The sequence below is a fragment of the Nesoenas mayeri genome (assembly GCF_963082525.1).
Source record: "Nesoenas mayeri genome assembly, chromosome: 1".
Lineage (NCBI taxonomy): Eukaryota > Metazoa > Chordata > Aves > Columbiformes > Columbidae > Nesoenas > Nesoenas mayeri.
In genome coordinates this window covers 48,243,112-48,315,200 of record NC_137541.1, presented here as the reverse complement: position 1 = coordinate 48,315,200, position 72,089 = coordinate 48,243,112, and the positions used below count along the sequence as shown (strand labels likewise).

At 37.8% G+C, this 72,089-nt stretch overlaps 1 protein-coding gene across 1 annotated transcript; it reads right to left on the bottom strand.

The window, feature by feature from the left end:
• Positions 1-13,852: 13,852 nt before the first annotated feature.
• KITLG (KIT ligand) lies at positions 13,853-62,642 on the bottom strand (the record flags this gene model as incomplete). Its single annotated transcript, XM_080363898.1, has 10 exons — positions 13,853-14,271; positions 15,745-15,821; positions 16,291-16,400; positions 23,091-23,186; positions 24,078-24,240; positions 26,140-26,319; positions 30,192-30,254; positions 39,937-40,050; positions 42,884-42,967; positions 62,628-62,642. 10 exons carry the CDS (start codon positions 62,640-62,642, stop codon positions 14,232-14,234), a joined length of 942 nt encoding a protein of 313 aa, XP_080220024.1. The 3' UTR covers positions 13,853-14,231.
• Positions 62,643-72,089: the final 9,447 nt, after the last annotated feature.

The window sequence follows — 72,089 nt, the reverse complement described above, 5'->3', positions numbered from 1 at the left end:
CAACTAAGCAGGAGAAAAATGGAGTGTAAAGTCTGTGTCTAAACACATGTGTTTCACTATAGTTGTCTGCTGCTCAAGCATCAGTGCCTACTGATCTCATTTCAATGTGAGTCAGAGAGCTCTTTCTTTTTTTGTGTGTGTGTGTCTATTTTATATTTCATAAAAATATAAAACTTGGTAACTTAGAATGGCTGTAATGACTGGAACCCAAAAGTTGATAGCATTTTTACTTAAATGGACAGATATGTAGACATAATTGCTCTATTATTTACATAATGTGCATTTATTGAAGGTGATGGAATAATTGTACTAAAATTTTGGGAAAGTCCTGTAACAATAAAATAAGTAGTTCCCAGATAATGTATATTTTCCAGCTTTGTACAACTTATTTGTCTAATGGATTTTGATGATTTTCCACTGCTGGCATTTCTATTGCACCAGAAATGTGGTTGGTTTGGTGACTTGTTTATCAGCAAAATTAATTTCTAGCAAAACAAAGCTTAAATGAAAGCAAAACCCCTTTTCCTCTTTATTTCTGTTATGTAGTTAATTTGTACATGGTGTTGGACATCCTGACTGAAAATGAGACTGTGTATACCAAATGAACTTCATCGCTTTTCAAAATGAATTCACTTATTTGGAAGTAGACATTATTAACTCAGATTTAAAAGGCCCACTCCTGTATTTAATCAGAAGTAGCTTTTCTGGAACAACTCCCATGTAGACAAACTTCTCCTTCAGAGACAGAAATGGAATTTCCTTCTTTATGGAAATGTTGTGCTATCTGAAAAATGCTGACTTTTAAAGTCACATACAATCACCATTTTTAAAAAAGTCTAAGGAAAACACCCTGTAAACATTTCTTAACAGAAAACTTAAGAAACACATTGACTGTTCAATGTTAGGAGAAAGTGCAGTATGGCTGCTGATGCTCACAGTGACTTCCTAGCTGAAAACCAAATCAGAAAAGGCTGTGTCTAATTTCGTCATAACACACTCAAAAAAAGAGAGCCTCTCAATATGCAACATACTTTAGTTGATTAAAGCCACTATATGGCTGAATTCACTTTAGTTTTAGAATTTTTTCATTTGCGAAGATCTCAACTTGTTTTGTTCTGGACCACTTCTAATTGCAAGACAAAAATGTTTCAATATTTTGGATAACCGTACATTAAATAATAAAAAATAAACAGGAACAGCTACTGCTGTGTTCTTCAAAAGGGGATAGAGTTCACAGAAAGTACTCTGACCAAGAAGATACATAAACAACAGGAGCTAACTCATATCCATGTTGTATTGGAGAAAAGTAAAATCTTTAGGGGATTTGTTCGAGTGTTTTGGCATCTACTGATCAAGTCCAGAGAAGTAATAAATACTTTAATCCTATTTCAGATAGAAGGCACTTCAAGAATGTACTGCTAATTTATCGGCAACACATTTTGGATAGATTTGAATAATTTGGCAGTCCGGAGAACAGCAGCAAATGGACCTTGCTGGTAACATGGCCTGTGAAGGACTGTCATAAGTAGGATTGCTTAATCTGTAAAAGGCTGAAAAGACCCAAGTTAATAGACTTAAAATGTACAGAAGGCTTCTGAAGAGGGAAGGGGAATAGTCTGTTCTCCATTCTTTAGGAAAGTAAGTACCACAACACAGCATGGGAGCTGTAAGTGAGACACTATAGGACATTATTAAAGATTGATGTTCAGGTGAGTAGACCCAGGGAGACCATGGGCTTTTTATTACTGACAGGTAAAAATGACAAAGTTACTGGTGGTTCTCTACTGAATACAAGGATGGGCTACTCTTCTATCCTGTTTTCCTAAAATACAAAATAATAAACGGGTCAGTTTTAAAGCTTTGCAACATAGTAGGAATTTCTGATAAAACATTTCAGTTCACATGGGAGAGGAGAGCTTACAGATAGTTATGAGTACAGGAAAGAAAACAGGTGATCTCTCACAAGCTGAAATGCCTGTCTTTTATTATTATGAGACTTATTCATCTTTTGTATCTTTCTTATGCTACCTACTTAATGTAATGAGGTTTCTCTAGACCCACTTTAATGTGCTACACATGTGTTAGATCAACATGAGATTAAATATTAGGTCTTTCAAAAAATTCATTAAGTTTTTTTTTGTTTTTTTTTTTTTCTGAAAACACTAGTATTTTTTAAAGCTTCCATTTGTCAAAAAATTCTATTTTGTTATTCCTAGAGACAAGCAGAAAAGGTCAAATGAGTTGAAGAGAAAACCAATCAGAAGTGGTTTAAGTTTAAAAGAAAAGGATTGCAAAAGATAGCAAAGAAAAAAGGAAAAGTACAATAGTCCTTGGAATAAACAATTCAGATACTATGCTTGGCTGAACTCTAATTGGAAAATTTTTGTAGACACTAATCTATTCTGTACATGGTAAAGTAAATATTCCCAATAGATGGATAAAATGTAACTGATATTATTTTCTAGGGCAAAAACTCGAATCTTTGTTCTCAAGGTTACAGCTGGAAGTAAATTCTGCATATGAGTGACTCAAAAGCTTTTTTTTAAACCCAGAGAAGCAATGTTTTAGAAAAAGGGCTTTAAAAACTTTTTACTTTTCCATTGCTGTTTTCAGAAGCAACAGCCAGTGGATTTGGTTATTTTTGACCCATTGGTGCTCCTGGCTGTCATTGAGAAACACTGCCTGGAATGAAGAAAGTGTGCCTCATATAACTGGAAATGAGGCAAGAAAGGAGGCTTTGATCTTCACAATTATTGTAAATCTAGTTTCTAGGGAATAACTTAAAAATTGGAACTTGTGCTTTGAGATTTCTGAAGATCATATGGTATGAGCAAGTATCAGCTTTTGTGTTGCTATGCTCAGTCAACATGCCTGTTCTCTGGATGGATGATTTGCCAGCTCACTCTCTTGACATGTTTCTTTGTTTATTTTTAGTAGCAGACTGCAGTCAGATTGATTGCCGTTGGCTCTGATGGGATTTTTCACATTTTCAGGTGTCCATTAGCAGTCCTGTGCTGGACTTTGTCTTTGCTTCCAGAGATGGCAGAACATATGATGGGTGAAGTCCTCAACCCTTGCAGTGATGTATTGCCTACCTCGGCTTCATTTATTGAATAAGTGTCTTTTTTAAGTTGGTCTGGCTAATTTTTTATCAAAATGGGTGAGAAATGCTTACCAGGGCTGTTCTGCCAGCTTTGCTCTGAAAGCAGTAACCTCGGGCAGACAAGCTGTGATAAATGGTGGGAAAATGCAACACATTCAACCTCTAGAGACTTCTTTGCAGATAGTTTTTTACTACAACTGTAGCTTTGGTTGGTTTCCAGAAGTGCTAAGATCCAAAACATGTGTTGAGACTGAAAGAAACTTGTAATGAGACTGGAAGCAACTAATGAAGAATCAGTCATGAATGAAGTTTAGTTCAGAAATGTACTCAGTGGCTTTGAAAGCAAGTTACATACCTGACTGATAGAACAGAGAAGTATTTAAGGTCATAAAAATGGTTATGAACAGAAAGAATATCTTATACTCTTCAAAGAAAAAAATCTTGTGTTTTCTTGTTTTGCTGCTTCTTCTGTGAACAGAATTTTACATTTCCAAGAAGAGTAACATCTTAACAAGTAGACGGCATGTTCTGATATTTCAAATGCCTTATGTAATTGCCAAAATAATTTAGTGGCTGCCTTTGTCTCCTGCAGTTGAACTTTTCCCTTATTAGAGCACTTTTATCACTTTATAGAATCACATAGAAAAGTTTGAAGTGGAAATGAAATTAATATTTTATATAATGACACTTAATAGTTATTTGCATAGTAAATTTGCATTCATATGTCTCTCAGTTCAGATTAAATGGATATTTGCAATGTACAAGTTCCATTATAAACTGTCAGATTAAATTCAGGAATCTCTGTGTGAAATTGTGTATGCAAGAGTTTCATATAATTATCTGGTTAATGTGAATTAATAATTTGCTATGCTCTTCTCTTCTGTGCTTACTCTGGCCTTTTGAAGAAGTTATAGAATTCCAGGACCTGGAAATAACTTTTTCTGAAAAATAAATGACCTGCAAACCCTCGAAATCTGATCTCTTGAGTGCAAAGCTATTGTGCACCATGACATCTCTTTGATGTTACTTTCTTAATTACTTGGGTTGCTCGCTGTTACTATATACAAAGCTAGGCAGACTTAGTATAATTTGAAACAATATCATTTTTTGTGAAGACTATTTAGCTTTTTGTTGCTTTACAGTTTCTCAGAGTAATTTCATTTTTCTGCTCTTAAAAATGAAGACAATTCAAATTTTGCAGTTTATTTTTAAGCTATTTTAATGATATTTAGGCATGTTATTTACAAAACTGTGAGGAAATTTGACAACAATCTCAGGCTGCGCTGACTCATATCGACTTCCTGCATTGTTGCTTATCTTTGTATTTTCTTTAGATTTTTTTTTTTTTTCTAAAATATATAGGATCAGTCACCTATCTCACCATCACTGCACCCAAGGAGAATGACAGATATTCCTCCTGTTACCAAACAGCTTGATTGTTAATGCATTTGCCCAGGAAGGAGGGAGGGAAAATGAAATAAAGGTCTTCTAAACTACATGCTTGCCTGACTAGGAGCAAGGCCATGCTTCTCTTTCACTTTGAATCAGGGCTGCTGTGTAAAATACCACGCAGTGCTCCTGGGATCAAGGCAGAAGGAAGGTAAAGACAGGCATGGCATGGGTTCCCACAGTGTGTGGACCAGTGCTGCTGGTGCGAAATGAACACACAGTGGACAGTTTGTCCCTCAAGGCTTCCCTCTAGGTGTCTGACTGGCCAAAGCATACAAGTTGGGCTACTGAGTGGCCATAAGAAGGTGCAGGCAGTGCTGGCCTGGGTGCACTGCCTATCTTGGGTCAAGAAACACGCACTGCTCCTCAGCCTTGGTCAACATAGCAAGGTTCAGTAAGGGATATGAAGTTAGGGGTGGGAAGAGCATGGGGTTTGGGTTCACTTTTGGTTGGAGAGGCAAGGGTCACAGGAAGTAGTAGGGATGCAGCAAGACAAAACCCAGAAAAATGAGCTCAGGCTATAATCAGCCTGAGCAAGACCAACAGGAAGTTCACCAGAAGGAGAGGTTAGACTTCAGTCAGTCTGTTCAGGCAGCTCTATGGCCAGGAACCCTACAAGATCTCACGACAAAACCAACCACTTGATTAATTTGACCAGCTGTTGTTAACTTAAATTTGACACGTAGATACTTTTAGGGTAAAACAGGGTTAGCATATTTATGCAGAGTAATTTTTTTTTTTTCCTCTCTGAGGAAAACCTCTCAGGGAGTTTCTGTGCTGGCAGCCTGCATGTGTACAGCTCTGCAGTAGACATCACAGGGCTGAAGGAGGGACTAGATAGTGATAGGACACAAAGGTGTATGTATGCAAGAGGGGAAACCTGGGGCTTTGGGGAATTTCCAGTTGTGGTCCAGGTTGAAATGCAGAAGACTTGTTTGAGTCATGCAAGCCAGAGCCAGTTTTTGAGTCTCAGTGAAATAACCTTGGTGTCCTATGTGGAGATATAGATGGATTCATTACAGGTGCCCCCAGGGATCTGGTAGGTGTGTGTGGTTCTGGCACGTGCAGCCACGGAGCAAGAAGGGTGACAGTGCTGAGCTGCTGATGGCTGAGGAGCCCAACGCAGGGTGGGGTGCACAGCAAGCTTTTTGATCAGTGAATGGAACTTGGCAATCCTAAGGCTCACTCTCGCCAAGGGCTGGATTTGTGAAAAGATTCTTTAACATGCAGCCATTCCTTCAGGGTGTATGATTGAAGTTCATGGTAGTTACCTGCAAAGTTTTCAAAATCCTAACACCACCTTTCATTCTGCCTGCCCCAGCACCCCCCATTCTACACACATGCAGACACTGTATTACAGGTATATATCAGTATGCCTGCTTAAAACTTCACTGTGTACAGCTATTCAATTTGAAAAGTAGTGAGTACTCAATTAGAGAATGTAACAGCGTTGTTTATTCGCACAACTCTTTGTTTGATTCAAAGGTTAGAACATTTACAACAAAATCAAGAAACACTGTCCTTACTGACTGAGACAACTGGATTACTCTGGATCAGTATGAACAAAAACTTAACAACAAATGCTGAGCTGTACAACCATGTTGATGGGATACTTTCGCCTCAACCTCTGGCAAAAGAGTAATTACTCTGAAGAACTCACTGCATTATTCTTGGAGATGTGATTCAAAAGATTTAGATGCTATGTCTCTGCCTTCACTGATGCTATTAATTGGTTTTGAGACACATCCCCATTTTGTCATTTCTAAAGGCGAAGGCTGTTCTGTGTTTTGTTAATGATGACAGCATTGCCGTGAAAAAGGAAGGTCTAAAATATTTAACTTTAAGAACATGACAGATTAAATAACCTGTGGGGTCCTAATAATCATCAATCACAATGTAGGAGATGACAAGGTGAAATTTCTAAGATGACATTTTGTCACTTGGGGTAGTCACTTAAACTGACAAAAGCTATACATTCTGCTCTGCAGCTTCTTTACTCTAATTGGGCCAATTTTACTATCATGCTAATATCCTGCATAGCAGAACTGGTGACAAACAAAGAGGCTTTTGTGATCTCAGTCAAATACATTTCCATGAGCTCAAGAAAATATCTTCTTTGCCAAAAAGAATGAAAATTTTCCCCCTATTTTGTGACTGACCAGAAGCCCAAGGCTCACATTGTCTGGAAAAAGTCTAATCTGTATTTTTACTTCCTGTTTGCTTATCATAGGATCTTGCAGAAAGAGCTACAAGGCAGGGTAACTATAATCGCATTTGGGGTTTTTCCTGTTACGGGTTGAAATAACTTTCCTCAGGATATGGTGGAAGAAAATGAGTGCTAAACTTTCACTCCCTTACTCTTCACAACTTTGGCAGTCTGTTTCAATTTAGCCTTATTTTCTACTACTTACCAGCACAAAACAGTTCCCTTTAAGCATATAACAACATGAAACTTGACTGTGTTAGCACATGTTTCAGTGTAGCTATTGGGAAACTCAATCCCTTCTAGAAAAGTTTAAACTTTGGAAGATAATTTATCATCAATGGCTACATGAAGAGTAGTAAGGAAGTGGTTCTGTAAATTGTTAATGTAGTGTGAAATCCTGAAACAACCCATCTTATTTGAACTAAAAACATCTTATGTATTATATTTCAGAAAGTCTGAGCAAAAATATGTTTAGTAATGCCTATTCGTTATAATGGAATAAAGTTACAATGGAGTGTAACAGGGGGTGGGTATATATGCAGCTGATCTAAAATATTGTCATTTCATGGGAGTGTTAAGCTGCTCAAATGTATTGCTATCAAGAAACAATAGTTTATTACAGTAAGCATTGTTTTTCTACTTGACAGAAGTAGGAAAATGCCAACATTCATGCTCTTCATGCCTTGAACAAAGATTGCCTTTGTTTTCATATGCTGAACGAGATGTTTATATGCATTATTTTGGAGATGGTGAAACTGGAAAACTGAAGGTAAACATTTATCTCATTTCATTAGCACATTTAAGTCTCCAGGGTTCAGATTAAGTGGCGGCAGTGGTGGTGGTGGGGAGTAGTTAGTCAGCATTATGTAAGACACCAAAAATTTTAAGTCAGACTACCAAAACGTTACGATGGTCTCTCTTTGGCTGGAGGGTTACAACTGTTTTCCCAGATTTTCACTCTTACCCTTTACTCCATCTATGTATGTTACAATCACCAGCTCTCAAGTTCAGTGAGAGGCATTTTTTTAGCAGAGTTTTCACATTTCGTTTCCAGGTGCCCTGCTGTTAATTCTGCCTTCCTGAACCGCCAGGTCAAGTGTGCTTCCTTTTTGTTACCTTAATACTGCTTTCCACACAAATATGCTCAACTCCAACCTCTGCAGGTATGTGGTGCTCATCTAGCCCTAGCTGAATCAGGTGTCCATTGTATGTCCAACCTACCTGAGCCACCAGTGCTACTCCTCAGCACATTATTTCTGCTAAACCATCAGTGTAAGACCCTGCTGCTCCTGCTTCCAAGGCTACTTACTACTCTACAAGGTAGGCTGAAAGCCTCAGCAGGTTCACCTCTTCCTCTTAGGCTGGTGTCTTTTCATTTGCTCTCAGGAGTGGAGAGGTGCCAGAGCTCCCTGACCTACTCAGTATTTCCTCAAAGCCTCATCACCTCTCCTGGGCTTCTGACTAAAAATCCACAATGGACGGTTGGAACCTGAAAGGAAGGATGCCATCCTTACAGGATACGCTCTGTTTTCAGCTGAAAAACCCTGTAATTTTTAATAATTTTTCTGAGTCGGTAAATGCTGCTTACTGCAAAAGAAATGCATTAACAACATTCAGACATTGTAGTGCTACATTAAATTAAAATCCCAATATGTGGCTAATAGCAAGATGTGAAAAACTGCCTAAAGCAGGGCACAAACTTAAGCTCATTAAGGAGCTACAAGAAACTTTTAATTTTGAATTTGGAATAATTTTCATAATCATAGATATACTATAGATCAGAACTGAAAGCTTATAATGAGAACATGTACTTCGGTGGCACAAGAGTTCAAAATGAAACATGTCATGAAGAAGTATGCAGCTAAGTAGCATAAATTCTGGCAGAAAATACTTCCAGGAGATGACAGGACTTAAAAAAAGGTCTTAAACCAGACTGACACAAGGCAATACATTAATTATTTGGCAGTGCATAATATCTTTATTTAGAACAATAAAGTATATGTATATAATGTAAATTCCAAATTTGAACTGGTATAAAAAAGGATCAGGGAAAACATCTATCTGTAAGAGGACACATATATACATACACATCACATTTTATAAACTTTGTTGATTCCCTTCAGTCAGAATGTAACTATGCAAGACTGTGCTGACATTTACACAGAAATAAATGAATTTTCCCATGATACAACCAGCAAACGTCTGTGTCTCTATCACTAAAGAGTCTGAAGTTTTCGCGTTCCATCAATTTGATAACATAATAGCAACATGCCACCATTACTTTAGATCTGCATTTAATAGACAGTTGAATCAGATTCCTGAACTAAAGAATGTTGGATAATTGTTAAATGTAAATTTAACTCAAAATATCTGTATTTTATATATACGGTTAGCTTTTCAATTTAAAAGTTGTATTGTGTGTACTGGATAGTTTTAGCATATTACAAAGAGAGAGCAACAGAGAAAACAGCTGGTGAAGATCAGAATCCAAAAAAATGTGCTGGTTGTACACATACTCCATAGTATAGCACATTTTATAACCTTACTTATAAAATGACCTTGTGATAAAATAAGTACCATCAATTTATTCAAGTAAACACACATCTAAAGTAGCACATTGAGTTACTCAGTATATTACTACCTGCTTTTTATTCTCACAAGGCCACTATTAATTGCATGCAAAGTTCAACTACTCCAAAGGAAACATAAAAATCTTAGTTTCTCACAAAACCACAAATATTTGAAAACCAAATTCGGTTGACTTTCATACAAAACAATAAAACACTTGCTTTGGCCCTATTTCATTTTAAGAGAAAGACCATTCATCTTCTAGCTGTGTTAATGCATGGGTTGTTGTCTACCCAAAAAGAAGACTGAAAAAATGCTTAAACAGCTTACAACTGGATAAAGAAGTAATTAAGAGACTATTCTTTCCACCAATGCTTCTACTGAACAGTAACTTATTCTATTTCCATCTATTTCAAAGCTGTCTCACAAGCCAGTAGTCTTCCAAAATTTCACTACATCTGAAGTAAGTGCCTCCTCAGTGGGTAGACAAACCAGGCACAGAAATTTTCAAATAATTTCATGATCACATTTTCAAGTGTCATGTCATCCACTGTATCCATGAATGTCTAGAAGTGTCCTGCTGTTTTGCAAAATGACTAAGAATACCCAATGCTTCATTCAGATCTCCCAAAAGGGGGTACAGAGAACAGGAAAACCATGAGCTTCAACAACAGTTCTGCTACTCCATATGTCATACTACTTTGGTATATAATCAAAGAACAATGTTTGTGATGTGCAGTGGGAAGGTTCATGCACGAATTTTCTTTCTGTTGTTATATAGCCTTAAATTTGCCTTGCTTTATGGAAAGGATTAAAATATCTGACATTATTTGGAAGTGACTTAGCTACTATTTTAAGATGTTACTCTGGGAAGGTGAACATTTTGCAGCAGTCTATGTGGGTTCAATGTATGTTTCAGTTTACAACTGATATTTTCTTTAGTATTGAACAGTAGGCTAAGAAGCCTAAAGCATTGTGCATTTTAAATATCAAAGTATAATTTGGGGCGCACCAATGTGCAACATAATTGTGTATTTGATTTTCTGGAAACAATGCATTTAGGAAGACTATGAACAAAGAGCATAAATAAATACATGATTTTTTGTTTAACTGAATTTAAGAAAAATACTGTAAAACCTCAAATGCATGAACTTGCTTTGAGAACATATTGTATAGCAACATGAAGTATTTAAGGTTTTTGTAAAATGCATAAGGATAATTGCTTCCATTTACTGTGGATACTTTTCCTCTCTGCCAAAAGCAATATGCAGTTATTCTCTGCATTACCAATAAGGTGAAAGTTTCCCAACAATTAGGTCATGCTGACATTTCTTTCAGAGTAACTCTTAATCAGGTTTGAAACACAAAGTCTGAGGGCCTTGTATGTAAAGAACTACACAGTGTCAAATGAGACTACATTGCAGATGTAGAATTCTGTTGCTTGATTTTTGCAGAGCTAAAATTTGCAATGCACTTGCTTTTAGAAGTGACGAACAAACTTATTTCTCACTAAGTGTTGAATGCTTCAGCATCTTCTGAATAAAAATGAAAGCCTAATTCTCACATTAAGCTTCTTTTGATTTACTCTAAGAGAGGTTCCTCAGATGATGCAAACCCCAAAGCTCTGGTAACATTAATGGAACTATGCTAATTTATATCAGCTGACAAGGACTTGAGGATCATTTTCTGACATGCAGAAAGTACAAAAAAGCCTTAGTATAAATAAAAAATAGTTCCACATGATCAAATCCTTGTATGAGTGAATTAATGAGAAGTTTTGACATTGATTTCAGTAGGGTCAAAATTCCACATAGAGTGGCTACATGCACGCATAAGCTATGGCATGAAACATAGTAAGGTTCTGAGGTTTTTTTCTTTATGATAAGTATGAAAGATGGATCAGTTTTACCAAAAATACACACACACACGCGCACACATACACATGTATATATTATATATATGTCATGTTCTTTTTATGCATGGTTCTCAGAAAAGTCAGCAAATGATTAAAATATTAAAATTTGTACAAAAATTCTTAAAAATTAAGTAACAATATACTTTAAAGACAACTCAAACTTTATGCAAAACATTAAAAGGATAGTGTGTGTGGGGTTTTTTGTTTGTTTTTGTTGGCTTGGTTTTTGTTTTGTTTTGTTTTGTGGTTTTTTTTGTATTTTTTTTTTTTTTAAGTTTTCAAGTCACTTAAATGAAAACTCTTGCTGACCTGGTCAGTTTGATCACAGATGACAGTCTGTCATCTAAAGTGAACCACCTTTACTTTCTGAAGTACAAACCCCTAATACAGATAAATAATTCACACCCATTATCTGGAAAAATCCAGGAAGAAAAGATGCACAACTACACCTTTAACTTTTACCACAGTATTTTTAAGATTTACTTGAAAATACATGTCTGTAAACCAGTCCTGTACAGACTCCATGGATGCTGTAATAGCAATAGATGCAGAAGACAAGTGGGAAATAAAGCCTTTCTCTTTTGGTTCAAGAGAACTAACTGTAAGAGTGTAGAAGGCCAGGATATTAAAGCTTACTAATCATTAAAAACACAATGCAAACATTAATTACAGCTGATGTAAGTAAAAGCTAAATACACTCTCAAGATCTTTCAGGCTTTCTGTGCTATACATTTAAAGACAAGATATCAATGGCATGCCTCTTCAGCATTCAAAATGCATTTCATAGATTTGTCTTTATTCTGATGTTTGAACGCAATTCAGACTCTTTACTTTCCCTTGGCATGGCTGGAAATTTCACCAGTGTACACACACCCAGCAGTTACGCTTAATGCTTCTAAGCTCCATGAGGTACATCCACCTCCTGTTTCCTTTGTCTTCATCCAGTATTTGCTTCTCCTGAACAGAGACCACCAATGCTGATGAACTCTTGAGTCTTTCTGGGGTGGACCACCAGCCACCTAGCATCCAACAGAGATCACATGTTGCTGTACACATTACCCTCACCAGGTATAAATGCACCTCCTTGTAAGTAAAAGGCTAGAACATGGGTCCATGGCATGACTTTGCTTTGAAGTTTTATATACAATAATGAAAAGTATGTTATCTGTATCCATTTCTGTGTTTTCTGTCAGTTCAGAGAACTCCATGTGAAGACATCAAGGTAAGGCAGAGGACACAGAACTTAAATAAAGGATGCAAAGGTATTTATGACTTCCAATGATTACACATATTTGGAGGCATTTGAAAGATGCGTTTTGTTCAGGACAAGTGCTTTGTTTGCCAGAGTCAGCTGTGAGTATTAACGCAATTAAAAAGTCCCCAAATGCCATACAAGGTAGATATTCACATAAGATACAGTCCTGCTAAGTGCATACTCTTCTTGTCGTTGTTCAGTTCAGTGTTGGTTTCACAGTAACAAACACAAATTCTCCTCATTTCTATATCATGTCTATGGAGTCATGGGCAGCAACAACAGATGCAGACTCAGTCTGTCACTCCAGAAGGAATACGAATGTGCTTTAAGCTGCTTCATTTATGAAGCGAACACGGAACTGTTACCTGCCTGAAGAGAAAAATAGAAATAATAATTTTGCTGGTTAGTTTTGCTCTCTGTATTACTAAATAGTTAAGCTTTTCACAGAGATGCAACATAGACATTTTTGCTTATAATTTTGAAAACAGATAAACTCAATGACACTTGAATAAACATTACCTTATTCTGAAAGAAAAATGATTGACACAGTTGCCTGCAAAAGCTCCTTGATGCCATCTATGGTGTTGAAACAACTCTCATGATTTTACGGAACTGTTATGTTTGTGCATATTTGTAACTGCAAACTCAGGCAGAAAACTTCCCTTTGAAATCATATGGATGAGCCAATACCAAACTGAGTTTACATCTTTGGGAAAATCAAATGGCTTATCCAATGCAGTGATGATTTCCCTTCTCGGTGAGTAAAGTTTTAGAACAAAGCAGTTAAGGAGACTGGAAATCTCTCCAGTTGTAGCTAACTTGATCACAACAAACACTCTGGAATACACACCTGAGCAACCGATATAGGATGAACTGCAAAACCTGTATTGCCTGTTCTTTTCACTCCTGATATAAGCGAATAATTCATCACTGCCTGAATTTTCTGGACCCATGTGAGAAATGCTGCAGGTTAAGTGCAGCACAAGTGCACTAAGAAGCCTCTTGCCAAACACCTGCACTGTCCTGTGGAGGACAGCTGGGATCAAGAAAACTCACTCGCATTTGCTGCTCACTCTTACCTGCTAAAGCAGGAATCGTGGATCTGATAAGGCTACAGAGACTGCAAACTATGCTGAGTAAACAACAATTAATAGAAGCTCAGCTCTACTTGGCCTGTTCTCCTACATTCACCTGCTAGTTTAAGGATTGCGTTTTTTAGGTCATGCTGCTTTGAAACAGCTGTAGGACAACAGCTGAAGACTTCTCCATGTCAGCTCTCAGGTCAAAAAGCTGAAGCAGTAGTTGTCCTTGATTTTGGAATTCCACCATATTTAATTTTGTAACATTTGGGTTAAAAGTAAAATCTCTAAATTAATGATACAGGATTAATTACATTAGCAGCTAAAGACAGATCTTAGGTGCAAATGAAGCCTACAGAGAACAAGTGTTTGTGGTTTTTTTTTGTTGTTGTTGTGGGGTTTTTTTTGGTTGTGTTTTTTTGTTTGTTTGTTTTGTTTGGGTTTTGTAGTGTTTATTTTTGTGGGGTTTTTTTTGTTGTTGTTGTTTGTTTGTTTTTTTTTGATTTGGCTTTGTTTTGTTTTCTTTCCCCAAAATGGACTCCAAATCACTTTATCTTTCAGCAGACTAAAGTTATTAAGTCTATAGTAAGACTCTCAAGTGTAACAACTTACCAGTACACGAAACAGTAACAGTGTTGAGGGAGAAAAAGCAACAGCTACACTTGTAGGTGTTCTTTTTCTTTTTGCTGCAACACGCTGAAAAAAAAAAAACAACAAACAAACAAACATACTTGTTACTGCAATGCTAGTGTTTCAAGGAAATAGAATGGAAGGTTTTATAAATTTTTTACAATAAAAACATTTACACATAATAAAAAGGAAGCCCAAGTCTTAGAGCTTATGTTTCCTAATAGGTCTTCTTTGTTATAGATGAATATTCCAAATGTCTCAAGGAGAAGGGAGAAAAAAACACACCCCACATATTTAAGAAGACATCTGATGGAGAATGTAGCCTGCTTAAATTTCTTATTAAGGCCATCTCCTGCATTTAACTAATTGTTCTATTTCCTCTTTCCTCTTTTCCTCCCATAAAACAATGTTTTATATTTACAATGAAGATGTATGTTCCATTTCAGAAGTTTTAATATCTGGGAGGACGAAGTGCAGGATGAGTTCATTCTAGCAACTAACATACTTGATGAATACACAGTCTTCTATTCTATGTACAGTACATGAACGAAATTTGTTTTAAGAATGTATTATTCTAGAAAGTTTGAACACTGAAAATTTCGGCACCTGTGACCAAAACTGCTAGATCACAACCTTGCCTATTCCTGCCTTCAGCAGTGACAGCACCTGGCATACACACAGTATGAGATGTGTCCTTCTACCAGCTCCATCAGATCTTTCCCTTAATCCCTCATAGTTAAAATTTGAATAAACAGCCTGAAATATGCAGTTAAATAATACTCTCAAAATCCTTTAGTGTGAACTTAGATTATCCCTAAGTCATTTTCTGAATTTCACAGACTTCTTTGACCAAGTCTTGTTCAAGTAACTTTGAATGACGGTTGTTATTTTTAAGGTATACTTGATTGACTGAATTAGCCAGATATTTTTTCTGCTTAAAAATCAGGTAAAGCAGTGTTTAAGTATGAACAAACATGTGAATCACTTGAGGGTGACATTATGAAGTTGTTAGGATTTGAATGAGTTCTCATTAACTTTCTATGGACATTAAAAAAATGCAGAAAACACAGATGTTTATATACACATACCCTGGAGAATGTAAAAAGGTGAAAGAACACAAAAAAATGTTAATTTAAAAAATATTTGAAAGGATTTAGAAGCATTACCAAGAAGACACTGTTTCTCATTTATTTATATAATAAATAGCTTTACACCACAAAGCAAACAACAAAATTCACTTTTTTTGTTACTTCCCCTATAGGTCTCAGCAATCCTTTCTTGCAAGGACAGATAAACTAATGTCCTGTTAATAAAATTTTGTATATAGAAATCTCCTCCATATCAATTTTAGTATTTAAACTAGGAGCTCCTTTAAAGGACCCACCTTAAGTACACATTTTGCCTCTAAAGAAAGACCTTGTGTTTGGCTTTTTTTTTTTTTTTTTTTGTTTGTCCTAGAGCTAAAGAGAAGCCTTCAGGAAGTAGTTCTCAAAGATAAACTTACATTTGTATATATGTGTTTAAAGTAAAACAATGTACCTTATCTCATTTTCCTCTTGACAGTCATGACATTGTGTAGTTTCATCACTTTCTGGTCTGGATTTGGGATGTATTTTCTAGGAAGAAAATGCATTATATATTCTACAGCTTTCTTTAACCAGTTGTAAGTTTCAGTTTGCTTCAAATTTTCAAAGTCATCTTGCAAAATGTAGGCCAAATCTAGTCCTCTAACATACATCTGCTGTTGGTAGAACTTTACTAAAAAAAGTCTTTGTATTGTAGTCAGGGGAACAAGGGGCAAGAGCAGAAGAATCCTCTTCTCAAGATATAATAGAAGAACTGGGAAATCATGGGAATCCCATGTTTTTAATTGTCAATTAGCTACCACGCTGATAAGATTTGTGCTTTGGTGGTGGAATTCAAGAATTAGACAACATAAATTTACATTTTCATGTCACACAGCTCAGTGAAGATAAAAAGAAACATCTCTCGCTTTCAAATGCAGAATGATACTGTTCTTCCCGCCTCCCCATAGCTAAGAAATGTAGTATCACTATGTAAACAATTACATGTAATACTTCTTACCTTCCAGTATATGGCTCCCAAAATAAAGCCAATAAAAAGAGACAGCAATGATGTCAGTGCTATGCTGATCCCTTGCAGGCTGGAGCCGCTAATGAAGCCAACTGCCTCTTCTGCAATTACAGATGTTCTTGTTAGGGAAGACAGATTTATAGCAGAAAACTGTCTTCAGGGCAACAGTATTAGCAAGACCACTTTTATGCATGACCTACATAACAGCTTCTTAAATAGCAGAACAGATACTTCAAAGTGTTGAGTACATGAGGTTCAAATTCATACAAAATCTCACAGCAAATTTTTGACCACAAAGATACTCCTCCCATTTCTGAAATGGTTGTGTTGAATAGTTCCAACACTAGTACACTTTATCATTTGTAGAGCATTTTCTCTTTCCCATACTTTAAAGTTTTGGGTTTATCAATTTTTTAAGGTCTTATTTTGTAAGACAAACTACTTATTTGAAACAGGATATACCTGTCACTTTGTGCATTTGTTTAAGTTCCATAAGACACATCCCACTGACTGCAGTTAGACACTTTGCCTTGCCACCAATGAACAATCAACATGAGACCTCTTGAGGAAGGTTAATTTAACAAAATAAGCCTGACTTCACTCCTAATGTCTGCCTGGAAAGATCCCATTGCCTTCAGTAAGATCCAACCCTTGTACCTTGAAGTGTAGCTGTGTATTATTTTGTTGTAACCATTTCTTGACAGTTTTGTATATTTTATATGGGGGAACCCAAATCCTAATCTTTTATGTACACCAGCAATTCCATCCCTCTCACAGAGAGCTGTATGCATGCTGAGACTGAATGTGGCCCTTCAGTTACTTAATTAAGAGCAGGATGTGAAAAGTGCTACAGAGTCTCCCCAGGATCCGCCTTCTGAAATGCAAAGCCAGCCACAGGAGACTGCCAATTCAGACACCATCCACCCAGTCTTAGTTCATTTCAAGATTTGGTGTCTCCGGCTCAAATGGTGAGTGTCTTGTCAGATTACAGGAAAAGAACCAAACTGTAAGAACCGGAAGAGTATCAGTGATTAGATACAGAAATTAAAATGGACTGACAGCACTGGGAGTTTGTGTGACTCATGCAAACAGCAAATGTCTAAGCACGTATGGCATGATATACTGAGTCAAGCAATGTGCATTTAGTATATTATTGAACAGTCTCTAAGAAAGCACTTTAGTTTATAAAGGAGCATTCTCTTAATTAACTAGCAACTCATTTTCAACTCTCTGAGATTTTCTGGTTGTCATTTTGTAAGCTTTCACACAAATGTTCTTTTTATCTCTGAAATTCAGCTGTGTTTTCTGAAGGCATGGTAGACAGAACTAAAAAGTAAGAAAATAAAAAGTCTGTATCTTACATACTCATATACTACATGTATCTCTGTCTCTCATACACTGTTTACAAACTCTAGGTTCTGAATCTAGGGGCTTGAATTTTACTTACATCCAGCAGACCTGGCACACTAAAAGAAAACACTGGTCAAGCAGAACCAATGCTAGCTTACCATGAAAAAAATCTGTCTACAGAGGAGAAGGAAAAAATAGCAGACAAAGTTCTACAGAGGTGAAGATCAGCTGAAAAAGAGAGGCTACTGATTAGTCTGCCTCTGTCTGCTCGGACATTAAAACCAAGAACAGAAATTAACTGGAGTGGTGTATCTTTTCTCAAACTGTCTGTCCCAGATTAGGCATAGAGGAGGTTTGCTTGCAGAACTGACCTTCAAAAAATCTGGATAGACTCAAGTAGGGTAGAGCCAGCCTGAACATCTCAAAAAAAAAAAAAATCATCCTGTCATTAATTTATCTGAATTGTAGTTTCAGCATATTTGCAGAAGAAATTTCTATATTGCTCTTGTGCTCTAGTCAAGAAAAATGCAACACTGATTTGCCTAATACCATTAGCAATTCTTTTCAGTGAGACATCATTGAGTTATACAACTGAATTATGTGAATTCTATGGGGATGGTAATATTTTCTGGATTCTGCCCTGCAAACTTCAGAAAAAATAGAAAAGTGAAACAAAAATCAAAAGAAAAACTCTTCAAGTCATATAGAGCATAATTTATTTAATATGGTAGAGTGTATGACCTCAAAAATCCTCTGCCTACTCTGAAATGCTGAGCATGTCATGGCAAGCATGCTGATTTTTACATGAATTTCTAGAGAAATATTCTGTATATGGGGCAGACAGTGATAGTTTAGCACCTTCATTTTTACCATTATTTTTCACAAACTTTAGAGTGTCAGGTAACAGAAAAGCTCCCTTTGCAATGAGATATGTAAAAGTGGAAAAATATGATTTCTGAGAAAATATCCCCAATGCAGATGCTTTCTTCACGATCAATAGAATACCGAAAGGAATTCATAATTATCTGTCCCTGTGGGACCTGCTACCTAGGACAGAGCCTAAACACAGTTAAACTGTGACATCCTCCCCAGCCTACCTTTTAAAAATGGCAACAGATATTTTTCACAACTTGATATTGAACCAATTAACTTGAAGGTTAAGTAACCCATAACTACCTTAAAAAGCAAACAAATACAGATTATCTAATTCCACTTTCAAGTTCAGAAAAAAAAAAAAAGTATCTTGAAAGAACTGGAGAGAATGAAATGAGTCATGGCTATTTTCTTCATGTGCCTTTTATTTATAGTAACACCTAAAACAGAACAGGTTGGGGAATTTTCAGTCTGAAGAAACTCCCAAGGACCTGTGTCCTAATGAAGAAGAGGGAGATAGGGAAAGCAAGCTGGTTGCCAATAGGTTTTTATTGCTGCCATAGATATCTTCTCCTCTGTTAGAAACTTTAGAGCTCCACACAGAAAGACTCCCACTCCCAGCAGTTGTAAAGGCCGAGCAGGAGAAGGAGTAGGAGGAACCAGGTGTATCAGTAACTTTGTGAACTCCCTGGGCAATGCCAGAGGAACTGCCGGTTGTGCAGTTAGTGTGTTATTCACTTAAAATAGACTCTATTCAGCAAGGTGAGAAAGGGGTGTGGAAGCAGGCCAGCACCTCTCAGAGCTCTCGCCCTGCACCTTCTGGAAGAAACCCTTAGGAAGTGAGCTTATCTGATGTACATTTATGTACTGTCTTCATGAACGTTGGGATATTAAACTGTGAACAAAATATATTTACATTAAAAGTCACTCATTACACAATGAAGTTATTGAGCTGCTCTCCACCTTGAGCCATGTGTGTAGTTTTAGCAACCAGTTATGATTCAAAGCGCTGGCTCCATTTTTTTGCCATCTATATCTCAAAGGAATTTTCAGTTTACCTCTGTTCAGCTCCAACACAATTACCACAAGATCTTATCTATAAAAATGCAGAGCAGCTCTCACCTGTTCATTAGGGTTTTCCATTAACTATAAAGTTGGAACAAAGGCACAGAAGTTAACACCAATTGCATTAAGCCATGGGTTAACATTTTCAAATTGTTGTGCAATTACTGAATAAAATTGTGATATTCTTTTTTTAATCATAAAAGTAGACCTTCTGCCTGAAAACAGTTACAGAGATCTCTGTGTTTATATGTTCTTTGAGCTGTTAAGTACTGGAAAATCAAACTAAATTATTGTGAGGAGATTATAGGCAAAAATGGAAGAAAGCAACACTGATTTTTTCAATAAAATATAAATAATACCATCGTAGTAAATTGAGTGAGTTGTGGGAAAAAAAAAAAAAAGACGACTAGTTTTTATTGTTTGGTTTGGGCACTGAAAAGAACAACACTCAAGACTACTTATCCTGACACCTGTTCTTTTCATAGAAACCATCTAATCTGGATTCCCCAGACTATGCATGGTTTAATGATTCAAAGAAATGTCAATGAGACCGCGTCTTAAACAGTTAATTGGAATTTAAGTTGGACTACAGTCATGTAACACAAAGAGAAGAAAACAAATCAACCTAAATAAATTGAGGGGGTAGTGGTGTTTGAGAATTCTATGGGAGAAAAGATGGAGTGGGAACATGCCACAGATCTACATTCAGTATTGCAGGGATGAAAACAGTACTATTGCCATTTAGAAAAAATTAGATGGGGATAATTTTTTCATTTTACTCTTTGTTGGGGTGAGACTTGTGGTGTAGACTTAGTCAAGGTTCTACTCTAGTATAGTAGTTTAATTTTATTGTTGTGTCATAACAATGAAGTCATGAAATGGGACTCTTTCAACAGAAAGCAATAACACACAGAAAACATAATTCAGCTAATTTATATACAATTTCTATGATCATTATTTCACAAATGATTTTATTAGGTGATGCACTTAAGGTTTGTCTAAATTGAATTTAGAGTTAAGAGCAGTTCAAACAATCTGCCTACACAGACTTTATTAAAGGATTCAAAATTTATTATTAATCTGAGGTGTTCTTTTGCAGACAGTGAATGCTCTTAAATGGTCTAGAAACCATTTACTTTAAACAGGTCAATTTAAAACTGTTTAAAATTAAAGAGGGTCATTTAAATAAAATATTGCAGTAGTCATGTCTGGAGATGCTTTTTTCAGCATCTTTTTCCCCTCTTCTCCAAATGTTTTCCTTTTTGAAATTTGAATCTAATGGTGCTGTTCTGAGGACAATACTGAAGCCACTAGACAGAGTCTTCTGTGATTGGGAGTCTTCACAGAAGAAGTAATAAGGGTTATTCATTGTTATTCCTTTCAAGAAGCTAGATATTAACTAAAAAAAAAAAAAAAAGAAAATACATTCAGCAATAAACAGCCAAGACAAAACTAAAATTTGAACTGAAGACCATTTCCAGCAAATAAGACAGGGACAGCAACAAAGATACCACAGGTCCCTCCCAGCAAAAAAAAGTCCAAACAAATAACTCAACTGTAACCAGTCAGAATCCAAAGTCCAAGTTAATGTAATTTAATCTGATTAGGAGTTCAAACTGTCCCAAGCCCCAGACATGCACTCCTCATGTCATTTCTACATAAGACTGTTAGCTGATATCCAATTTTCCAATAAATTGCTTAAGAGAATGATAATCAGTTAAAACACACCTGTACAGCATATGGCCAGCCAAGCAATTTATTTGACTTACTGCATTATTTTAATTAGGGTTTTTTCCTACTGGATTATCAGTTCCAGTTATAAAATAAGATTAATAAACCTGCTTCTGTACTCCCCTCCACAGTACAAACATGAATGCTACACTCCGCTGAGCTGCCCAGCATCCCTCCTGTTACTGCTCTGGGTCAAACCCCTTTTATCTGAACTGTTCCTGCAATCTATTTGCCTGTCTTTTGGCTCCTTAATGCATTCCCATTGCTTCAGGCTGCAGCTGAATATTCTTCCTCTAGCAGCAACAGCAAAAATTATCACATGTTCAGACCTGAAAGAGAGAGGTATGTGCTTTTTAGCCCCCTCCTGGTTCCTCATAATTGGCCCTGGGCTCCTCAGGTTATTTGCAGCCAGGCTCTGTGACCTCTTGGTGAGGAATTTATGACAGTGACTCTTTTGTTTTCTAGAGAGGTAGGTTGGAGCTAAGAGTTGAAGGTGGTTTTTGTTCCAGCCTTCTACTCAGAGGGTTCTGGGGAATGATGACTTAAGACCTTCTCCTAATTAGAAAGCAATCAGTAAGAGCTTCAAAACTGACAGCAACTGTGAGCCAACTAAGATGCAGCACGCATAGTGAATAAAACCCCACAGAATAACTAGATTACATATTCCCAAGAGAAGTAGCATAAGAAGAAACCCAGTCTTAGTACTATCTGTCCCAACATCAGGAGCTGCCATTGTTCCCACCAGACTACATAAAGGCTGCCTCCTTGCCCATGTTTTCTTGAGTACAAGGAGTACCAGCCACATGCTTCATCATCACACATTTAGATAACATTGATACTTGTGAAGCGAAAGGGGAAAATTGTAAGAGAGATACACTTTGTCATCCTGATGCATCCGGGAAACAGGAACAAAGGAAAAAACAACGTGGTTAAGCTTTAACCAAGAACCTCTAAGCAAAATCCCCTTCTTTTTATTCACATGAAAATCTCCAGAGAATATTCACCTTGTTAGACATGATGTCACTATAAGCTCCTGAAACTTCATTCTTTCTTCTCACCTCTGATTCCTATATACCTTCTGACCTCATAATGGGTAATGCTGAAACTCTTACAGCAACAACTCCAGGCTCTCTTATCTGTCAGTGACCAGTCATGTAATACACTGAGCACGACAGATGGAGGAACATGGAGATGGCCAGAGAGAAGCTTACAGCCTGCCAAAAGTGTGGTGACTTTACCCTTGACCTCACCCCAAAGCACACTGACTGTGGAGTTGGCCCTACTGTGACTACAGCAAGCAATCACGGGGAGTGTCTTCAGGTTTGGTGTCAAACTTGGCATTGGCAGTACTCTCAAAATGTACAGGCAACCTCTTTCTTCATGTCAATACTCTGGGCCTGATTCAGGACAGTTATTCTGTTCATTTGGAGCAACTTCCTTTTCTCAGAATGACAATGAGGTGTCTGCAACAGCGAAGTTTGCTGAGGCCATATGACTAGTGAGACCTCATGACAGCCAAAACAAAGAGACCTGCCCTCTCTGAGATATAGAGAGCTGTCACATCATTGTAACTCGATAGCATCTCTAAATTTTGATTAGATAAGTTCATTGCATTTCAGTATGACAGCTGAGAAACACATGGTACACCATCAGGCATGAGTAACTTCCCATTAATTTGCACAATTAATGACACTCTTTTCCTCTGAGCTCTCACAACAACCAGCTACCAGAGCATAATGGAGACATATATTAATTCAATCACTTGTACTTACTGTTACTGCTAGTGTTACTGCCAATGCTGTCATTCCTAAGGGAGCTGGCAGCAACAGGAGGAAACAAAAATGTTTTTGTGACAGCGACTCTGGAATCTAAATGGAAAATGAGTGTGTCAGCATTATGTAACTTAAAATACAGTTCTCTCTATATAAGATGACGGACTATAGGGTTACTCTAATGTGGCTATAGGGCTGTTTTAAAAATCTGGCTACAGGGCTGTTTATAGAGTGGATTAAACCAAAAAAGACAGTCTTACTATGAGGCAGATGTGTCTACACACTGAGCTGCTGTTGAATAGCTATTTTGGAAAAACAATTGCTTTAAACAAGTTCTTAGGCTATGGCACTGATCTAATTCTAGTTACTACTGGTGTAACTGCGCAACTGGATATGTTGCCCTAATTAAAAATCTAATAGCTGTCACTAGAGAGACTAAAAGAGAATACAAAACCACCAATTACTGGAGGGATGAGAATGAACTGCAGGAGCCTGACTTGAGCTTGTTAAATTTTTTAAATGAAGTAAACATGATTCTCTTCAGGAGGGGTGGAATGAATACAGAGCTGACTTGAGTCTGCTGCAGTTTACAACTTTTCCTAGCTTCCTGTCCTTTCAGTAGTGCAATCTAAGGCTCCTTTACTGCCTTATAAAAATTAAATAGAGCATTAATAGAAGATAAGAAGAACAATGTAAAAAGATGATCCAGAATATATTTGGGATGAAAAGAAACAGGGCAGAGTATAGTGGGGTTATTTGGATTATATTAATAAATGATGTCACTAGGAACGATGGCACTAGTTTTACTGCCAGATAGAACTTGACTTAGAACAGAAATACAAGCTTTGGCATTAGTAGTAATTTTAACTGGCAGTAAAAACAAGACATGGAAGTAGAGCATCAGATCCTTAGCATCTTTGAAATCAAAGACATATCACCCATTTATATCTACTTAGATTCTATTCCCCAAAATCGGAGCCATCTTACCATTCTCTGGTGTTTCTACTGTTGAAGGCAGAATACAGTCATTCTTATCCAGCGTATCTGCAAACTCCTTGTAGACCTCAATGGTACTATTAAAGTGCCTAAAAAAATCCTCAGGAATGAAATGACCTTCTTCATAAAGGTGACCATTTTCTTTTACAAAATCCTAGGGTAGAATATAGAATTCAGCTTGAAAGAGGGCTAAGAGAGCTGCTCATTTCAGCACTTCAACAGATGACAAAAATACCCAAAGGTCACACAAAATAGTTTAAATTTTTAGGCTGCAGAAGACCAAACTTTCTGTATGCAATCTTCATAAAACATACAAGCCCTCTAATCTAAGGACTTCAAATTAGATTTGCAAATAGAAATAATTTATTAATCTAGTGTTTTAAAATTCTGAAGGAATGAAAGGCAGTCTCCCATCCTGCAATGAAAATGAGGAAACTCTTTTTTTTTTTATTTCCCTCCTTAAAAAAAATACCTTGATTTCACATTACTTTGCAATGTTCCACACGATCCTTTTAATCTGAACACAGGAACACAACACAATCAAAGCTATTGTCATAAGAGTACAGGGAACAGAATACAATAGCTGGGATATACTACTACACAGAAGCAGGCTGAGATTCCTGATAATGTACCTAAAAATATGAGCAGGACTATAAACAAGGAAGCCAAATCACTCTGAGGTCTAACAGACAAGCGTGTTATGCCAGACTAAACAACAAGATTGAGGTCCATGTTAAGATAATTGATGGTTATCTTCTTTTTTTCTTTTTACCTGACTCTGGCTTTCATAACAACTGTTTCTTATGCTAGCAGGTGGAATTTGGCCTGGGGTTACTCTGTACTCCCACAAAGGACAGTGGTAAGAACACAGGTTAAATATGTACTAAGGAAAACTTCCTAGTTTTGGCTCCAAAATTATTTTATGTTTAATGCTCAAAGTACTAGACCTAAGATCATTCTTCTCTGAGGAAATCAATAGCTAGTTGTTTCTCTGAATAACAGGACTTTTCATTCTACAGAATAAAATTCTTATTCCCAACCACATCCTAGCTGAGTGCTTTGAATCATCAGGACCAGAAAAACAAAGAAAAAATACACTGAAGAAAGTGAAATTGAAGGGTAGGGAACGTCTAAATACTCTAAGCAATATCATGCCAATATATGACAAGATTACAAGGTTATACCACTCTAAATAAGATTGAAGGGTTTAGTCCATTTGATTAATTTTGGATGTTAAAAAAGTGCAATTACAACATCTAAGGACTTACTTAACAAAAATGAATGTATATGGAAGATGAAATCCTTGCCTTAGAGAACATGGTGTTTTTTACTCATTTTGTTCAGTGGGACAAAACCTTCAACTACATGGCCTTTTTTTAAAAATTATTGATAGGTGATTAGAGCTGGGCAAGGGATTACAAAGTGTTTTGTTTTGTTTTTACCCATCATTTTCACACAGGAGAATCAGAAATCTCTTGAGTGAGACTCCTGGAATCCTTCCAGCTGCTCTTGGCATCCAGAAACACATGGAAATGGGCTGATATCCTCTAGTCTTTGCTCTCTCTTTGTATAAAAAAGTTCATTTTACCATGGTGAAGCTTTCAGAGCTTCACACACTGTGATACATACTTAGAGCATATTAATAGCTTCATCATGTTTAAATTTACATTAAGATCACTAGCAAAATGAATAATTTAAGCTGGATGCACAAAGAAGATTTCCGACAGTTTCAAACAGACCAGAATGAATAAACTGTTTCTAAAATGATGGTTACATTTTTGACTTCTTAAACAACTGTATACAGGTCATGGTATATACTGTAATTCCTTGTAAGTAATTTTCCTTTGAAACAGGAGAAAATGATTAGCCAACATTAGCACAATGTAGTTATTGCATTTCTAAACAGAGTAGGATTTCAGATGTACAGGAATAGAAGTGGGTACAAATTTAATGAAGCTTTGGACATTTTTAAACTATTACTGAGCATTGTGCAACAGAAAGTTCAAATAAAAATATACAGCATAAAAGTAGAAAATTTGTACTAGACGTTTACCTTATTTTTATCAAAAGCTAAACATGCCATAAGATCATTAATTATCCTTGTGAGATTATTGATGATTGAATAGTTGCTTAAAACATCAGTCATATCTGAAATATCTGAAAACTTCTGGAGAAGATTATGTAGACTCCTTGAAAATTCAGGAACCATCAAATGCAACCAACAGTGATTAGGCTATCAGAAGATAAAAAGAGAAAGAGAGAGGTAGATTAAATATGAGGCTTTTGCAAAAACTGGTTAAGCAATTCAATGAGCAAAAGTAGATTAGACTGTTCTTTCCAATTTAAATTATCTTGAAAGTTTAAATTAAAATTTGTCTTCTTTAGTGTGGCCAACTTTCTCTTCAGTCCTTTTGGTAAAATTTCTGTTCTCACTGATACTGACATATTTATGTTTGGCTGTTAAATACCATCCCTTCATTAAATTCTTAATGAATGCTAAACATCAGTCTGTTGAGAATTTGAGCCTTGGGACCTACTACTACAAACCCTCTTCCACGCTTTCATTAACTTTTTTATTTTTATTTATTTATTTATTTATTTTTAAATAATTACTGGTTAAACAATTAAGATCTTGGCCCAGAAACCCCTAAGTACTCTCAGTATCACTAAAACAGTTTATAGTTGTTTCTCAGTGGATGGGCAGCATCCACTAAATCCATTCCACAGTAAATGTTTAGTTTCTAGACTTAATCTCAGTTTGCTCAATTTCTGCAACAAACCTGCATACAGATTCCTTATTCTAATAAGTTTATCTATTACTATTAATATCATCACTTGGCAACAAATTACTTTCTCAGTGACACAGGTGTTGTTCTGCCTTGATGTGTAAATGTTTTTGACACACACTTCACACTTTGGAAGACTAACAAGACTATTAGGCTTCCAGGCTTAGAGAACCAAATGTAAATACATTGTTCAGTTCCACCTGACTTTTCGCTTTCGTGTATAACTCTCTCACACACTGATAACAAGCGGCAAGTGAGTATTATCACCTTCTGTAATTATCTCAGCAATGACTTAAAAAAGAATAAAACAAAATATGAAATGGATGGCATTTGGCTTGATCCTACTTCCCTTTTTTCCCTCAAGCACAACAATGGGAGGGGAGAAACGGAAGCAAATACATCAGAAAAAGCCTGTTGAAACATACTGTGTTCAAGCAGCATGAGTTGTGCCATGTCCCACAGCCCTCATGAGACAGACCACGCACTTTCCTCTGTTTTAATGTATGAAAGGGTACAGAATTTCTGTGCTTCCCTGAACTGCAAACCTGGAAACCCTTTTCCTCTGAGGTATGGTGGGTGTGCATTCTCCTCTGACAGGGACTAGCAAAAGCTTGCAGGTTCTCCTAGTGAGCATTTGGTAATTCCAGCAGGGAATCTATTTTGTTGCTCCTGTGATTTAGCATGTGCATGGGAGTCTCCTCTGACTGAACTGTTCTGACCTACAAAGCTGTATTTCATGAGAGCTTAAAGTTTTCTTTTCAGTAATATCAAGCTGTGCAATTGCTTGCTTTCTCAAAACCTACAAAACACAAGGATGAAACTGCTGAAATTGAGAAATGTGATGTTGTTTGCAAGGAGAAATTGGGCTTTAACTCTGCTTTTTTTTTTTTTTTGTAAAGTTTGACCAAGATTTAAATTTTAGGGCAACTGCAAAGCTGACTTCCCTTATACTTCCAGGTAGTCCTCATTTAGCTTTCTCTTTCTGCGTCCATGTAAAAGTTTCAAGTTTATCTCCTCTTCCTAGTTCAGCCCCTACTGCTGTCATCTTTGCCTTTTAACCTTAGGTTAAACTACACAGTTCACTCAATGCAAGACTACTTTTAAAGCCACTCAGATGCCTTGAGCTAGTGCATAATGCAACAACCCCTCTGTTTAATGGATTGGGTCAGTCTGTTCCTGTTACATGCACTACATTGGCTTCCCATCTGCTTTGCTTTCACCCTGCCGTCGTACCTTCAGTCACTGACATTTGAGACTTGCTACCTGAAGTACATTTCCTACTTTATGCACACACTGAAGATTTAGACCTATTGAAAAAAATTGCAGAGCACTGTTTCACTCCTTTCCAAGCTGAACAAAGAGTATTTGCCTTCGGCATAGCTGTGGGTTTCCCAGCTTTCAGGGACCTTGTAGAACTCAGAGCAAAACCTACATATTCAGCCAGCCTTTGCTGTGGTATTCGTAACACAACCTGAAATCCCCAGCGAGGAATTTGGCAAAGTGGAATGTGAATACCACTGAATACTTCCTCCTGTGAAGGCATGTGGCCAAAAGCTGCACCTTCTAACACCACGACTGAGAGTGGTGTGTGAGCAAAAGGAATATGGAAATCTTGGCTCTAAACTTCCCTTTCTTGGCTGCACATCATAAATGTAAACTGGATCTAAGTTTCTAGACATGATGCAGCAAGATGACATGCCATTTAAACTATAGAAAAGAAACTGTGTACTGGCAGCCAAAAACAAACCACAGAGCGAGGTAAGAGTTAAGCAGTGAGGATGACCAAGTCTCATCGCTCAAGCAGTGTCCCTGTCTGCCTTCATCCACAGTGCCAGCCTTCCTGGGAGCATCGTGGAGGAGGGATCAGCCCCAATCCAGCCCAGCTCTTGCCCATCAACTGCTGTGCTCAGCTATGGCTGTCCTCACATCAGACACCAAAATCATTGAATTTCAAAATGCATGGCAACCAGGGGATGGTGGCAGCCAGTCTTACTTCCCTTTTCTCTGGATATTGGCCATTTTCAGAAATGGAATTTTTTCCATCAGTTTGAATTACATTATATAGGATCTAGTACCCAATTTCCATAGCATTTGTTCTGCAAAGTTTTTCTATCTAAGGAATCAAGTTTAAACTGGGTTTTCTAAAGTGCTCTAAGTTTTAGTAAAAACCTTGAGCTTCCAACAAAACTCATAAGAACACTGCCAGATCTGCCATAATACCTCGTAAATTCACAGCTCAGGGCCCTTCATTATCCCACAGCCTCCTTTTCCTCCAATCATCTTCTTGTTATTTGGGACTCAGAGAATGTTGCTTCTGGCATCGTTCTCCAATATCAATAGGGAATATTGCTAGAATTGCTATGGAGTTGTAGGACAGGGCGCATTTTCATATGTGTATCACACATAAATTGGATTTTCATAATGAAAACTTTGTACAAAACTATCTACCAAATTATTCCCAACTACTGGTGTATGTGTACAATGTCCCATTCTTAAGGCAGGCACAATATTGTTCAGTTTAACTCACAAACAAGTCCTTTTCTTACATTTTTCTTTCCTTAAACAATATAGTACAGTACAACATTCAGCATAATTTTTTTGCAGCTTGTTTCCCTCTCTAGTTTTTCTTGCAGTATATGCAACAACTAAGAGAGCATTTTCAATGCATCGTTCTAAAAATATTTTAAAATTAAAGAAAAACATAAAAAATATTTAGTAGAATAAGCAATAAGATAACATGAATTTTTTTTTAATACAAAATGTTATAAAATTTTAAAGAGGGCAGATGATGCTTATTTGAAAATATCACTATGTATTAAGCATGTTTGTATGAAATAATGTCCTCCCTTTCTACTGGTTTGTTTAGTTACTGACACTACCATTTGCCAAACTTAGGGTTTTCTTTATTGCCTGCTTAGTATTTGTTGTGCTCTAATGGCATTTCCAGTGGATGAAATGGGAAGGACATACTACAGTATATTCCAAAGTTCAGTTAGAAAGAAACTACTTCTTTAAGAAAGCAAAAATTTTCAATTGACATGATGAAATAATACCATAGTTTGACTTTTTCCAGAGAAAATGTTAAAAAATTTAACATGAAGAAACATTTTTCTAAGATTCCTTAATTAAAAAGGTTTTAAGTGACTGCAGGAATCTCTCCACTTTTCTTTTAAATAAGTACTTGCAAAGCATATAAAAAGCGAAAGAACCATTATTTAACTGTAAATTACTGAGATACAGGACTAGATACAAAATGTTACAGCCATCACTAGTTCCAGTGGGCCATTTTATTGGATTAACTTGAAATGGTTTTACATACCAGACTATCCATCTTCGGGACATATTTAAGGGTTATCATATAATCATTTGGGAGATTTCCGACCTACAACAAACAGATAATTAAAATGTTATCACTGACTACACAAAGTAAGACTTAATTTTCATCACTGTATTCAAAAAAATCTATAAAATATTCAACACAAGTTTTCAGTAACCTACTAGGTGCAAGAGCTTACTTATTTAGTTTCCTATAGAGCTACTACTGTTATTTGTCACAAGTGAAGTATCTTTCCACACCTCTGTAACATTCCCAGATCTGATCTGATCATGTTCAATGCTACCCCTTCCCAGCAGAATGAAAGTCAGTAATGTGGTGAGGAGAAGTGATCTGGGTTTATTAATTACTGCAGAAACTCCATGGTGTTTTCATATTTTAATGACATCTTGAAGCGTTCATGTGACAATTTATACACAACCCCAACCACTCCACACATTAGGGGACCCAGTAGTCTCTAAACCTTTTTTCCTTCAACTTCCAACTTCAGTAAGCATCTGAAACTCAATAAATACTTGCCAGCCTTGTGCTTAGTTCTGTAACAGGTCAGAAAACCGCTTGAGCACAACTTTAACTTTGAAGCCGCGCCTCTTACTAGTGATAAGCAATATGTCATATCATAGCAACGTCCTGGGGCAAAGGAGAGCTTCCATAGGCTGAGGGTGGCCTTGCAGATGTAGGTGAGTATGGGGTGGGCTAAAGCAAGGACAAGGAGCAGAAGAAGGGTTCTCACTGAATGATACAATGCAATCTATCACAGATGGGATCAACACTATTGTGAGGCATAGCTGATCATCTGGGAAATGTGCTGAGTGAGGAGATGAAGAGGGAGATGCTGTCACAATCCACAATCTCTTGAAGTACTTTTTTTTCAAAAGGTTTATGATGCTTAGTGATACAGCAAATCAATTTTCTTTCATATCAGAGAAATATTCAATTGGTATTACTCATCCTGGTGTGAAACACATTTAGTCAAAAGACAATAAAAATATACATAATTCCTTTGGTGAACCAGAATCTACACTTTGTTCAGCAAAGCATTTCTACTTGTTCAGGTTAAAGATCATCCTGTTATGGCTGCTTTTGATTCTGCTGCTATAGCAACCAACACAGGGATTATTTTTTTTACTGTGCAGTTTTAGGTAGCATTTTGTTTGACACAACAGAATGTTTTATTTGTTAATTAAAATTTAGTTTAAATTAAAAATTAAAACAGCAGTTTCAAAATGTTATGGTTCTGCAAATAAACAAGGATATTACTTTTGCACAGTCAGTCACCAGTGAATTCCAAGCATTTTTTTATTTACAACATGGGCTGAGCCACAATCTTTCAATTCAATGACATCTAGCTTTCTTCTCCAGCTTTAAAAAACAAGTTTTCTACAAATTATCCTGGTAAATTCCTTTCCAAGGATCAATTTTCTTCTTTTTATTTTTTTATACCTACATATGCCCAATGCAGCAGTTGCAAAAATACCACTAAAATTCTCTATATCAATTTCTATTTACCTGGCATTTGGTGGAGGTGATTCAAGATGCTATAAATACTGAAAAATCTTTCAATTAATTTGTTTTTTTCTTTGCAGCATCTGATTTATTTTAAATCGTCATCCACAATTTTTGTATATTTTTCCTTCCTCTAAAAACACCCTGACATCATGACACACTAACAGGTAATCCAGTTTGTTTTCCAGCTTCCTTTGCGTGCCTAGAGAGGCAGGATTAGCAACATTTCAAGCAGCAAAGATAGTGAAGATGCTACTGTATGTGCAAAGTTTCCCATACTCACTCTAGAGGGATTCAACACTTAGCAATGTCAGCAAAAGCACCGTTCTTTAAGAAAGGTCACTGGAAGATTAAATTTGTTCCAAATCAGTGAACACTACAAGAACTGATATGCATTATGTATACAATCTACTTTACTGGCATCAGAGCCTGTCAAGCACTTTTCATGCACAGCTGAAAAAAAAATCTAAGTGCCCAAGAGTTCTTAGAGCTTCTCAAACAAAGCTAGAGAATACAGCTCAGCCTCAGATATTTTTTTCCTTGACAGACTGTGAATCAGAAAATATATTTTGAATTTACTACTAAAAATGAAGATCACTTGAGGGGAGGGTGTCCAACACAAAATACAAGCCCTGCCTCAAGATGAAACAACTTGTTAAAGTTTTATTGATTAAATTCCACATGCCAGATGCTCTGCTGATGGCAAGTGATGGAGCTCAGTCAATGTGAGGGAGTTATATTTGTGTCCCAGTTGGACTCCCCAACTCATGCATAAAAAATAGGGTAGAGCCCCTGATGTAAGAGTGAAGCATATGTTTGTACCAAATCTGTGCATGTTGTACTGCCTTGCTTTCCTGAAAAAAACCTTGAAATTTTGTTGAAGACTAACCACCAAGACTATGATCCAAAACCAAGCACTTGATCTGCAACTGCTGATATGATGCGGAAAGGAATGAAAGGACCCTGAGTACCTGCTCTGTTCGGGGTGTCCGACTGCTGTGGCTCCTCTTGAACAAGGAGTGGAGGACATGAGGGTTCTGAGTTGCCTGAGCAAAGGGGATAGCAAGTGACTTCTTTGAAACTCTCTGAGTCCTGGACTGGCTTTTTTTGGCTCCCGTACTCAGCTCCTTAAGTACAGTGATAAATTTGGGGGCCACAGAACACCTGCCTGCATGATTTTCTTTAGCTCAGACTAAAATAATATTTTTTATGATTATAGAGAATGTCAACTGATAATCTTGCAAAATAATGTATAGAAATAAAATAACCCTACATTGCAATTAAAATGTCACCAAAAATTCTCTGATTTGGTGGGGTTGAGTGGTTGTAGAATGCCTACCAAGCTCAGAGAAGAGGTGAAGAACAGAGAATCTAGATTTATGTCTTTAAATCCATATAAAACCAACATTAAGTGCTATATTCCCAGTTGTAACAAAACCTGAAACTGGGAAATGTAAGATTCCTTTTGACATACAGAGTCTGAATATTTAATACAGCACTGTTAACATTGCATAACCCAAATATGCTTTTAAAGTATGCTCATGGTCAGATAGAGGGACAAAAAAGGCATGTTGTAAAAGCAATTTGGGTTCCATAAACTACTTTTTCATCACAACAGAATAAAAGAAGTGAGATGATCCATCTCTACAGTCAAGTGCTTTAAAATAGGGCTACTGCTCTTGAAAATTCTCTTAATTGTGACTGTTCCGAAAAATTTAAGGAGACAAGCATAGATATAATGATATTTTTTGGTTTGGGTTTTTTTTTTTTTTTTTTTTTTAAACACAGATCAAAGATAAAGTAAGCCCTTAAAGTAAAAATAACCATTCATCACTGTCAGTGATTTCTTTTTTTACACTGAGGCATATGATGGGAAAAACATACTTTCCTTTTGGCTACCTTTTCTACTCCCATTTCTCTATTCCTCATTTCCCCTTCCTACTCTTTAATGCCATTGCATCTCCCTTCCTTGCATCCTTGGCTTTTCCTGCAGGAGCTTTCACTTTCTGTCCATTATCTCTGCAATGTATCTCATCTGCTAATGAAGCAGTTAACAAAACCCTCATCATTTGGCTTAAGACAACATGCTAACGATTTCCGTTCACACTTCTTACAGCCATAGTGGCAGAATATTTGCAGGATAACAACACTGGATCATTTTTTTATAACCCCTTCACTCAGGAGAGTTAGATTAATTTAAAAATAAATATCAAATATTGCAGAGAGTGTAAATTACACATTTACAGCAAAGATGCAAAGTGAAGGCAAAGTGAAACAGCACGTCTCCAACAGGCAACCTGGTCAGTAAATGCTGTCTATTGTTTGGGGTTCCAACATTCAGAAGAAAAAAATTGCTTTAGAGAACTAGATCATGGAAGAAAAGGTGAGTATGTTAGGTATCGTTAATGGATTAAACCAAAATATGTAGGTACATTCTATGCTCAGTGAAAATTCTACCTATATAGAGGTTTGGTGTTCATATTTAAGAAACATATATACAACAGATTCCTAATTCTTATGCAAAATCAGTCACAATTACAGCAATGCATCTTTCTGGTGACTTATTATGCTGAAAAGAACAATGGGGACAGGCTTTATTGACAGGTGCTGCAATTACAATTTCATAATACAAAACATTTGTTCATCAGGTAATGTGTTTCCCTCCAGACATCTTCATCACATAAGAAGCAGGAGCTCAAGTGATTGAAAGTGAATACTTTCATTCTCTATAGATATGAAATTATGCTCTTTTAAAGTTCTCACCATTAAAAAATGAACAAAACGTGATTGTTAAATTGTTCTTTTCTTCTAAAAATCATTTTACTTAGGACACATTCTTCATATGACAAAACTATGTTACAAAGATTTGAATAAATTTAGTCTTACATAAAATATAAGTCATTTTTGTATGAACAGATACCAGTCTGGTTTGGTCTCAGTTGATTAATGCTCAGAATCCTTATTGTTATTGAATATGTGCTTTCTTTCTGTTTCTAGCTTCTGGCATGTGTCTAGTATGATGCCAGTGAAAATCCAGAATAACACCACTAACACCAAGTTGCACCATATGTCTGTCCTCAATTTATTACTCAACATGAAGTTGGTAAGGCAAATGACCCACATTTTCAGGCACTGCACAGCATGCTTTATTTATTCTCGAATAGCTGAGGTTTAGTATACATCCCTGGTCTACATTCACAGAAAGTTTTGACTGAGGCATATTCTTCCCACATTCCTAGAATACAACACAGTTGAGCATAACACAGCTGCAGACACACTCAGGGGTTTTCTACCAGTGATAGAGGGGGTTTGCAGTACTTGGAGCAGGAAACTCAGAGATGAATAAATGAAGACTAGGTTGGATCAAGCTTCATGCAAAAGAGTTTGGTAGGGAATTATGACACTTTTGCTACCTGTAGGTGAACTACAGTAGAGGCAGAAAAGAACAGAGTAGCAAGAAGAAAGGATAGAGGCACAGATTCATTCTGCAAAGAATTTTAGCATGAGATATGAAGAGGATGAGAATCTGTCTGGAGTTCATCAAGGAGCACCATTCCTGCAGCTATGAGCAGTGTAACAGATACCATGGAAATAATGAAGAGGAGCTAGGACAAGAGGGCAAACTCAGCATGTGTTAAGACATTACAAACAGTGTTAATACTTAATGCCTTTGGAGACAAAACCAAGAAGCTTGCTGTTGATAATGAAAAAAAGGAGGAACAGCTTGAAGGAAGTACAAGAAGGGCAAAACCATAGAAGTTGAAGCCAGAAAAGGACTTGTCAGTAGATTGGATTTTTATTCACCAGGAATTTGGAAGGAAAGTGAGTTTGTATGGACAGAGAGCTACAAAAACATTTTTTCCTATTATGATAGGAAAAACAATGGAGGTATTAAAAGTGAACTTACAAGGGTCTGTGAAGTGGCAAGAGCCAGTATCGACAATTCTGTTATACACCTGAATAGATGGGGACAGATGATAATATACCTTTATAATGAGAAGAAAAGGCCCAGGAAAAAATAACATTTTGAGGAGATGAAGAGATCATAATCTGTCTGAGTGGAGGATTCAGGCCATACTGAATTCAAGTTGATGTCTGAACATTTGTGATGAGATAGGAGGCAGACAGGTCAATACACTAAGCTAAATGATGAGACTTTTGTACTACTGCTGAATGACAAGTTTATTGTGCACAGATATGGGACTATATTCACAACTGTGGACAAAAGAGTTTAAAGAACATGATAATGTGGTCAAGAATAAAGCCTTTGGAAACAACTGTCTTACCAGTCCCAGTAAATGTGATAGAGTTTTTGGAAAATAACATTACAGTAACTGTGGGAAATAACTGTACACATAACATTAGCTCCTCTGAAATCCTCAGCACTACAATTTGTTCTCAGTGTGAAAGAGGAGGACTTTTATTAAAGACAGCATGTTCTACTGGTACAAACTCTTTGGATCAGTCATGAAATAAAACTTTTAATGGCCAATAGAATCAAGAACTCAATGACCTATGGGTGCTATGTCTAATTTTGAAGATGTAAGTCATCAGAATATTATTCTTTAATTCAATTAGTATATTTAGTTTTGAAAAGCAGAAGTGCTACAAAAACATTTATAGTAATTTACAAGTGTTGTAGGTTCTGCCCGACTTTGGTGCTGAGGAAGATTATGGAGCAGATCACTTTGAGTACTATCACGTGGCACATACAGGAAAACCGGGTGATCAGGCCCAGTCAGCATGAGTTTATGAAAGGCAGATCCTGCTTGACCAACCTGATCTCCTTCTATGACAAGGTGACCAGATTAGTGGATGAGGGAAAAGCTGTGGATGTTGTCTGCCTGGACTTTAGTAAAGCCTTAGACACTGTTTCCCACAGCATTCTCCTAGAGAAACCAGCTGATCGTGTCTTGCATGGGCATATTCTTTGTGGATCAAAAACTGGCTGGATGGCCAGGCTCAAAGAGTTGTAGTGAATGGAGTTAAATCCAGTTGGTGGCCATTTGTGAGTGGTGTTCCCGAGGGCTCAGTACTGGGACAGTTCTCTTTAATATCTCTATCAGTGATCTGGATGAGGGGATTGAGGGTACCCTCAGCAATTATGCAGATGACACCAAGTTAGGTGGGAGTGTTGATCTGATGGAGGGTAAGAAGGGTCTACAGAGGGATCTGGATCTGCTGAATTGGTGGGCTGGGGCCAGCTGTATGAGGTTCAACAAAGCCAAGTGACAGGTCCTGCACTTGGGTCACAATGATCCCATGCAGTGCTACAGGCTCGGGGAAGTGTGCCTGGGAAGCTGTCTGGAGGAAAAGGATTTGGGTTGTTGATCAACAGCCGGTTGAACATAAGCAAGCAGTGTGCTCAGGTGGCCAAGAAGGCCAACAGCATCCTGGCTTGTATCAGAAATTGTGTGGGCAGCAGGACTTGGGAAGTGATCAGACCCCTGTACTCAGTGCTGGTGAAGCCCCACTACAAGAAAGACATTGAGGTGCTGGAGAGAGTTCAGAGAAGGGCAACAAAGCTGGTGAAGGGTCTAGAGCACAAGTCTGATGAGGAACAGCAGAGGGAACTGGGGCTGTTTAGCCTGGGTAAAAGGAGACTGAGGGGAGACCTTATTGCTCTCTACAACTACCTGAAAGGAGGTTGTGGCATGGAAGGTGTTGGTCTCTTCTCCCAAGGAACAAGTGACAGGATAAGAAGAAATGGGCTCAAGTTGTAGCAGGGGAGGTTTAGGTCAGATACTAGGAAAAATTTATTCACCAAAAGGGTTGCCAGGTGTTGGAACAGGCTGCCCAGGGAACTGGTTGAGTCATCACCCATGCAGATGTTTAAAAGATGCGTAGATATGTTTTTTCAGAACATGGCTTAGAGGTCGACTTGGCAGTGCTAGGTTAACTGTTGGGTCTGATGATCTTAAAGGTCTTTTCCAACTAAAACTATTCCATGATTCTATGACTATATTTCTAAGCAATATCATGTTGGAGTCCACATTATATGTACTAAGGATATACTCAGTGTAGCATAAAAACCAATGTACTTTTTAGGAAAGTAATGTGATCAGTCAGCTAATGATATTTTGTTTTAAAAGTACTTTAAACCTTATGAAATATAGGGTTTTTTTCATTTTGTTCTCAATGTCAAGTAGTCATGGTGTAACATTTCAAAAGAGAATGACCAACTTGCAATACAGTCAGTTTAACTGAAGCCAAGAGTTCTTATACTAAATTTAAGATACTAAACTTATTTCCATGTTATCCTTTCAGTTCTCAAGTGGCTTTATAGAAATTATTTTCATATGAAAAATCTATGCAAATATTAATACAGACAGACAAACAGGGACTTTCCTCAAAACATTTTTAGATGCACAACTCAAAACAGAGACAATCCAGGTGTCTGGGGTTCATATTTTCTGCATTTCTCTGTTATTTGTCCAACCCAAAATATCTTTGAACTTGTTAGTTAACTTCATCCAAATTTTATCTTTGGTAGAGAGATCTGAAAGGTATGGGTGCAAATCAGGAGAAGGACCATACAGCATCCTCACCGAGGAGTGGCCAGAGGAGCTCAGCCCTACCACCCTCTGCTCAGACTTGGTAGCAGCAGAAGTGCAGCGTAACCTGGACAGAGGTTTTCTTCCTGGACAAGCAGCATATGCACCAAAAAAGTCACCACACAGTCTTTCTTGCCCAGCAGCAGCCTAAGCAGAAAGGGATAAAAATTTGGCCAGCTCTCAAAACACTGCTCAGGTGGGCATCATGCCCAGGGTGCATGTGAGGGAACCAGCAACCCCGCTGCGTGTGGAGAACTAAGAGAGGATGTGGAAGAGGGTGCAGGAATGGAAACATATTACTGCAGCAATATGTGCAAGAACTTCAGTTGCTGGAGTAGTCTGGAGAAAGAGGAACATCACAGTTAAAGACTAACCTGATTTTTATGATGTTTGGTTTCTTCCATAATTTATCTCAAAAGCAAAGTGTGATTTCTCAAGCTGCATGCAAATTTTTATAACCTGTATTTATACATTCTTGAAGTTTAAATTATACTAAAAGGAAAGTTCAAGCATTTGTTCTGAGGATACACAATTGACAAAAAGTTATTGCTCACCCTGTACTAGACAATTTCACTAGCCCTCACAGGAGTTCTGTTGTTCTGTCATGCTTTCAACAGGTTTAAATCAAAGCTTAATACTCTTTCAAGAGATGAAATATTATCTTGAATAAACATAACAATACCTCAGAATTCTGCCTAAAGGAACTAATGTGAAGTGCTAAGCATTTGAGCAGAACTGCAGAGCACCCCTTACATTATGTGCCAACATATATAACAATGCCAAGAGAAAGCAAGTTAAGAACACTGCACTGGCAGCAAATGCAAGTGTTTGATAATATTAACACTGGTATTGCAACTGTTTTTCCATATAATGAAGCTATAAGTTTCAGCTGAAGTTAACATGTAAATGATGGTACGCTTGTTAAGTGTTCAGTATATATTGTTTTTTAAAAAACTTCGGTGTTAAACCCTGCACTACTGCAAGTTAGCATAATCACTGACTTCACACAAGGAGATGCAGTTTTTCAGGTTAATGCAGTGTTCAATTAAGTAACAGCTAAAAGGTACTTAAATTGATTCAGTTCTTACATGAAGCCATGAGTCCTTCAGACTTTAACTTCTAGATACAGCAAGTAGAGAGAGAAAAGTGCAATGAGTGTAGCCCACTCACACCTAAAGACTATAAGAGCTGTTCAGTTGTTATTGCCTTGATTGCTACAATGTCTAATATCACACTATTTTCATATATGGCACATTTCCCATATACCTAAGGTAAAGACTTCTGATAGATTTCAGTCATTTCTGCTGCCAGTCTGCTCCACACAAATCAGTAACACAAAGACAATAATCCTTCATCTACATGGGAAGCAATTGGATTCCAGGCAATGTTTGAGGAAATCAAGGCTTTTGACAATTTTTATGGAAGTTTGGAGGGAGGAAAGCACATATATACATATATTTCAGCTTGGTCAAGAAGGTGAACACTGAAACTATTCTCAGCTCTCTGCAATAAAGGTTTTGGTTTTGATCACGTAACAGATGTTGACAGATTCTTTAAAAATATTTCTCTGGTTCTAATATAGATTTGCTAACTTTGCTTAAAAATCTAAGTGCCATTAGCCATTGATTATTGTTTAACATAAAGAATAATTTTAAATAAAAGATACTTACCAGTTTTGCAATGTCATTCACATCATCTGTCACTGGATTCCCACAGGAACTCTGGGCTTTGACAAGAGGATTAAGTAGGAGTAGTTGAAGACAAAAGCAAGTGATAATCCAAGTCTATTTAGTGAAAAAAAAAAAAAAAAAAAAAGAAACAAAAAAAAAAAGAAACAAGAAACCCTAAGTAAGCAATGTCCAAATGTGAAGTAACAAGAGACTGTAGTAATGTTTTCTCTATACGAAGTCTAGATGCAACAATACTCTTCATCTTTCATGAGGACATACTTGCAGCACTATAATATAATTTCATGTCAGAGATCCACAGAAATGCACTTAATTGATCTTTTCTGGAAACAAGAAGTACCTTTAGAGTAATAATGGAAAACCTGGCATTGAGCCATCAGATTACTTTCACAGGATCCCACTTAGGTGAGTTTCTGCAAAGTTTACCAATACTGAAGAAGAGCAAGAGGCAAACTTCGCAATATTCATCATTGACACAAAACTAACTAAATACTTATCATTCACCTGATAAGGCATTTGATAAACCTGTGCCCCTAATGTGATAATGAATGATAAGGAACAAAATTATACCAGACCACAGCAAGATAAAAGGAGAAAGTTCGTAATCACGACCAGTTGAGTACATTTGGGTACTCAAACTGCAAGCAAAACTACAACTGAACTCTGGTCAAATACTCAAGCAGCAATATAATACATTTTTCTTTAAGTGACGTGCCCTGGCATCTCAGGAGTGGCAGTTTGGCTTTGGCACTACATCCCCTCCTAAACCTTGTTAGGAATAGCAGAGAAATGTACTCACAAAGGCTTGTGGGACACAGCCAGAAAAGCACCAGATAACTAGCTGCAATGCACCTGGGTGTCTCCTTGGCTACACTGCCTGAACTTCCTCGCCTTCTGTTGTTCCTTGTGCTTTGCTGGTTTCCCACAGAGCTCTGTGCCAAGTTTAAGCTACAGATCTTTATTTCCAGAATGTTAAAGCATTTAAGTTATGGATAATCAAAAGTTGCCTCGGGTTGTGAAGCTTCTTGTGCCAGCTGACTGAAGCTGACAGCAAGAACTGATGATGGTGTACATTTACTGCAAGTAAGGAATTTGCCTGTGCAGGCTCCCAAGCCTCCATGAGTGCAGGACTGAGACAAGAATTTGCTTTTGCATGTACTAAGATGCATCTCAGCCCTGTCTGTTCCCTGTGACAAGTAGAGAGCTCCCATCTCCAGCACTGGCTTCAAACACTATCCAACCTTTCCATTTAAAACCAAAGCAAATCAAGCAACATAGATGATGATCCCTAGAAAAGCAGAGAGAGAAAATCACAGATTTAAAAGATTAAGTATCATTATAGTAACCTAGAGGAGCTAGGGAAGTATGATGATGAAGATCACTTGGGAGCTACATAAACATGATGGAGCAGTGCCAGCCAGTTTTCCTAGAGTTGTTAAATGACAAGTAAATCTCTCTCTTGGATCTTATATCTCTTAAGTCTTACATGTATCTTACATGTCAAGCAAAACTGGTCATTTGCTTTCTTAGAATATTGCTTCCTGACTCATTTAGGCAAAACCAATGTGGGCTGCTGCTAGAAAAGACAATCTAGTCTCCTCCCCTGCCTCTTGCACTAGCACTAATGAGATGGTTTAGTCAGCTGTACCAGCAGACAACTTCAATTTTTGTTTTCCTGTGCTAGTTTTCAGGCAGAGTGTTCTGATCCAGGTGACTGAGACAGCAGAAATGTTCCATTACAGATGGGACAAGCCACGACCACCTGTTTTGGTGGAGCCTGCACTCAGCTTTCCCTAAACTGTACCTTCAGACACCACAGGATCACAGAAATTTTCTAAGCAAAGCACACACTGAATATGCAGCATGACTTTTGAGAATGCCTCTTGCTTCAGCATAACTAGAATTTAGAAATACTTTTAATTTAATATTTGTAGAAATAATTTTTTAGAAGAATTACCTATGTGAAGAATTGACACTAAGTACCTAACATGAAGTTAGGTACTTAACAGTCTTACAAAACCTCTGTATCTTGTGCTATGCAGCAGCTTTGCAGTTAAACATATATGCACAAGCCAAGCTCTCAGGAGATGCTTGGAGCCACACTCGAGACAAAAGAGATAACAACCTTGTATCTATTCCCTGCTTTCTAATGAAAGGGTAGTGAGACCTGGAATGTGGGAACCTGGTTCTGCTGACGTTCCTCCTCTTGGGTAATTTGGGCAGCCTTGGTGTGTTTGTACTGCTTTGGTAAGACGAGGGGCAATGTTTTTAAACTAAAGGAGGGGAGACTCAGGGTAGACATGAGGAAGACATTTTTTACAATAAAGGTGGTGAAACACCAGCACAGGTTGCCCAGAGAGGCGGTAGATGCCCCATCCCTGGACACATTCAAGGCCAGGCTGGACGGGGCTCTGAGCAACATGATCTAGTTGAAGATGCTCATTGCAGGGGCATTGGACCAGATGATCTTTGAGGGTCCTTTCCAACCCAAACTACTCTATGATTCTGTGATTCTGTCTTTTGCATATAGCAGTGACAACAATGCTGCTAGTATCTGAAAGGACCTTTAAGATTTCCTTGCAGTGTATAGAAGCTCAAAGTCATTTAAGAGCTAGCCTTAAGTAGCCAGAGAAACATCTCCTTCTCCTCACATAAATTCCAGAATCAGAGGAAACCAAAGAGGACCTCAGGTTAACAGACTACTTCCCCACTGTGATTTTTGGAACACAACTGCTATAAAAAGGCAAGAAATTAATGACAACCAGCTCCAAAATGGACTAACTATACCACTTTTAAGAATTTCGGAAAAGCAGTTCTACCTTCAGGGTTAAACAGTATGCTTGCAGTTACACTTCCTGGGATTCAGGGATATTTCCCTGATGTGTCCTTTGCAGATGGAGTCCACACCAGAAATCACTGATTTCTTTACTGGATCCCTCACCACCGAGTAGTATGTAAAGGAAGATGGGATTTGTTCACTGAGTTGTGTCACTGTCATACGACGATGTTTAACCTAACAGTTAAACAATCAAAAAAGTAACAACACTCTTTAACTTGAAATAGTTTTTTGTCAGATTGACTGAGGAATATTAACAAAAGTGGCAGCACTCTCGAAATAAAACCAGAACTCTAATGCATCTTGTCAGTTTTCATACTTCTGGATCTAAAGAAACCCCACACATGAAGCTTAAAATCACTACACATTTTATAATTATGCAAATCAACAAGAACACATGTTTTTTTCCTATGTAAATATTGGGATTTTAAAGCATAGTAATTTTTTATAACTGCTATTAAAAACAAGTGCTTTATAATCTTTGAGAAGATTTGAGGTTTTTCTTGCTTATTTGTTCCCTGTCTCATCCAACAGGAAATGAAAATGTGCAATATACTGCTAGTTTCAACATGTCTATTATCCAAAATCTTTTAATTATTTGCACTTACAAAATATTTATATTACACATGCCTACAGGCACATTGTATGTAAGAACTGTTTAGATCAAAGAGCTAAGCTATTTTTGTGTTATTTACTAATGACCAAACCTGCTGTTTGAGCAAAACTTGTATAGACTGAATTAAATCAAGGACAGAACAAAAGGGAACCTGAAACAACAGCTTTATAAATAGAGATTCCAGTTTTACACTTTACTAAGCATAAATGAATGGTACCCACACAACACTTGTAACAGATTTCCATGTATAATTACTTCTAAGCTAAAATGGCATTTTCAAAGCTGGCCACAGGATTTAATCACACATCATCTACTAGCATTAAATTGAAGATAAGTGGCAGGCAGGAGGCAGACCTGTATACCACAGGGCCTCTTCCTATTTTTGACTCAAAAATTAGTCAATTGTTTTTGTACTCTGAAATCTCTTAAATACTGAATATTTAGGTTGATTTTGTGAAAGGAGGGAAAAGTGATGACTAGACTGGAAAGGATAATTCAGATCAAAGATTTACAGTATACACTTTTGATTTTTCTGCAAAAGATTTTTATTATTGCCTATATGCCACAATCTATAATTTTGGTTAACAGCATTTTAGAGGCTTAGCTAGTGATCCAGAGTGCTGAAGGCCATCCCTTCAGAGGCAAATCAACTACTTTTTCATGTTTGTTCTTCATTTATGATCTGAAGTGTTGACAAAAGCTACTGAATGAATGTGTTAGCATCTTTTTCACAGTATGTTATCAAAGATATTGAGTCATGCTGGTTAATGTTCAGCTAATTCTTTAAGTGGAAAGCAGCAAGGGGAATACCACATTACTAAATAGGACAAATATTGGAAAGTCTGGATATTTCCAAATATCTCTTTGTTCTGCTAACAATTCCAATCATAACTAAGGAGAAATCATCCACCCCAAAAAAAAAAGGGCAAATAATAAAATGCAAAAAAAACCCCCTATTTAAACACAGGGAGATGTAGTAACTATACAGATTAATGGATTCTTCATTATAAAATTTCTTGCATTCAGAGCATGTTAGCCACAGAATTTTTCAGCCCAGTTTCTTGAATAAATCATTCAGTTAACCATAACCAAGCCATGGCTACATTAGAGTTAGCTGACAATGTGAAACAACATTTACCCTGGGTCAGGCTTCCCAAATTTATTTTTCATTTCTCCTAATGCTGAGGTAGAAATATCTCTAAATATTGGCTCCTCAGGCAGTGTTTGTACACTGCTTTGGGGAGCTATATCTTCTGAACTTCTGCCATAGAAAACATTGGTTAGTCAATCTGGGATAGCTAACAGTGTTCATATTTATAAAGCCTTTTGTAAGAAGATTCAGAGAAAAAGAAAATAGCAAGAAAAGATCTTGATTTTTTCTTTTTTTTTTAAACCACAAACGTATTTTGTTGTTATAGAGATAATTAAAGTCATGGAAGGATTGTCTTTAACCAATTAAGAAATTCACCTTCAGTGTGGAATTATCTTCAACTGAAAGCAGAGCATTTATACAAAATGTAATCCAATTCCCATTTTCATGGTATTCAGTGATACTTTCACCTGTACAAATGACAGCACTAACTTTAATAGTCTAAATGGCTCTGCCTAAATACTGCTTAAATGCTAAATATTGCTCCAACCCCAAAAGAGCGAGTTAGGTGTGGAAAAAAAGTCACCCACCCGTTACCATCTAGTTCTGGAAGCAGTGAAGTACTTTGGCAAGCAAAATTGAAACTGGAAGGGTTCCTACATGCTCTCAGGTACCCTGGAGATAACTTCAGTGTAGCTGGAGTAAACATTGCATGATCCTTAAAAACACATAGCTGAAGCATTAAGTCCAGTGTACACCCATCCCCGTCCTTCAAAAAATATGCACTGGTCTCACCGAACACAATTGCCTGCCGACTAGGGTATTTGAGTGACAGACCAAGGTTAAATTTCTTCTAACCAAGGTAATTCCACCTCATGGAAGTTGAGATCTGTTCCTCTGACATCTCCCTTATAAATACCACCAAAGGCACTTTCCCACCTACAATGGCTTCCTAGCCAGAAGGGGCAAAATGGGGGTACACTGGTACTCCTGAACCTTATTATTCAGAACATTTATGCATTTTACACTGACAAGCCATTACATAGGAAAAAAAAAAAATAAAAAAAAAAAGACAGTTCGCTGCACAGGCATCAGAACGTTTATGTGTATCCTCGCCTCGCACATGCTCCTCCATCTGGGCACCCTAACTTCTGGGAAGCTCCCCAGTCAACATGTGAGTTTTCTTGAATAACCTTTTGGCAGTCCATTGAACAGAACAGAGGCTAACTCCAGCTCAGTGAGTCACCCTGCTGGGGTGAGACACCTAAAAAATCTTTGGATCACACCCTATAAGCTTTGTTAAGATTACAAAAAGCAGATGCATACTTTTCTAGTGACTAATACTATTCTTCATTTTTTTAAACAATGATGTGTAGTGGGGAGAATTATGATAAAAGTAAACAAAATTCAGCAGGGAGTATCAGAGTGATTTATTTAGATTCTGATTTAAACACAGACTACAGAAATGCTGGTCACTTATTTCAGAGTAAGTTTTGGAGTGCTTTAGACATGAAATATTTAAACATGTTATTTATGTTATTTATGAAGTGCAGAATACTCTTATACCCACTTCTGCATATAATATCTAAAACAAATAATATGAGGGTACTTCATGGGGTAAGGGACAAGGAAATTAATGAGTTCTTGTTCCAAACATAAGAAGGAAAAGGTGGCATTGCCCCCTAAATTCAAAGGCATTCAACAGGCAACCTGTTTTCACAGCTGTTTGATCTTTTTGTGACATTATGTATTTGCCTTTCCATGATGTTTCCAACCATAAAATCTCTTCCCCCTAACCTTTGTACACTCACTTTCTTGGGCAGTACTTCTGGAATGCCTAATGACAACTGATAAGAAGAGGATTTTTCAGCTAACTTTCTATTTAGTGGCAGAATGCTAAAGTGGCACTTGCTGGACTCTACCAGCCACATGTGCAAAGGAAAAGCCAGCTGCTGTATCCAGATGCTTACAGACCGTGTTCCCTTCTAAGGTACACTGTTAATGAATCAGAAATAACTGTTCAGGTCAATGGATAAAAATTGTTCCAAATCTGTTAAATGCTAATGCAGAACTACTTTTTCTTCACTACTTTTTCTTCAGCTGGAAGGAGAAACCATTCTCTAGTTTCGTCAAGTTATGCACACCCTTTTCCTGAGACAGACAAATTTAAGATAATGGTCTTACTGTGCTGAGAAAGTGATGAATCACACTATTCTTTCCCACCATCCAGATCTTGGGCAAACTAGGAAGCTGCTTAGACTATATGCCAACTTCATTTCATGCAACCTCAGGCCAATTACTATCATGCTCTACTCCTTCCAGCTCTCCTTGACAGATGCAGAAGCAGCAGGCTGCTCCAGCCAATGTGCTTCTGTTGCACTTAGCAAGGTGCAACCACACTCCTGCTGTGTTTCAGCTGTAATCAAGATGAACATAATAAGCAAGAAGTGTAAATTGATATAGTTTGCCTTGCAAATCAATGTATTTTGCAATTACGTTCAGTAAACTACGAAAGAGTGTTTTTAATGTGTAAATTAATGTATGTGTCTGCCACCCCTGTAAGGATACCAATGCAAAATATTTGACTGTTCTAAAAATGTTGACTTTGGCTCTTTAAAAATGTTATCTGTTCCATAATAAAATTTGTCCACTCTTTAATCTCCCTTGACAATCAGAGATTCAGGCAGTTTCCATGCATCCTAAATGTGTCCTGGATGACAGCCAGTTTGTTTAGTTCCCAAACACTGGGAAGTGAAGTTACCAAAAGACAGGTACTTATATATGGATGTTGCCTCCAGACCTTGTGGTAATGGTGTCAAAATAAATATTTACTGATTAGCATCCATCAGGTGGAATTCTAGTTCTGCACAGAACCAGGAGTTTTATGGAAAAAAAGGTTTCAATAGGAAAAAAGATTAAATTAAAAAACCCCACAAGAACAAAAAACAACACCTCCCCAAAAAAACCAAAAAAACCCAAAATAAACAAAACCACAAACAAATAAACAAATACCCCCCCCCCCCCCCCCAATTTTGAAAGAAGTCTTCCTGTTAAGTCATAGTTAGAGATTATGAGCACCTTCATGGGTTTTGGACTTAGCACAGTCTTTTTAGGACATAAGTACAGGCAAGAGTTATTTTTTTACCCTTCTTGTAAAGTTCCATTACAATCACCCAGGACATTTTTTCTATACCACTTTAGAGTGATAGAGATCAATATCTACTTCTTCGGTTAATGGAGACACTGAGAGCCAAAATACCTACACAATCAAAATAGAAATCAGTAGAAAATCAGATTTCAGTTGACTCAACAAAACCTCCCACAAGCTCCGAAGAGGAAGTTTTCTTCTTTTTTTTTTTTTTCTCCTCTCCTGATAACTTTTTTAGAGTTTTATAGCATAAATCCAAAGGCATTTTTAAGTAATTGAAAGGGGAAAACAAAGTAAGATACAAGATTATCTTGGCAGGGAGGACAAGATTCTCACACTATATGGAGCTGGATAATCTGACTTCCTCAGGGAATGAAAAGTCATTCTCTTAAGTAAAATATTTAATTAAAGATTGGTTTTAAAGATCTATTTCAGATGTCCTCCTTGTTTGCCAAGTTTGTACAAAAAATCCACTATCTTGAATATTCTTTTGAATGACAGTTAAAATCTATATAGAGCCACTTCTTTTAATCTTAGGCCTTCAAGAACCAGTAAAGAAAATGGAATAAGCGTTCTTACAGAAATTTTGTATTGCATCTTTATTTCTTACCGTTTGCTACAAAACACATGGAATTTGGGCTGAGACAACTATTATACTGAAAATGTAAAAAATAAAAAAAAATTCAAGAACAGCAAAAACATCATCTATTTCGATACTTAGCATACAATGAAACCCATGTACATGATGAAAATGTCTCTGTCCTTCCTAGTATTTATTTTGTAGTATGAAGTAAAATGGGTTAGGTGCATTCTTACTCTTTCATGCACATTAACTTTCCTAGAAAGTAAACTATATTATAAATCTGAAGAGTTTTCAGTTCACACTTGAGCATCTGGAAAGAAAACATCAGGAAAAATAAATTCTTATACAAAGTTTAAAAGTTTTTATGCAAGTTTCTCTCTCTCCTTTTTTTTTTTTTTTTTTTATCCTTTTCTACTTTCTTGTACAACCACATGATGATTTCTGAAATGTAAATCACAGACTGGTCAACTCGATCTTAAAGCAAACACACATTCACAGAAAGATATTGTTCTGTTTATGAACTCTGAATTCATTTAATAACATCCCTGATAGGTCCTGCATTTTTACAGGATACAAATTCAGAACTAATTTCGCTGACCTGCTCAATATGAGAGATCTCATTACAAAAGGATAATTGCTGAACACAGACTAAAACTAGATGCCAGTACGGCCAAGATTAAGTGTGTTTCATCCACCTACCTAAATTGTATTACATCCTTGCAATTATGAACTTAGATGTGATTAAAGAACCCTATTTGGATCTCTCAGATATGCCGACACCAGTATAAACTTTGACAGCATGGAAGAATGATGTTTTTTCACATCAGTATTGTACTATATATCATGAGACTATTAATTTCCTGACTTTTTATAGCTGCTGTCTACATTGCTGGTCTACAAGAGCACTCAGGATAAGGTGAGAAACCGAGGTTCCATAAATTATGTAGTTTACATCATGATAAAGATCATGGGATTGAGGCCCAGCAGCTTTCCTCAGTCCCTCTGCCATTTTGAAGATATCATGACCAACATCACGCAAATGTAGTACTCTGCAGTCCACCCAGAAAAGCTCTGGCATCACCTGCTAGTAATGCAAATGGTATCAGCAACCTCAATTCCAATATACGCTAGGTGTAGGCAATGTTCCTCAAAAGACAATCAAAAAACTGGTATTCCTAGAGCACATATCTCTTGACTGATTTGCCCCATTCCACAGCAGATATCAGTCTTCAAAGTCAATGTGGACTTCAGGTAACTCCTGGGATAGGTAGGCTTCAGATAACAGTTCAGTTACACCCCCCTCCTTTGATGTTGCAGATAGCTTAGATGTGTAATCGAACTGGATATAACCAAACAGAAATAGCGTAGGAGTAAAGTGGGAGTGAGCAGAATAATCATAGAATCATAGAATCATACAAGTTATGATCATCAAGTCCAACCATAAAACTAGTGCTGCCAAGTCCACCACTAAACCATGTTCTTATATGCCACATCTACACATCTTTTTAACACCTCCAGGGACGGTTATTCAACCACTTCCCTGGGCAGCCTGTTCCAATGCTTGACAACCCTTTCCATGAAGAATTTTTTCTTAATATCCAGTACAAACCTTCCCTGGTACAACTTGAGGGCATTTCCTCTCGTCCCATCTTTTGCTACTTGGGAGAAGAGACCAACACCCTGCATGTTACAAACTCCTTTCAGGTAGCTGCAGAGAGCAATAAGGTCTCCCCTCAGCCTCCTTTTCTCCAGGCTAAACGGTTCCAGTTCCTTCAGCCACTCCTCATAAGGCTTGTGCTCCAGACCCCTCACCAGCTTCATCACTTTTCTCTGAATTTTCTCCAGCACCTCAATGTCTTTCTTGTGAGGGGCCCAAAACGAAACACAGTATTTGAGGTGAATCTTGGGAAATTGTTCTTCGCTGCTCTAATGGTTAAAAGCCTTCTTGCACTGTCCAGTTTAAGTGTACTGATAGCAGTTTATATCAATGTGTTCTCATGGCAACACTGCTCCTTTGCTTATGTAGTTATACTCCCATCTTTCCAGTTTGTTCTCTTGATGTATTTATGGAGGTCAAGCCTACAATCCAAATCTTCTTTATGCCTAATTAAAAAGCCCATCTGACTTCCAGTGCCACACAGAAGCAACATAAAAACTCAAAACCCCATGGAAAATAAAGCAAGCATTCCCTTTCTCTTACCTCCTCTCAGATTAGAAACTGTATTTATTCACTTTCTATGGTACCTTAGTTTCACAGGCTCTTCTCTTCAGCAAATGTAAATAGAGGATTACCCTGCCTCTTACTGAGCCTTGTTGCAGCTATTACAATGGATGTGTTATCCAGCCAGGTGGTTGCTTCTGAAGAGGAGCAAACAACTTAAAATCAAAGTCATACAACTTTTAAATAGAATTGTTCTTCATTAGTCAGAGCAGTTTATCCCATTGATAAATAATAGCTGACATAAAACGTATTCTCAATTTACTCACATAAAAGCTGTCTTATCTGGATATATTCCAGAAAACAGCATCTGCATCAACTTAAAAAGGCTTGGAACAGGAAATTCAGATGCACCAGAACTGAGAAGTTTTCACACAGGATGAAAACTTGACACCAAAAAGCCAGGAAATACAGGAGTTTTTGTTTGTTTGTTTTTGTTTGTTTGTTTGTTTGTTTGTTTTGGTGTGTGTTTTTTTTTGCCAAGTCTTTTTGGTCAAAGTTTTCAACACTAACTACAGCATTGATGAAAGAAGGTCATTCTGCTTTTCAGCTGCTTTTCATCTTGGATCTTTTGGGAAATACTTAAAGGATGTTTTAGGTTTTCTTCCATCATCAGTAGTGACACCTCAAATTTTGAATATAAGTAATAAAACCTGTTACTTGTTCTTTCAGAATTCAGAAGATTCTTTAATAAGCACTATTCCAAACATATGTAATTACCTTGGAGCACGTAACAGGGGTGAAAAATATCCTTCACATAGAGCTCTACTGCAGGATGAAAAAGTGTCATCAGTGCAGAGCTCAGCTGCAAATATGGGGCCAAGTCATGGTCTTCCATAATGAAACTTGAGTTTCTGGCCCTTTGGTCTATTTTTACGTAACAGAGAAATTTGGAATATTGGACATAATGCCTATAAATTATATGCCTGTACACCCATTAATAACTCAGAAATGTGGCTTTACAAATGTAACACAAGCATGTTTTACAAGCATATTATGTACAAAACACTAAGTCAATAGAAGACCTAGTATGTGCCATAAGTGAATATGCGGAGGAAAATTCAACATAACACTGTTCAGTTTGCTAGAAACAGTGTAAGTCTTAAAACAAATACATAAAACTTTACACACTATGTTCTATCTTCAACAAAACATGTTGTTAGGCAATGAAGGCGGCTTCTGGTCCCATAAACAGCCAATACAGACATTTTAATAATAATCTGTAGTCAACTTTTACAAAAACTGCAGGAAGTTTTGAGAAGAGAATTTGTCAGAGGAAAAGATTAAAAAAAAAAAACAACCAAGCCATTTAAAAGAAGAAAAAAAAAAAAAAAAGAAAGAAAAATGAAACCTGCATAGGTCGAGAGAGGTTCTCCTTCCTCTCTACTCTGCCCTGGTGAGACCACACCTGGAATACTGTGTCCAGTTCTGGGCTCCTCAGTTCCAGAAGGACAGAGAACTGCTGGAGAGAGTCCAGCACAGGGCAACCAAGATGATTAAGGGAGTGGAGCACCTCCCTTATGAGGAAAGACTGAGGGAGCTGGGGCTCTTTAGCTTGGAGGAGATTGAGAGGTGACCTTATTAATGTTTACAAATATACAAAGGGTGAGTGTCACGAGGATGGAGCCAGGCTCTTCTCGCTGACAACCAACAGTAGGACAAGGGGTAATGGGTTTAAGCTAGAACATAAGAGGTTCCACTTAAATTTGAGAAGAAACTTCTTCTCAGTGAGGGTAACAGAGCACTGGAACAGGCTGCCCAGGGAGATTGTGGAGTCTCCTACTCTGGAGACATTCAAAACCCACCTGGACACACTCCTGTGTAGCCTCATCTAGGTGTTCCTGCTCCGGCAGGGGGATTGGACTAGATGATTTTTCAAGGTCCCTTCCAATCCCTAACATTCTGTGATTCTATGATTCTATGATCTCCTGGTCATGTCCTAGCTTTGGTGCCAAGTTTTCATCTTCCTTTATCAGGAGATGCACGAAAAACCCTGAGGACTTTGAACATGTTTAACTGATTCATCCCAATAAAAATACTGCTGTTCTTTGTTCATTTACATGGCGTTTCTTGATACAATAGTGAGCTAACCAGAAAGTCTCTTGCAATATTTCCCTGGGAAATGTGTAAGTTTAAACCTTACCATTCAAAAACTTTGAGCATATGACTGCACATTTGTCAATAATGAAACAAAGTTTCAATGAGCCCATCAGAAACAACATGGCCAGGCTTACATTCTCCCTGTACCTATTTCAAACCACTCATTTGCAAGATCTCAGTAGGTTGTTCAGAATGCTGTACTTCTTCTTATCACTACCTGACAAGCTAAGCTGCACATGTTAGTAGTGCACCAAGAAATGTGAGAAACATGCTGTTTTATCTCAGCTCTTTCCAAATAACACAGAGTAAAACAAAACCAGATTTAAATCATTTTCTGACTGGAAAAAAAAAAAAAACCAAAACAAAACAACCTTTTTAAATTCCAGATCCTGATTTCAACTCTGTTCTCTCATATGTATTCATGAAGTCTACCCAGTAAATAATTTTACCTTCAAAAAATGCTCTAAGCTCAGCATTTAATTTCCTGCATTATTTGAATCAGACGCTTTCCTATACATTCTCAGAACCAAACTGAACAATTTAGCTTTAAGGTAATGGTCTGTGAAAGAACAACACAATCTTTCATTTACATTGTTATTGAAATATAAATGAATTAAGAACAAATCAGTATTTTTTGTGACAATAATATTTATCCAAAGGGATATACTAATGGATGAGATTAATCTCAAACGCCTTGAAGTTAAAGCTTGTGAGACTGCAAACAAATCAGGTAACTGGCACATCAAATTAGAAACTAATCTTCAAAACATTTAAGTATGCTTGCAAGGCAACTTAAGCACTGGGCAGGCAATAAGCCATTTACCTCAGCAAGCTGGAATTACAAATACATTATGCCTTGTCCGAAAGTAATTAAGTTGGCATATTAGTAGGAACAAATCAGCAACATTTTCTTAAGTTTTTAATCTAAATTGAAAAATTTTCATATATCATAAATAACTAAGAGATATTATTATTCCAACTGCACATTTTTTTACCACAGAAAATGAACATCAGTTCCTTTTTCAAGATTTACTAAAACACATTGTTCCACCGTTAATTTTAAAAGTTTTTTCTGAAATTATTTTCATGTGACATACACATTATTTATTTTTTTTTTTAGATAAGGCAAATTACCAGAGTGGCCATTTTAGGAATTTGAAGCAATGTATGAAGTTGTTTCAGGACAACGTAAGTTGAAGATAGCAAAAATGGATGGGCATGATCAACATGTTTCCTACAACATAAAAAGCCAGTGACTGCATTACTGCATCAGAAACTCAAGGTTACTTTGAATTCCTGTGCACCCCTAAAAGAGGAGGACATACTTTTAAGTGCCTTTTCTTGTTGGTACTGAAATACTGTAAAGAGCTTCTTTGAGGGATGGTCCATGAGAACTCCACTGTCTTTCAATGGCTGGGGTTATGCAACGTGTCAGCATTGCATAAAATGTTACGAGTTCTAACCATTCATACTCACATGATAAAATAAAGATCTTTCAGTATGTCTCAGCTGTCATTACTTTCATTTGTAATTGGAGTTCAGCTACAATTTATTTCAAAGGATTTTCCTTTTTTCAAAACTAAAAGCTGAATTGTTACAGATGGTAATTTTGGCAGATGGTTGTATATGAAACTGAGTTTATAATTAGGCCAAATCTGACTTGTGCAATTAAGGGAATGAAGATTTGGAAAATAAGAGGTGTCAGATCGGTACATGATCAGTCTGGTAGCCACAGAAAACTGAAGAAGCCTGATAATTCACACTTACAGAATATATTGCCTATTTGAAAATTTCTCCCTAATTGCATGAATTAGAAGATAAGCAACCTTTCATGCTCAGAGCACAAACTAAAGTAACCAGGGCTTTTTACTTACTTAAGTGTATAATCCTTTCTTTCTTCAGTCGAGGTTAATGAGATGGTCTAAGCAACCTAACAGCTCCCTGCTGCTAAGAGAGGCTCTCAGCATCTTCTTCTCTGCAGCTTCCCTGCTCTGACATTCACCCGACCCCTCTGCAAGTCAGTAAATTCACAGCCAGTGATGAGCCAATTCAGCTCAGAGACAGAAAACTAATCCCCGAGGAATGAGTGGAGGAGGAGAAGAGACATGCAAGAATGAGAAGACTAGAACTACCACTTTTGGTGGAAGTGACCTCTTGGGCTCACTTTGACATTTATCAAGCTCCATTTCAAGCCGTATTATATCTAGTGTCAAAAGCTTTCCAGACTGCTAATTGCGTGTGAAGGTAGCATTGCCTGTTTTAGCATCTTCTGACTTTCAGTTGTGTTAAATATTTATTTTCTTATGTACCAAGAAAAAATGAGCAATGTCCAGTAATCTTTCTCACTACTACTTCTTATGTACCACTATACAGATCTCTCAGTAGTTTCTTGCCCTCAACTTTCAGTCCCCTTTCATATGCATTATTTCCGTATAATGCTTTTCCCTATTTTACGATCACCATTTCTGTTATATTCTTTTTTTTCTGATGGGGCAAGCAGTACTACTTTTCAAGATAGCTGACTATCACCATCATAAAAGCTTTCTCCTTTTACACTTTTCTTCCTGCTCCTACTGCATCTCAATATGTTGGTTGATTTGTTCTAGCACAGGTAAAATATAGGGATTTTTCACCCATTTTTCCTGTCCAAGTATTGCTACAAGAATATTAAAAAAGAGCTTGTAAAAAGTTTGTACAAACTCATGAAAACTGTTCTTATTAATGTAGTTACAATTAGTTCAAAACATTCCTTCCAAAATGCAGCCCCCTTGCACTTCAGCACAACAAACTCCACTTGCCATCATGCCATCTGTTCTTTTATCTTCTCTAAACCTTTACAAAGTTCCTCGGAATCTCTTTTAGTTTCAATTAACCTGAGTAATTTATGTAGCTTGCACATGTTGTCATCAATCTGTGAACCCTCTTACCAGATTGAACTATGTGAGGTTGCTGACAATTAGGGAATGTTACCTCTTAGGTTTTTGCCATGTTACAATTTAATGGCTTACTGCGTTCTGTCCCTAAATCATGTTTTCCTCAAACTGTTATGATAAGGGAGATACAATATAGGGCTACTCATTTTTTTTTTTTTCATTTTTTTTTTTTTCTTTTAAAGCTAATTAAGTAATTTCAACACTTTGTCTTTATTCACTCATTTTGAAGCACAAAGAATTTTAGTACATTGAAAGCATTTGTGTTGCAGGAGCTGGGCTTTTCTACTCCTTTCATTCAACTCTATTAATGCAATGTTCCCACCTTCCTTCCACTGACTGGTTTAAATACAGCAAGATCTGCTGACAACACAACAATAGAGGCAAGCTGTTAAGAAAAATTCTTTTTTAAACTCTGGGCATATTCCTTAACTCTAAAGACAAGAATTAGGAGTTAATGAGTGGAGAGTTACTATATATTTAAGAAAATGAAGGGAACACCATGATCAGCTATTTTTACCAAGTTATGAACACCTTGCCTTACCTGTAAAATTAACCTGAGTCGTAATTTATATCTTGCCCCAAACTTTAAACCTGTCCACACAAACTGTAATTCTAATGTCCTGGTGGTTTGTGGATGGCATTAGTTATTTTTTATTTTATTTTTTATTATTATTATTTTTTTGTTTGTTTGGGATTTGTAGACGCTAGTGACTACAAACTCCACCAATGTGTTCCTAGCACTTGAGTGTTACCCCCAATTCCCCTGTGTTTCCAGGAAGAACAGGCACATTCCCCTGATCTACGTCAACGTGCAAGTGCCCTCTGCTTAGAACAAAGAGACACAGCTAACTCCATTGTCACAGAATTGTGACCACAGAACTAACACAAAAGTCATTCAAATGCTGCCTCAACGTTTTCGCTTGAGTTGTGGTAACTAGAGAGAACTGTAAATATCTAAACTTAAACCTGAAGCTCCACTTGTGGCTTTCCTTAAAAACTGCAGAAATCGTGGGGTAAACATACTGAAAGAAGATGTGGAGTCAGACAGTTTGCAGCTCAGCATGACTATGGAGATGCAGACACAACTGGAAGAAAAATAATCTGAGGAAAAAAGCTCCCCAAATCTCTACTATTTTTCAGAAATATAAGTGCCTATTAAATAGAGATGCCTATACAATATAATTCCAAAGACACCAATAACACAATGCTTCAAATTCAGTTAATAACTGATAAGAAGTATTTGGTATACTCACAACATTTACAACAATGAGACAGAATGCAACCCTTTGGAAAAACAACTACTTTACCTGTATTTTACTGATGATTTTCACAGAAGCTACTTATAAAAAATGCAGTTGTATATTGTGTGCAGAGCATTTGCTTCCTATAGAGCTTTATATATGGTCAAAAATATCAATGTGGATTACGAAGAACCACAGTTGTCAATAGTCAAACTACTCTTATGATATATGTTCAACAGCATCCTTGTTATAGATGTGCTGATAGAGAAACTCATGCAACTATTGACAAAATATAATATGATTTGTTATGTGATTTACACACGTAATTATCACAAGTTTCCTAGGACTGCTCTTCTTAAAGAAGACACATTAAGCTGCTCGGCCTATCACAATATTTCTTTGGCTTCCATAATTAATCTTACAGAAAATATATCCCAGATTAGTGCAAAGCTCCTCAGACTATGTACTTTTCAATGTTTACACTCTGAAACTCCTGTAAGACTATTTAGGTATTTTCATAAGTGACACAGTTTCTTAGCAAGTTTACTTAAGTGATACTTGTCAACTTGTGCAGGAAAAAAAATTCTCCCCAGTTTTGTAGGAATTGTGCCATTTACTCTGAAATAAGTAATGGAGTGCATATGTTAAGAAAAAAATCCATCACAGTGAATAAAGCCAAAAAGCACATTATAGTTTGACAATTAGCACTTTAAACAGCTACAAATTCAACAGTAATTGAAACAATGTTATTGAATGCAAAGCAAAAGAGGCTTGTTGCAATAGAAAGAAACCAGTGGGCTAAATTCAGATTAACTTCATATATGCATCAGGCTGTTTGCAATGTCCCACTGTTAGTGGGAAATGACCAAAAGTACTGGCAAATGTCTAGTTGATCACTAAAACCTGTGTGTGAGAACAAATTCTTAAAATGTGCTGAGGAGAAACAGAAGAAAGACAGGAAATCCACTCCAGCTGATTTAAAGAATGTTTTAGGCCAGATTTTTTTAAAGGCCAAATGAAAACACTGAATTGGATATTTCTAATACGGGTATGTGACAAAGCTGAGATATGGGAGAAATTAGTAATAACTTCTAAAAGGATTTGCTTTGGTGTCAATAAATACATGAGCTTTTTTTTAAAATAAAAAAAAAAAAAAACAAGAAAGGATTTTCTTAATATATTAAGAAAATAATTTATAATAATTTAATAATAACATATAAATATATAAATAATTTATTTATAATAATTTATAATAGTTTAAAATATATTAAGAAAATTGCTGATGTTCCAGAGAAAAAGGTATTGTTGCTTCTAGAAATGGCAGACCAGTATTTCAGAGGACTCTTCATATTAATAGCTTATGAGTGCAATCATATAAATAAACAATGTATTCCACAGAACAGTGGATTCATCCTAATTCTGAGCTGCTTTGTTTTTATAGACAAGATGAAATACACTAAAACCAGTTTATTCAGATGATTAATATTTGAAGTGGGCCTCAAAAAGATGCACAGACTACTATAAAACCATATAGAACATTCGCCAGAGATGAAATCTACACTGTGCAAAAGGAAACAGGATGGTGACAGAGACACCTTCAGTATTTTGGCTACCAGAAGTACTGAAGTTGTATTGTCAGAGGTGAGGATGCTGATTTAAACACAGCAGAGGCCAGAGAAAGTGCACAAATAAATGAGGGTAGCACTGTGAGTTTACTCTCTCAATAGGGAGAGGAGAGAGAAACTTGAAGAATGAACGATCATTTTACAATGTGGGCTTGAGATGGGATGATAGGGGGAAAAAAAAAAAACAAAAACAAACTGAAATTTTGGTCACTGACATGGGGGGAGCAAAATCTTCCAACATCCATAGCAGAAGAAAATTGACGGGGAATTATGAACACCACCTTGCTTGGAAATTATATATTTTAAAAAACAGCAAGATTTTCACTGGATTTAGTAGCCTGAAAAGAGGTCTTTCACTGCCCAGCTTTACACTATTAAATGAACAAATACTGAAGAAATTTATCAAAACAGTTTGGAATAGACTATGATTAAAGCCAGGATTTTTAAAGGACATGGATTTAGAGAATGCATGGCAAATCTAGGGCACATTCTTTGCCAGGGATTATAATACAGAAGATCAAAGCATCTTCAGTGACAGTATTTAAACTTATGGTTTATAAATAAGGTTCATACTTCCTTGAAAATAAAGAATGCAATACTCATCAGAACCATTTAAACTGTTGTCAAATACAGCATTGATAGTTTTTGCTATTAGAATAGAAATGCAATCCACACATTGCAGAAGCACAGTAATTTGAAAAATACAGCAATTACAAATATTGGAGATATATTTTTTCCCTCCTTTTTAATATAACCACTAAAAAGCTCTGTTTATTCAGGAACATATTTTTAAATCCAAATGAAAGAGGGTGCCAAGCAGTGTTATACAAGCTTCCTAAATTCATTTGGCTGACTAATGTTCTTATTCCTGCATGCTTCAAAGTAGTCAAAGAAAAACAAATCTCAAGAAGAACTGACATTCAGATCTATATCAGCTTAAAGACATAATGCATAATATTGTCTGCTTGCCATTTAATGCAAAAGACAAATTTTGCTGAGTTCACTTAATAACAAGTAAATGGAGGCTGGAAATTAGAGGGCTGGAAGTCAAGACTTTACAATAAAACATGAGGATCTTTAAATTTCAACCTTCTGAAATTTCTAAGCACTTCTTTTCATTTCATGAATTACTTTGCATATGTGCAGCATATTATTATTTTAAATGTATTGTGACTAACTCCTTACTGCCTTATTTCAGCCAGACCACAAAAGTCAGCACCTTCATATCCTATTCCCATTTTATACACAATTATGAAATTGCCATAAACAGAGAGGATTTTTTTTAATCAATATGAAATCGAGGAAGAAACTTCCCTACACCCTTTAAAACTTCCACATTTACAGGCACAATCCAAAATCATACTGTAAAATAATGAACCTTGCACAACAGTGTATTACTTCAAGTTTTCAGTATGTGTTGTAGACATTAATAGGTTCATACTTTTGTCCAGGAGCAGCTCCTACAAAAAGAGCTGCTGTATGATTTGCAGAATTCATTTTCTGCTCTAAACGGTAATAAATTGTCAGGACATGCACAACTTAGTTTTACAGTTTGACTTATGTTGCCAGAGTAACTTTTTTCCAAAAGCAATTAGAGGTCATGTGTTACTAAACAGACTGAAGAATCCATTCAGCAATGATGTATCATGCCGTAAACATAAAAGGAATACATATATTGGTCTGCTGCTACCAAGCAAGCCAAAGGTAGCAAGGCAAATCTTATATTTTTTCCTCATACTTCCAAATTCCTATAAAATGTATATACCTATCACATATCATCATAAAACGCCTATCAGAAAAGTAATTGAGCATTATTAAGTTCTTCCTCAAAAAATAACTTTACCTGTCACTGAACTCTGAGTTTCACAGTAAACGACAAAACTACACAATGAAAAAAAGTATAGATCCATTTGACAAGAACGGTTTCAGATTATCCTGTACAGGACTCAGATAAACCCTTATGCCGAGGAAGTTCTATTATGCTGTCCTCTGCTTTATTTATTTCATGATAAAGCACTGTGAATTCACACACAGGTTATGCTTCTACTGTAAAGGAAATCCACACCGTTGGCACACATTTCCATGCACGTGTTATTCCAGGCTGAAACTGGACATTCCCAGGACTCAGCTGTGCCCACATTCAATATTTCAAATAGCTTCTTAAGATACTTCTAAAGAAGAGACAGTAGAGTGAACAGGACTACACTTATCCTTGGCCTTAACAGTCAATGAACCGATGTCCCTGGAGCTGATGATAGCAGAACAAACGAGAGGCAGAAGAACAGCTGAAAAAGACACTGGATGCGGGTTTACTGTAACTGAGACGGTTAATGTGATTGTATTGAAGCCAGGTTCACTCAAATGGGGTGGCCATGCTTGGAAACACCAAGCTACACGAACAGATAGGATGGGCAGACTGACATTTTCAGGCTCTGATTTACAGATGCCTGAATCTTTCTGAATGTATGTTCAGAGGCTGACATGATTCACAATCTGTGAATTTGGACTTGTGGCCTGAAATACAGGCACCTCTATATTCCTAGTTCATGTGTCAGCCACCCTCAAGATGGAAAAAAAATAAATGTAGCAGCTCAGTTAATTTGGTTTTAAAGTATAACTTAACTCGGGGGAGTTAAAATCTTAATCTGCATAGACCCAGTTCAGATTTGGAGCAACACTGAAGCTACACTCCAGATTCAGAGTCCAAACTTGAATTTTTCTTTTCTTCCCTCTGGCACAATGCATAATTATTTATACAATGTAGAACAGCTTCAACAAGACAGACTGGATGGTTAGACGACTTCTAGAGACTTAAGTTTCTACCCAAGAAAAGAAGTGAACCTGTGTCTCTCTCACTCCAGTGAGTATGCTCAGGTAAATTCTTAGATTAGCCTTTTTCTGTCTGGATTGAATCAAGGTTGTTCACAAACCCAGAGGTAATCTCATCCGCCTGTGACAGCCCAGACTAAACCTGTAGGCTTTGCAGAACATGAGTCTGAGTTGAAGTGTGCAACCCACCTCTCCCTGGGCCCCAAGGCTTCCAGCACACCCTCCTCTCTCACTTCCCATCTCTGCTGCCCAATGCCAGTGAGATGCCAGTGAAGGTGGAAGAGCACAGAGATACTCATCCTAACTCTTAGAAATTCTTCACTGGAACATTAAAAAATACCATGTGAAAGGCTGTTATAAAGGTGTCCAATTGCACATGGGAGAAAATGCAGCTCTCAAGGCTTGGGCTAAATAGGATCTCAATGGTTATTCCCGAACCTGGTTTTCTCCATCCACTAGGTTTTGCAGCAAAAAAGGAAGAAAAATAAAAATACATAAAACCTGCATGCTTACAAGTGCTCATTAACAGCAGTGAAGGTTTGGGCCTGGCAGGTATCTGAAAGGAGTGTCCACAGCAGACCTGGTTGAGAGATAATCTCAGACTATTAACTAGTGGTCAACTATTGGCCCTGCAGAGGGGGACCCTGCAGTCACCCCCCCTGGCTTGCACCACCTGGTCTCACTTCTAGCATCGCTTCAAGTGGTGATGGAATAGCTGAAGGCTTGGGACTTACACATTGTGTAAAAGAGTGTGCTCCAAGGCACAGCTGCAAAGCAGCTGGTAACACAAGGGCCTTCTTCAAACAATACCTGCAGTGACATCTTAGACCTGATGCTATTTTGGCCTTGCACTCAAACTTTAGTCTGCTCCATACTGCAACAATAACACAAAAAATGTACAAAGCAGAAAATTCCTAATCAGATTTAAAATGGTTATTGCATCCATCTACTTCATATAATTTAAACATTGTTAAAACAGAAACAATAACCAATCATTCGCCCAGTGGTTATTAGATAATAATAGAAAATGAGATGATAATTTATTTCCTACATCATTGTGATCCAAAGTGTTCATTAATTTGAACTCCTAAACTGGCTTTTATTTAGACATACAGTAGAAATAATATCTTCATTAGCGTATCTACTTTCATTGGCCTCAGATATTATGAATGCTACCAGCTTGAATCAAATGAAATACTTAACATTATCTTTGTTCTCTCTGCTAGTAACCGTAGCATATTTTCAACTGTCATTCTCACATTAATAATGTCTGATACTATTTACATTTGTCAATAACTAAAATCATCTGCAAAGAAACCTATACTTTACATACTCCCTGCAGTCAGTTATTTCGGCACTGGTAATATTTACAAACATTGGTATTGCGGGTTTATGCAATGCAAATGTAGGCCAATCAACAAAAATAAAGAGAAGAGCTACCCCTTTCCACTCACCTTTTTCTTGTCCATCTCCTTTTTCCACAAATGCACAGAAAAAAAAAAAAAAAAAAAAAAAGAAACAAACCAAAAAAGCAAGTGGATTTGCAGTGTGATTAAAAGGCTGACTAACCTCAGGTTTGGCTTACCAAAGACCAGGGCAAGAACAAACGCTTTCGTTTTCATCTGTCAGCTCCCACAACACTCAAATGGAATTGCGTAGGGAGATTTTTCCTGCCTTGCTTCAAATAAATGGGTGTTGTGTTTACATACTGCATACTGAGCATTGCCCACCCGAAGCCAAGGGCTGCATCTTGCCAACTCTTAACTTTCGTACAATATGGCGATTACATGAGCCAGCATACCATTAAGCCGCATAACAAAACTTGGAGAATGGCACTGTCAGCTTGCAGAACTGTACCTGAACAACTGACATGCAGTGCACAAAAGGAGAAACCAGATTTCAGTACGACGGCAGAACTGGGTCAGAAGCATACTGGGTTAGCGGCCTCAGTTTAAACTACAAAGCCAAGTGCTGCATATTTCATGGAGGTAAAAACTTACAGGCACTCAATACAAGTAGGCAGAGAAAAAAAAAATAATAAAAAAGATCATGCCTTCAGAATGCTCCCCCACCCTAGAGTCTTCCAGGTCATCTGCTGTTTATTTTCCATATAACACTTTATTCCAGGACATTCATTCCAACTGTGGCACTTGAAAACTGGCCTCTCTAAGCAGAGCCAAAACCAAGGGAAAACACAATGAGACCTTAGTCCACTGCTCAATGTGAATAGCACAACATCTTTCTGGCTCCAGCAAATTCTCTTTTTCTGTCTGATGAGCAGCAGATCTATACCTACTGTGAGCTCCAAATGTCTTCCAGTGTGCTTAGTGTTCATTATTTTTTTGCAGCATGAGCAAGAAACATTGGAGATCAGAGCTCACTATCTCCCCTAAAATAATGACTCTGCAAGCTTGTACCAAGGTATCAGATATCTACTTTGTGTTTTTGATTTTGCTTGTCGATATGAGACTGTAACTGGCAATTTGTGTACTAATTCTTTTTTCAAGTACCATTCTATAATAATTTCTCCAGAGGCTCCCACTTCAGTGACACAAACGTACTACAGACAGGACAACCTAAGAAAGTCCTTTAACTACCAGCAATAATGCACACATTTGGAGGTAAAAAGCTGAGCTGAGATCTAAGACCCTTCTAATACTGCAGTTTCTAATACTGCATCTAACCCACTGCTGAAGATCAAGTGCCTGGACCAAGTATCTGTGATACCTTAACATCAGCAGCCTTCTGAGCTAGTCCCATGGGTGACCCCTCCTTGTGGCATATTTCTTAGTAACTTAATCCTATTTAGACTGCCTTCAAATCAAACAAAGAACAAGCAAATCAGAAATCTGCTACATGCTTTTGCAAGATTGTATCACACTAACACCAAGGCTGTCCAGACATGAGTGATATTTTATTTGTTGTTATATTAGCATGCAAAATGACATAAACTCACTTCTGATAACAGTTTTAATTACTAAGTATATAAGCCTGCAAATCCTCTCATACAAGTAATCCTTCAATAAGATTAATTCATTGAAAAAGGATTTGTATGACTGGACCCTAAATGCTTAATCACATTTTCAAAGCCATTTTACTTAAAAAAATATATCCAGGAGATGTTGGTACATTTAAAATAATGGATTATATATTTATTAAACTGTATAGTTTCAGAAACAATCCTTCTAGGACTGACACTGTTGGAGAACCTGCTCCTACAGCTCTTGTGGTTTCTCAGGTTAAGACTGATTTAAATAAACTGACCAACCTGCTCACTTTGAGTCTCATATTCAGCCCAACACTTCTCTTTCAGCACTTCCATTGCACTGACGTATGACTCAGCTACTCCTTCAGCTGCACTAGTCATATATTATCCCTGTGTAACATTACCTCAAACATCAAAATCCCCAATTTATTTTAAGCATTATCCAGGTATTACTAAGTGTTTTCAAGGCTCAATGATGAAGTTGTTCTCACTCTCTGTACTATGTCTATTGCAGAATATTTTATTTAAGAAATGTAAACTTCTTTCCTGGCTTCCCAATTCTGTTCTTTACACTTTGCCAGTTATCAGACTAGACAAGGGCAAAAGTAGCCACAAGAGAGCATAAAGACAATAATGTACTTTACTGTGCTGGGTGCCTCAATGCACTAAAGTCCTCCTTGTATCCACTTCACTTGCTCTGTCTTTGCACAATGGTCTTCACGGTTTTAATGGAAAGTCCTTCTCAAAGTACCTCCTGCTCTCATCCCCTCGGAATGATTAATGATTTGGTATCAAATTTGTTTGCTAATCCTTAAAATGAAGGAAACAATCCTTTGGAGAGCTAGGAGTCTGTCACTATCTCCAAAAAGCAGGAAGCGTAACTGCTTGAAGGCTGACAGATGCTTCAACACCATGACAAGAAGCTGTTCCACAGGCTACAGCTCATAAGCTCCTGAGTCAAGCCATATGGTCTTGAATGCCAGGACTGCCTGTCTTCCCCAGTTTATTGGGAGAGAGGGATTATTCCTGCTTTGCTCTGAATTTGCAGAACTGTTCTGTTGCTTTTAGAAGTTTACAGTTTGTATGAAATAAAATTCTTGACCACTTGCACTCATAAATCCTCATTTGTTTGCTGAACAGTTTTTTATCCTCTGAAGAAACAGCCCTACATATATGATTCCATTGGCTAGTATAACGTCTTGTGACCTCATTGCTATCCACTCTGATATCAAATGAATGCATACAGCTAAGCTCATATAAATACAGCTCTTACACTTTAACAGACCCTTCCCAACTAATAATCTATTCAGCATATTTGACCAAGTTTGTACAGAAGGTCTAAAACAACAGCTTTGAGGTACAAAGCATCTTTAGTCATCTAAAGAGAATAACAGCAATGGATACATGCTATTAGAATTAAGAACTGATCATTTAAGATAATACCTCACTGTACTTCAGCATCTCAAAAATTTTCTCCAAGTTATAACTCCTTAAGCATGGGTACATCATCCAGTACTTTGGTCAGATGAGATTTAAATATTTCAAAAAGTGAATATTTCTAATTCCTGACATCTCTTGAAAAACTACTTAACTGCCCAAAAGGCTTCAGTAAGGTCTTTCCCTTCTTCTGATAATATATTTTATGTCTTTTCCAAGACCATATGCTGAGGTGTCTTCAGGCTACTGGTGTGTGGACGACACAGCAATTTCCAAGAAGATGAACGCAATAAGAATCTTGCTTCTAATCAGGCAACATAGATGAAGGCAAAAGCCCCCAGTGCAGGATCAGTGGTGTGTGTCCATGCACTGTTCTTTCTCAGAGCTCAGTCTCGGCATTGAGTCGCCCCTGGCCTTCACTGAGGTCAGCCAGGATAGAGGGTACCGACACCTTGCAAAGTCGAGCCTTAAACTTTTTCTCTATGGAGTTTCCCTGAGCTGCTTCTTGTTACGAGATAATTTTTCCACTCGTGTCTGTCCCCCATCCTTCCTATTTTTTTTTTTTTTTTTCGTAGAAAATGGGCAGTGCAGCGATTGCAATCTCTACAGAACTTGGAGAAAAAAAGTCAGGGACCCTCTACAGCAGTAGCGGGGTTCTTCACGGCGGGGTGAGGGAGGGCGAGGGGCGGCACGCCGGGGGCTGCCCGCAACACCGACCGGGAGCCGCATGCCGGAGCGGCTTGAATGGAGCCACTGAGCACAGCAGCCGCGGCACTGCTGCCTCCGATTATTTCACGTTTTCGCACTCAGTTCGTTAGTGTAACACAGGCAACTGATTTATTAAGGCAATTATTCCAAGTGCCTTCTGTGATCTCCCACGGCTTAGCCGCTGATCCGGCCGCTTGCTGCAACTTTTCCACGGGCTGCGGGCGCCAAAGGCAAGACCGTGCGGTAATTTTTGTAAAATTTGTCACCTCTCGGGCACCCTGAGAGCTACCGGCCCCCGCGGATACCCCTACGGACGGGGCTTCACACTCCCCGCCCGGCGGCTGCCCCGACCCCAGCAGCCCCCCGATTCACAACGGACCTTCCCCACCGGCGAGCCGCGGTCCAGCCCTGCCCGGCAGGTCGGACCAATCGCCCCCCGCAGCGCCTGGCCGCCCCTCGCCCCCGCAGCCCGGCCTCACTTACTTGTGCCTTCTTCATAAGGAACGGCAGCGCTGCAGTCCAGCCCAGCCGGCCGTGTGCAAACTCCCTTCAGAGGAACTGTAGCTCCAGCATAATGCAGCAGCGGATAGTCCACGCATTGGGGTTGCCCACGGCGAGCCCCGCGCTGCCTCTGTCTGCCCCGCTTGCCCCGCCGCCGCTCTGCGCACCCCGCCGCGCCCCGCTGTGCCCCTCTCCCCGCGGCGTGAGCGCCTGCACTGACTGGAACCACAGGCGGCCCCCGGCCAGGTCTTTTATATCTCAGATCTGCCTCCAGCAGCGGCGGCGGCAGCAGCAGCCCTTGCAAGACACGCCTTTACCCTCCCTTCCTCCCTCCCTCCCTCTTGGAAGACCGGGAGCCCAGGCAGACCCTGCCGGGAGGGGGAAACCCGAGTAAACTTAGGGGAAGTTGGAGGGAGGAACAAGCCGAGCCTGCCCCTCCCCAGCGCAACAGGAAAGCGCGCCCGCCGCGGGGCTGGCGGGGCCGCGGGCTGACCGCCGTGGAGGAGCGGCAGGAGGGGATGCGCAGGGGATGCGGGGTGGGATTAGGAGCTCGGTAACGGCCGCGGCGTTGGGAGGGTGGCAGAGGGCTTGTCCCATCCGATGCCCGAGGGCTCGGCAGCGACCGAGAGAAGCCACCCCAGCAGCCTGACCTCCTCCGCGGTGGGCTCTGACAACTTGCAGGGAAACCTCCTGCCGCCGCCGCGCTCCAGGGCAATTAGGATGCCGGCACTGAGCCAAGCCCTTGGGTTGTGTTCCCCCACCCATGCCGGTGAGAATAGGGGGTCCCTTCCGCCGCCAGGGTGCCGCCTCGGCCCGCGGCGGGGGAGGCAGCGGGCCCGGAGGGCTGGCAGGGCTCCCAGTCAGCGCCCGGTATTTTCAGCGCAGCACCCGTCTGCGGCAGCGGCGCGCACAGCCGGGAAGCGACTCCGGATTTGCGACTTCCATTTCAGTGCTGCTTTTTCCATAATCGGCGAATACAAGTTAGGCAGTGTAATATGCATTGCAACTGGAGCTGCAGAACTCATTTTACCTGCTCCAGCCACAGAAAAGTTGTAGAGCAGTGCCTCCTAATGCTTTGTAAATGTGATCTTGCAGGTCTTTTAACATGCTGTTACAGCTTGCATGTTGTGTAAATACTGTATATGTGTTGGGGGTGGAAAAACGATGCTTGATACCATGTGGAGTCCTGCTGGCAAATCCATCCCAGTAGTAGCGACAGAATTTGAGTCTTCATCAGAGAAGACAGCTGTCAGGTTAACACAGGCTAAGTCTTGAGTGTGCATTAAATGGAAAGCAGAGTGCTTCATGGAACTAGCATTTCTGAGACAGCAGTCTTCGGTGATGATTAAAAAGCATATTAACATGGAATGAAGAAAGAATAGTCTACCCAAGTCAAAGGTCGTTTCCTAAGGGACATTAGATATGCTAAGAGTACACAGTAAGATATTTCATTAGAGAAGTTTGCTTAGTTTTAACGTAGAATTAATGGCAAGCTTTCAAAAGACTACGTTTCTCTAAAGTAAAGATGAGCTGTTAAGGTACAGAAAGATTTTGAACCAATCCCCAACTCAACTATATATTTGGGTTTAAGTATAGGACAGATAAACACCTAATCTCTTGTGACTCTACATCCAATACAGACAACTGGATTGATAATTTCCTTTTACAGCATGACATTGGTGATGAATTCATTACAGGTTGGTGGGTTTTTTTTTGCATTTCTTTATTATTACCTTGCTGGATTACCTTGGAGTTCTTGTGTTATGCTCTGAGCTTTGTCAGGCTGTTTTATATGCATATAGTAACAGTCTCTTCCTCTAAAAGGTTATGATTCAAGCAATAGACAAGCAGTGAAAGGGATGAAGCTGAAACAACAAAAAAATCAAGGACCACACTCACTGAAAGGATATTTTGTATATCACCTAGTGGAGATCAACCCAGGCTGCTTCCACAGTTCACGTGTTTAGCAAATAGGGCCAGATTAAAATATTATGGCATATTTCCTCCTTAGAACAGATGACAGGTTTAGTCTCCTGGGGAGAAGCCCTGGAAAGTGTGAAAGAGCAGTCTGTTGTAGCAGTTACCTACATTATGGAAAACACTTCTGGTCTTTCTCAGTCTTGAGCTCCGTCACAGTCCACTGTTAGTCATGACAGGAAAGCTTTAGTGAATGCCCTGCATCCAGTTACCTTACTGATAATTGTACAGAGATGGTAAGACTTAAGTTTCTTTGCCACCCTGGCATCATACACCTTTTCTATCCATCCCTGATCCGAGTTCTTGAATCTGCCCTTGTGTTTAAACAAGCCCAGCTATAGTCAAATAATGTCCTTTACATCTCTCCCTTTATGCTGGCACTTTGCCAGTGTATTGCTGCTGACGTTGACCTCAGTACAGTTTGGGAAGTCTTTTCTTTGAAATTCAGAGCTTAATACTTATTAATATATTATACTTATTAATATATTATACTTATTAATAACTTATGTCCATAACCCATAAGAAAGCATGATTTTATTAGTCTTGGCCATTTCCAATGTAGTACCAAATTTGATTTACCATGTGAGAACTAGTAAGCCATGGACTGTTAGCGCATTGAGTGGTAGGTTTCCAAAGCAAAACTGCAAACCACATTTAGTCTTTTATGGCCTACCTCATTTGTATCTCTAAATGCTTGAGGGTGAGCACAGGCTCTTCTAATAGTTCTGTGTAAACCTGTTTCTTCACAGGGAAGCTATGGAAAACAGTGTCGGTCAACCCAGGTCTTCTTCCTCTCTTCACAGGATTTGGTTCCACCTACTCAGCAGGATTGTCCTTCGCCAGGAGTACTATTCTGCATACATGGAAATAGCAACAACTGAAGCATAAATGACACCTTTCCAGTCTAGTGTGAAAGAAAGAGTCTCACCATCTTCTGCAGGTGAGAAATGGTTGTTAAGTTCTGTTTATTTTCAAATTTTATAGAATGTCTGCTGTGCTTTCTATAGTTCCAGGTATGAGAAGGATGACCCTACTCAGCGTGTCGATAGCTTGGCTGCTGGCTGGAACAGTCAGAATTCAGGTGTATGCAGAATTAGATCCAGTGTCAGCCACTGAGGTTTCTGGGTTAAAAAGTGCTCTGCACCAGCTTGGAAAATTGAAAAACTTTTCCTACGGAATCATCTAAGCAAACACCAGTGTGTGCATATTAGAAAGATAACACACTGATCCCATCTAATCTGTTACAGATGCTGAGTATGTGGAGGTCTTTTCTGGCACAGAGGCCCACTCTGTAGCATTAGCTCAGCTAATTCTACTTCCCCTGGTCTTTTTTGGGAACATGGAGTGATAGATACAAGTTTTGTAACCTACCTCAGGTAGAAAAAAATAAAAATAAGAGTTAAAATCGAAGTATATACAATCAAACTCAAAAGGTGTCCGCAAGCTTCCTTAGGTTTTATTTACAGAAGTACCTGATGATAGAGGAATTGCTTCTCTACATAAAAACTTTGCAAACTTGCGAGATCTACAGAAGTTATGTGAATTACTTTGATATTGAAGAAGTACATTGAGACACCTAACTTCTTAAGAGAAATTCCTGGTCTTTGCTGCAACAAAATGTACTAAGTGTTATTCTGTGATTAAGAACTCATATATTCTAGTCTTGAACATAACCACAACTGAGTATTAATACTTTAATATTGGATCAAAGTATGTGTTTTGAATTTCTAATTAAGTTTTCTTATGCTTAACAGATACTGAAGTGACTGTTGGTTTATTTTGAGCACCATACATCCTTTGTGCTTTATACACATGACAGGGAGAACTTTTGTGGTTATTCAGTGTAACTAATCAGCAAGTAAGTGAATGAGTCAATCAAGACTTCAGTCCACAGGGACACCTGCACCACTATGGAGCTGCTTTTATTTCATTGAGAACCATAAGAACACAGGATTCAGCTGCATTTTTTTCATTCACATGATTTGGCTCCAAAGATTAATTTGTGAAAGGCAGTTTCCATATAACTATTTGATTCTCCATAATATATTAGTACAGACTGGGATTTTAGGGGTAATGATGTTGTGATATGGTAAAATCACTAACTTGCCAGTTCATTTGTCAGACTGATTGGCAGACCAGCTGGGGGTAAATGCAATATTCTAGATGAATAGAGATATTTCTATATTAAAAAAAAATGAATTGAAAATCAGTTATTTATTGAAACGGCAGTATGAGCCGCTCAGTACCTCAAAATGAAGCTTCTTTAAAAAAACGTGTGCACTCTAAAAGCCATCTAGATATAGGAAAAAGAAGAAGCAAGCAGCATAGCACAGAAGTGGAGCCAGGTGGCTTCAGACTACTGGAAAATTGTTTAAAAAGTGCCAGTGAAGGAGGCTAGAGATGCACAGTTGTGTGTGAGTTTTGTTTGCCCAGAAGGAGCTACAGAGACAAGCAGGTAGGCAAAGCTGGAGTGTAGTCATTTTTTAACCTGGAGGGAAAGTGGACTTTGTTCATCTGACTTCCATACTGGTCAGGAATACTGATGGAGAGAAGGAATCATTTTTACTGAAAGCTTAAAACTGCTTCTGTCTATTAGTGCCTTTGCTGGTTTAATTTGCAGTAAAGTGACAGTTTTATTTCCACTGGGATTTTACAGCAGGATAATTAGCATGCAAAAGATACCTTTTTTTGCTAAGAAAAGTTTTTGGCAGGGAAGAGTAGCCCAAACTAGGAAGTTACACTGATGTTGTATAAAACTTGATCAGAGCCTGTGAAAATATAGTCGTAGCTGCTAAAAAGTAAATGTCCATTTCTTTACTTACATGAAAGCTTCGTTCTACTATTCTTTCAATATATTACAGTTTTAAAGAAGTCTAAAATAGGAATCTGAAGATCTCATTGGCATGAGGGAATTCTAAGCTAGAAAAAAAAAGTACATGGAGAACATAATTTGGGAAAAACTGATGCTTTAGCAGATGTTAATAGAAATGTGAGGCTCTGTGAAACGCTTGTAAAGTTTTGCAGCTACTAAGATTCCAAGAAGATCAGAGGACAGCAGCACTAAAACATTTTTTTGGTTGTGACTCATTTTTTTTTGGTCTGCATGTGTTCTAAGAGGGATCTGATTCATCTGCGATTGCACTAAAAAGAACTACATATGCTTTTGAAGACTTACTTACAAGTGTGATCTTGAAAGTTATTTAGTTGTCCAGATCAGGGAGACCTGCTGGAGTACACTGTGATTACTTTGATGTCATGCCTCTCTTTCCTTCTGTTGCAGCAGGTTGCAGGGATGAATGATGCCCAT